Source organism: Strongylocentrotus purpuratus, unplaced genomic scaffold, assembly GCF_000002235.5.
Source record: "Strongylocentrotus purpuratus isolate Spur 01 unplaced genomic scaffold, Spur_5.0 spur5_scaffold_8, whole genome shotgun sequence".
Taxonomy (NCBI): Eukaryota; Metazoa; Echinodermata; class Echinoidea; order Camarodonta; family Strongylocentrotidae; genus Strongylocentrotus; species Strongylocentrotus purpuratus.
The window spans coordinates 2,264,616-2,336,704 of NW_022145614.1; the positions used below are offsets into that span (position 1 = coordinate 2,264,616).

The 72,089-nt window shown below is 37.2% G+C and overlaps 5 protein-coding genes across 6 annotated transcripts; 2 read left to right on the forward strand and 3 right to left on the reverse strand.

The window, feature by feature from the left end:
• Positions 1-2,603: 2,603 nt before the first annotated feature.
• On the reverse strand, positions 2,604-17,115 carry LOC100893720 (lysyl oxidase homolog 2). 2 transcript variants are annotated; one of them, XM_030975789.1, is made up of 7 exons: positions 16,669-17,115; positions 9,662-9,973; positions 7,023-7,361; positions 5,987-6,168; positions 5,321-5,479; positions 4,579-5,233; positions 2,604-3,823 (listed from the first exon to the last, which is right to left on the reverse strand). In XM_030975789.1, the coding sequence occupies exons 1-7, from the start codon at positions 16,745-16,747 to the stop codon at positions 3,771-3,773; spliced, it is 1,779 nt and encodes a 592-aa protein (XP_030831649.1). In that variant the 5' UTR covers positions 16,748-17,115; the 3' UTR covers positions 2,604-3,770. The 2 variants fall into 2 exon arrangements, with proteins under 2 accessions (XP_030831649.1, XP_011664876.2); XM_011666574.2 differs by having other exon boundaries at positions 4,579-5,479; positions 16,669-17,114.
• An 11,690-nt stretch (positions 17,116-28,805) lies between these two features.
• Positions 28,806-42,395, forward strand: LOC591703 (deleted in malignant brain tumors 1 protein). Its single transcript, XM_030975279.1, has 9 exons — positions 28,806-29,341; positions 32,214-32,525; positions 32,904-33,224; positions 33,721-34,050; positions 35,371-35,483; positions 36,948-37,149; positions 39,625-39,948; positions 40,606-40,926; positions 41,298-42,395. The coding sequence occupies exons 1-9, from the start codon at positions 29,260-29,262 to the stop codon at positions 42,143-42,145; spliced, it is 2,853 nt and encodes a 950-aa protein (XP_030831139.1). The 5' UTR covers positions 28,806-29,259; the 3' UTR covers positions 42,146-42,395.
• A 3,290-nt stretch (positions 42,396-45,685) lies between these two features.
• Positions 45,686-54,777, reverse strand: LOC591683 (scavenger receptor cysteine-rich domain-containing group B protein). The gene is made up of 7 exons (XM_791235.5): positions 54,383-54,777; positions 53,009-53,320; positions 51,930-52,256; positions 50,931-51,257; positions 49,551-49,874; positions 48,661-48,978; positions 45,686-47,628 (listed from the first exon to the last, which is right to left on the reverse strand). Exons 1-7 carry the CDS (start codon positions 54,456-54,458, stop codon positions 47,138-47,140), a joined length of 2,175 nt encoding a protein of 724 aa, XP_796328.1. The 5' UTR covers positions 54,459-54,777; the 3' UTR covers positions 45,686-47,137.
• A 913-nt stretch (positions 54,778-55,690) lies between these two features.
• Positions 55,691-60,011, reverse strand: LOC591663 (deleted in malignant brain tumors 1 protein). Its single transcript, XM_791215.5, has 4 exons — positions 59,860-60,011; positions 58,816-59,124; positions 58,206-58,535; positions 55,691-57,541 (listed from the first exon to the last, which is right to left on the reverse strand). The coding sequence occupies exons 1-4, from the start codon at positions 59,951-59,953 to the stop codon at positions 56,958-56,960; spliced, it is 1,317 nt and encodes a 438-aa protein (XP_796308.3). The 5' UTR covers positions 59,954-60,011; the 3' UTR covers positions 55,691-56,957.
• Positions 60,012-69,132: 9,121 nt separating this feature from the next.
• LOC115920307 lies at positions 69,133-71,319 on the forward strand. The gene is made up of 4 exons (XM_030975857.1): positions 69,133-69,369; positions 69,613-69,734; positions 70,114-70,381; positions 71,294-71,319. Exons 1-3 carry the CDS (start codon positions 69,254-69,256, stop codon positions 70,368-70,370), a joined length of 495 nt encoding a protein of 164 aa, XP_030831717.1. The 5' UTR covers positions 69,133-69,253; the 3' UTR covers positions 70,371-70,381; positions 71,294-71,319.
• The last annotated feature ends 770 nt before the right edge of the window (positions 71,320-72,089 follow it).

Genomic DNA, 72,089 nt, shown 5'->3' on the forward strand with positions numbered 1-72,089 from the left:
TTGAGTCGTAACCTTGCGCTCTGTGTGCATTCTTCAAAGTATATTTTGCATTTTTTTAAAGCCAGTTTAATATACTTGTATCTTGATTTCAATTCGGAGTGAAACTCGGGTAAGGTTGGCAGTTCCCCCAATGAAATTCAAACGTGGTTTATTTCTAATTCGATACCAGTGATTTACAAATGTTGTTGAAATGGAATGATTTTCCCCTGAGCTTCCGGGGGCTCTGCCCCCTTGACCCCACCACGAGCCCTACGGCCGCGGCTCCTGGTTGCTCATCTGACCGTAATTAAACGCCTAAAACGCTTGAGCTTCCAGAGGCTCTGCCCCCTGGACCCCACTAAGGGCCCTAAGGTGGCCCCTGGATGCTCATCTGATCGTAATTTAATGCCTAAAACTACTGAGCTTTTGGGGGCTCCGCCCCTAGACCTCACTCCAATAAGTGACCTGCATGCCAGTGTCAAAAATAACGTATCAAAATATGCTCCTCTGACCGTAATTAAATGCCTAAAACCCCTTAGCTTCCGGGGGCTCCGCCCCCAGGATGCTCATCTTACCTTAATAAATGCCTAAAACCCTTGACCTTCATGCGGCTTGGCCCCTTGACATCCCCCGGGGCTTTGCCCATGGACCCCCAGCCAATTTACACTCCACTTTGCTTTTCTTTGCTCTACGTGATCGTAAATACTTTAGCGCCCCCCCCCCCACTTTCAAAAACGTTCCCTGGGCCTGCGTTATATGTACCTCGCATTTCGTCCCCCCGGTCATGAAAAGAAATCGCCGCCCCTGGATATACTATTAGGTTAGTTGCAGCAATTCTCCTCAAAATATTAGACCGTCCTTGCAAACCATATAGAATCGAAAGAGGAAGGGCGACGGTGAGAGGGCGAAGGTGAGTGTCAAATGTATAGTGTCAAAATATCGACGCTGCTGCCACCCACTGACCTCTACACCAGTGCTGCCATCGTCCACCGCACTCCTTACACCAATGATGGAACTGAATGTAGAGTGCATGACTACGAAGCACAGCGCCCTCTCTCTCTATCTCTGTCATGTCTCTCCCTCATCTCTTTCTTTCTCTCTACCCCTCATCTCTTTCTCTCTGTCATGTCTCTCCCTCATCTCTTTCTTTCTCTTTACCCCTCATCTCTTTCTCTCTGTCATGTCTCTCCCTCATCTCTTTCTCTCTCTCTACCCCTCATCTCTTTCTCTCTGTCATGTCTCTCCCTCATCTCTTTCTCTCTCTCTACCCCTCATCTCTTTCTCTCTGTTATGTCTCTCCCTCATCTCTTTCTTTCTCTCTACCCCTCATCTCTTTCTCTCTGTCATGTCTCTCTCTCATCTCTTTCTTTCTCTCTACCCCTCATCTCTTTCTCTCTGTCATGTCTCTCCCTCATCTCTTTCTTTCTCTCTACCCCTCATCTCTTTCTCTCTGTCATGTCTCTCCCTCATCTCTTTCTTTCTCTCTACCCCTCATCTCTTTCTCTCTGTTATGTCTCTCCCTCATCTTTTTCTTTCTCTCTACCCCTCATCTCTTTCTCTCTGTCATGTCTCTCTCTCATCTCTTTCTCTCTCTCTACCCCTCATCTCTTTCTCTCTGTTATGTCTCTCCCTCATCTCTTTCTTTCTCTCTACCCCTCATCTCTTTCTCTCTGTCATGTCTCTCCCTCATCTCTTTCTTTCTCTCTACCCCTCATCTCTTTCTCTCTGTCATGTCTCTCCCTCATCTCTTTCTTTCTCTCTACCCCTCATCTCTTTCTCTCTGTCATGTCTCTCCCTCATCTCTTTCTTTCTCTTTACCCCTCATCTCTTTCTCTCTGTCATGTCTCTCCCTCATCTCTTTCTTTCTCTCTACCCCTCATCTCTTTCTCTCTGTTATGTCTCTCCCTCATCTTTTTCTTTCTCTCTACCCCTCATCTCTTTCTCTCTGTTATGTCTCTCCCTCATCTCTTTCTTTCTCTCTACCCCTCATCTCTTTCTCTCTGTCATGTCTCTCCCTCATCTCTTTCTTTCTCTCTACCCCTCATCTCTTTCTCTCTGTCATGTCTCTCCCTCATCTCTTTCTTTCTCTCTACCCCTCATCTCTTTCTCTCTGTCATGTCTCTCCCTCATCTCTTTCTTTCTCTCTACCCCTCATCTCTTTCTCTCTGTCATGTCTCTCCCTCATCTCTTTCTTTCTCTCTACCCCTCATCTCTTTCTCTCTGTTATGTCTCTCCCTCATCTTTTTCTTTCTCTCTACCCCTCATCTCTTTCTCTCTGTTATGTCTCTCCCTCATCTTTTTCTTTCTCTCTACCCCTCATCTCTTTCTCTCTGTTATGTCTCTCCCTCATCTCTTTCTTTCTCTCTACCCCTCATCTCTTTCTCTCTGTTATGTCTCTCCCTCATCTCTTTCTCTCTCATTTATATCTCTCATCTCTCTCTATCCCCCTCTCTCGCTCTCCCATCTCTCTACCCCACCGTCTTTCTCTCTCTCTCTCTCTCTCTCTCTCTCTCTCTCTCTCTCTCTCTTTACCACTTTGCTTTACATGGATTACAAAATTACTCGTATAAAATGAAGACCGAAACAACTACACGAAAATTAGAGATCAAAAGAAGAAAGGGGAATAAAGAGAAATTAAACGCATTTAAGCTTTACTAAAAAAAATTAAGGTTGCACAAACACATTTTCTCCAAAATTTCATGATTATGTGAATGATTTAACTTGTAAATATTTACACTCCGACGATATTTCAGAAAAGGTTCGTGCAGCGCAAAGAGACTCAGTCACGTGAGGGTGCAATTATTCCTTGATCGGACATGTTTAAAGACATTACTTTCGATTTTTTTTCTTCTGATAAATGCATTTTTGGATGAGGAGTTTGTGTAGAATACTCTGAAATAGCTTTAAGGGAATCCCCAATTACCTTTAAAATAAGTTAATTTATATGAAAGCAGAAAAATAAGAGAAACTCATTGTATCATTCTATTTCTCCTAATACGCCCATGTTGATTTGTAATCCAGAGTCCATGCACTGCTTCTAAATAGTTGATAATCTACATGAACTACATGAATATGTTCTGCATTGCAGAAGGAAATATATAATTTATAATTGTCGTTATATACCGATTTCCTGTTTCAGGAAACAAACACAATCAAAGTATATTATGCTTCATATTGACATTTCTAAAGAACAATAGATAATCTGATTAGATCAGAGTGAAGAATAATCTCTACATTACATGTTACCAATCCGTTTTGCCGTTTATCCATTTCAGTGCATGAAAATATATACAACATCGTAAACAAATTTTAATTTTTAAAAGTATTGCTCTGTTAGGAAGTATTTTATGTGTTTTGACCAAAAATAATAAAATATCTGCATTGTGAGTAGTACTCTGCTTGCATTGAAAAAACAACAGCGCACGACCTGACCTATAGTCAATAACGGAGGCTCAAACTAAAGAAAATGATCTAAAAGCGGATTAAAGTCACAGTTCAATGATTTTTGGATAGAGCATTTTCGTCTCTACTTGTTTAAAAAAGATTGTTTTCTTCTTTGATACCCGATGCATGTCGATCTATTGACATAGTGATGGTCGTACAAAAGCACTTAGGTCCACGGTAGTCTTCTGGCGCAGACTCGAGTTTTACACTTAAACCAAAGTCCCCAGTGTCGTGAAGTTCAGTGTAACTATGTAAGATTCTGTTTCTGGCATTGTCAAAAGAAACGGCTACAGTGAGCCTACAGGTCATATCAAGAAGGCAGAGATACGACAAACTCATTTCAAAACTCAAAGTAAAGTAGAGTTTTCCAGTTCCATGCGGAAAAAAGATTCAGATGGATCTGGAATTAAATCAAAACAAATCAAAACAAATGAGAAAACGAAATTGACGTCACTGAAAGAATAAAGAAAAGTAGCGGGATGTACGAAGACGTTTAATAGGGTAATGCACTGCCAGTGTTAAGGAGGAGCTCGCGCCTTTGAAAGTTTGAAACAGATAAATGGCGCCATAAAAGTGCTGTGGATCATCATCATAATATCCCTCATAGGAAACTCCTTTCCTTTCATACAGGGTTTTAAAAGTAGTAAGTAGTAGATAAATACAGTGCAGATAGAACTAGGAAGGGTGATTTAAGTACTATCATGTAGCACCCGAAGCAAAGCTTAGACTACATGTACTTACCTTGATCGATTCTTATTTACTTTCGATTATTTCTTATAAAATGAGAGTTCTCAAAATTGGATTAGATCCAAATTACAATTTTCACATTATATTTACATAGGCCAGCTATGAAAAGAACAAAACAAACAAAATATATATGAACTGGTGCATAGAACTGTCAAGCATTATTTTAAATATCAAGCCTAGTGTACGTACTGAAGCAATTAGATTGTTCTTTGTATTATAATCATTAGAGAAAAAAAATAATCATTAGCTTTATACCTATGTTTGTCCATTGTTTCTGTTTCCACAGCAAAGATTCTTTTCCTTTAATTTTAAAATCATTTAAAATCGTTATCTTTTTTTTTTTGTTCACTTATTTATTATTATTAACATTTACAACCATTTGTTTTTACAATCGCGTATCAAACGCACCATTGTCTTCATCTGTCATGCCCGTTTTGGAGTGACCCCCCGCTTGTTGATCCGTCAACACGCTCTCATTCTCTACGATCTCGGGGTTTTCATTGTCTACGAGCTCAAGGTAGTCGTTTTCTCTGAGCACGGGGTTGGCGTTGTCTACGATCTCGGCATAATCTACGATCTCGGGGTTTCTGTTGTCTAAGGGATCAAGGTAATCGTTTTCTCCGAACTCGGTGTCGTCGTTGTCTACGATCTCGGCGTTGTCGTTGTCTACGATCTCGGGGTTTCCATTGTCTACGAGCTCAAGGTAATCGTTTCCTCCGAGCTCGGTGTAGTCGTTGTCTACGATCTCGGCGTTGTCGTTGTCTACGATCTCGGGGTTTCCATTGTCTACGAGCTCAAGGTAATCGTTTCCTCCGAGCTCGGTGTCGTCGTTGTCTACGATCTCGGCGTTGTCGTTGTCTACGATCTCGCCGTAATCGTGGTCATCGAGATCGTGACTCTCTCTCTTAAAGTAAGCTCCTCCCTGCTCATCGATCGTTACGACTTCGCTCTCTTTCTCGTCATGCGTGTCTATGCCTTCACCAAGGATCAATTCGACATCGTCATAAAGATGGATATCGTCCTCGTTTTCTTCCGTTGTCATGGAAACAGCGACATGATCTCCCTCCGTAGATGGTTTCTGTTCATCCCCTGTCACGTGGTTATCTTGAGAGCTAGAGTCTTCTTTCTTACCGGATCCTGTAAGTTCTCCGTTGGGCTCTTTCGTTTCATCGATGTTGGGAAGGACACCGTTGGTTCCACTAGCATCAGACATACCGAACCCAGGAGGGGGATTCTTCGGCGCGAAGATGAACATATTTGGGTCAATATCCGAGATGGAATCTTGCCGGGTATCTGATTCACTTTTAAGCTGTAAAATAAGTATTGAAGAAAACAATTTAAACTACTATATCAACGGGCTTTCTCCTATATCAGTCTGATTATGTTTATCCTATGATTGAAAAGCTGATAATGCAACGTGTCCAGAACGATTTACTTAGAAACTATGTTATGTGATGTGATATGATATGATGGTTATTTAATACAGAAATTCTAGAAACAATTAGAAAGTGGCCAAGCTGTATGCTAAAAACCAGACTTCATTTCTATTCACCTAGACCAATCAATGCTCTACAGGGTGGAACAGATACCCTTCCCTCTAATCATCTACAGTATGGTAGAAAACGATGGAATAATAATAGTAATGGTGGCTTCTTATATAGCGCACATGTCCGTCACGTTGTGACGCTCCTGGCGCTGCCCCGATTATTACCCTGGCTTTAGCAAGGCGGCCACTGCGGCGCTCTAGTATTTCAAGGAATTAATTCCTGCCAGGTACCCATTTACATCACCAAAGTAATAAATCTTGGCTACTTACGTTGGAAGTGGTACTGAGGACCTTACTCGCAGCGGCATACACGTCTGTTTCATCTACCTCTCGTTTCTTCCAAAACGGTCTACATTTACAGTTGAGACTAAAGATACAGCACATTATGATGACCAATCCGAACCCAACACCGATACCAGCGATCGCTCCCTTTGATAACTCTTCCGTCTTCACTGTAAGATAAAAGCGAAATGACGACTTACAGCAATACATGTATTTCTTAAAATATAATAATGGTAATTAGGTCTTTTTAGCCCAGAGTAGCCACACCAGTATCATTTTTGCTCTTCCTGTGCATGGGCCATGCCATGTTTATTACATAGCATTGCCAGGTACCCTTTTACACCTGGCTGGAGAGGGACAACTTGCGACGTAAGAGCCTTCATCAATATACCACGGTGTTCCACGTTGTTCCACATTGTTGCTCATTGTATCAAAATAATGGCGGTATTATTTTTCTTTACAATTCTAAACATCATTTTTTTGGTGATATTATTTAGAAACACAATGTGTAATGATAATGATCTGCTGAATCAGAACGAACATATTCAAAACGCAAAATATACAGAAATGCGGCATGCTAGATTTTCCTCGTTCCTTAAAAATTGGTGCCAAACTTTGTTAACATCTTAATCATCATCTCCTCACGAAGATTTATGGATTTATCATTAGACATGGACAAGTTACACGTTCTTTTGCGCCCACTCAGGATGGTGATCCAAAATATGCTCTGGTGATAATTGACCGGACTTTATCTCGGCAAACTTATAGTTTAGGTTTAGGTTAGGGTTAAAGTTAAGAATTGTAAGTGTAGGAAATTTCGTGGAGCAATTTTTGTCACCGGAGCGTGCGTCGTACAATCCTAGGGATTCTTTTTTTGAGACGCTTGATATATTGTAACACTGCAGAACGTGAAGTCATTCTGAGATCGTCTGATACTGAACATCTCTGAATAACAGGCTGAAACTCATACTGCCTATAAAAACACCAGTACGAGCATTGCACTTCATTTGCTTCAAAGCCTTACCTTCAGATATGCAAACAACGGTGGCGTCCACCTCATCGCTTGGACAACCTTGTAGATCGCCGAAGTTAGCTTTCTCGCAGCCAAGGACAGTATTCTCTTTACCGGTACACTCCAAGTCGATGATGAACACCCTACCGGTACCGCTCTCGAAGCTACCGCTTGACGCCTCGGCACCGTTCGGATACCCGACTGTTCGACAAACCACGTTAGCTTCATTCCGGTCCCACTCCGAACCGGCACACACCCTGCCCCATTCCCCCGTACCATCGGTGTTCTTTTTGTAAACCTCTACCCGACCTTCGTTTGGGGTTAAACCACCGACTAACCGCAGATCAACATCTGAAAAGCACACACAGAAAAAGTATAAACTGTGAATTATTGTCTTTTAAGTGTAATCACGTAACACAATATTCTGTCAACATGGTAGAGACTAAGACCAATGACCTTGTTGTTAAAAAAAACTTCGGCCTACATTGTATATGCTAATACTAAAGTAGATGTTTGCCTTCTGTCCATCTTTACCAAAACAACTTTTCAGTTTCCGTAAAAGTATTAAATGTTGATGGTTTGCCGAACAAGTCGACATACTCATCTTAAATGGGTTTCATTCGGCACAAACAACCACCAAATACAATTGATGTTATCTATGCAAAAGGCTAGCTGTGTGTTGACAACTCTTCGTGATTCGTCATCTGAAAATAATTGTCAAGGAATGAATAGTCCCATACCATTGGATGACCATAATTAAATGGCTGCCTGCATTGGGATCGTTAATGTTTAAGATAATGCATGGTTTCAGTTTTTGGTAAGGCAGCGCCGTATCACAAATGTAATAAATTTGAAGGGATATTTTGTCGAATTTGTTCTAAACTAAAACCTGTAATAAAGCATGGGTATAGCGCGCAGTTTTTACTCCAGACCCGGGTATTTCAAAAATTAAAAAAAACTTCAAAACTAAGACCCCATAATCCTTTTCCTGTGGAATAAGATGAGAATCGAGCGTAGTCTTTCCTCCAGACCCGGTTATTCAAAAGTAATAAAAAAAAACAAAAAACTTTTAAACTAAGACCCCACCATCTTCCAAACTAAGACCCGGTAATAAAGCATGGGTTTAGAGCGTAGTTTTTCTTCCAGACCCGGTTATTTCAAAACTTTTTAAAAATCTTCAAAACTAAGACCCCATCATCTTATTCCTGTGGAAGAACGTGTGTGTGTGTGTATTGGTTTTTACAGACGTGTATCAATCAGATCTGATTATTTACGTCTGGGGACCGACCTTTAACGTCACCATCCGAAAGACGTGACTCAGTTTCGAACCTGTGTCCTCGGCTGAATCAGTTTGTAACTTCCACTTTTAGCTGGATTACAGGCGCACGCCACAACGCCTAGTATTGAGCGTAGTCTTTCCTCCAGACCCGGTTATTCAGAAGTTAAAAAAAAACTTCTGAATAACCGGGTCTGGAGGAAAGACTACGCTCAATACTCATGTTCTTCCACAGGAATAAGATAATGGGGTCTTAGTTTTGAAGATTTTTAAAAAGTTTTGAAATAACCGGGTCTGGAAGAAAAACTACGCTCTAAACCCATGCTTTATTACCGGGTCTTAGTTTGGAAGATGGTAGGGTCTTAGTTTAAAAGTTTTTTTTTTTTTTATACTTTTGAATAACCGTGTCTGGAGGAAAGACTACGCTCGATTCTCATGTTATTCCACAGGAAAAGGATTATGGGGTCTTAGTTTTGAAGATTTTTTAAATTTTTGAAATAACCGGGTCTGGAGTAAAGACTGCGCGCTATTCCCATGCTTTATTACAGGGATTTAGTTTTGAACAAATTCGACAAAATAACCCTTCAAATTTATTACATTTGTGGGTAAAGTCATAATTACATTTGTGGGTGATTCAAAATTATTACATTTGTGGGTAAAGTGGTTATTACATTTGTGGGTGAAATTTTTACACTTGTGGGTAAAGTGTTATTACATTTGTGGGTGTAACAGGTAACACTGCAGGTTAATACTAGGGACTTTTAGATTGAGTGGACGAGAACACGATGAACGCCGACTGATCATGCGTGTCAACGTACTTAACTGCCCATGTTGACTACAATTAGAAATCTTTTAGATTGCACTCTACGATATACATGCATGCAGGAAGTAACATTATGAACATCACGGACAAAGAAAGAGGACAAAATATACAGTTCCTCATTCTACCCTCAACAAATCCCTTTACTGCAATTATGTAAAAATGTGTAGAACAGGTGAATATGCATGTGACACCTGTTCTACACATTTTTACATAAATAGCAGGGAAGGAAGGGATGCTCCTTTGTCTACCTGAGGAACTGTATATTTTATGCGCACGCGGCATACTAGTACCTTGAGTATGTAAAGGCGCTATATAAATACCAATATGTATGTATGTATGTATGTACTAGATTTAGGAAAATCAAGGTTGACGCATTCTCGATCGCCGACTGAGGACGACGTAACGCATGCGCAGTGCCTTAAAATGACGTCACACGTTGCAGTCAAATCTGTCGACGTGCAAATCTAAACGTCCCTACTTTAGCGGGGTTGGGCGCCCCGTCGGCTCCATTCTGTGCTGTAAACGCCACTGTATGACCTATTATGTGCTCACCTTTGAAACTGCATTGTACCCCTGCATCTTGGGTATGCTGGCAGACATCTACCGTAGGTTCCTCATGAGGACAATCTTGCAGACGTTCTTCTTCACCCGTACACGTGGAGTTCGTATACAAGATAGGTCCTTCCCCTTCACCATACATCACATCGTATTTGATAGCTGTTCGGTCACCGAGCTCCCGACATACCACTGTAGCATCGTCCATGTCCCATGTTTCATTACAGACTGTACCCCATTGGCCGTTGACCCTGACCTCTACTCGACCCTCATAGTTACCGCTACCACCGAAGAGACGAATATCAAGCTCTGCAAAATGACCAAAAGTAGAGAAAAATATCAAGATAAGAGGGGCAATTTTCTCTAAAAATAATTATGAATATTGAACTAGACGAAAGGTAGAAGTAGAAGGTGGATGAAGGAGAGTAGAGATTATGAAAGTAGGAGTTGGAATAGAAGTAGAAGTAGAAGTAGAAGTAGATGTAGAAGTAGAAGTAGAAGAAGCAGTAGATGTAGAAGTAGAAGAAGGAGTAGAATTAGAATGAGAAGTATAGAAGAAGAAGGAGAAGTATAATGAGAAGGAGAAGTAAAGTAGAAGTAGAAGTAGCAGTAGATGTAGAAGTAGCAGTAGATGTAGAAGTAGCAGTAGATGTAGAAGTAGCAGTAGGAGTTGAAGTAGAATTAGAATGAGAATGAGAAGTAGAGAAGAAGAAGGAGAAGTATAATGAGAATGAGAAGTATAAGTAGAAGTAGGAGTAGAAGTGTAAGCGGAAATAGAATGAGAATTAGAAGTAGCAGTATAGGTGTAGAAGTAGAAGTAGAAGTAGAAGCAGCAGTATAGATGTAGAAGTAGAAGTAAGGTAGAAGTAGAAGTAGCAGTACGTGCAGAAGTAGAAGTAGATGTAGATGTAGAAATGGAAGTAGAAGTAGAAATAAAATGAGAAGTAAACGTAGAAGTAGAAGTAGCAGTATAGATGTAGAAGTAGAAGTAGAAGTAGCAGTAGATGTAGAAGTAGAAGTAGAAGGAGTAGAAGTAGAATGAGAAGGAGAAGTAGAATAATAACGATAATATAATAATATATAAGGCGCTAAATCCACTTAAGCTCAGGGCGCACTAGTGCAAAACATAAAACACATAAACATACTTGTACACAAAAACAATATAAACACAAAAAGAAGAAACATCAGATCAACTAAAAGCAAACTGATGAGCTTTAAGGTTGCTTTTGAAAGACTCTACTGTAGGAATATCTCAAAGCCCTAGAGCCTAACAATTCCAGAGTGATGTAGTGATTAATCAAAGAAATGTTGCTATTTTTGTAATTGGCAAGCTGATTATGAGACAGGTTAAACAAGAGAGCATTCCGAAATCAAGGCGAGATGAAATGAATGCATGAATAATCTTCTATGTGGCACTGCGAGTTAAGTATTTTCGAATGAAACCCCAATTACGCAACTGATATCTGACCGATTTTGAAACATGTTGAATTTGAGGAGTCCTATTCGTATCAAAGAACACACCAAGGTTACAAATACTTGTGACACATTGATATCATATCTTTGATATGTTTGAATGTTTGGTTTGTATATTCAATTCGATTTTCGTATGTCCTGTTATCCCTTTTCATGCTGCCTCACTCATTTAATGTAGAAGATGGGAGATTTTTCTCTTTAAATTACAAAAATTCATTCAATTACATTGATTTACTACATGACAATCGTGCTAAAACTGCACGCATATGAGTTTTCATACCATCGACATACTTCATTATAAACTGTGTATACATGAACAAGGAAATACACGATCCCGGAAATGTCATTACAATCATATTAGAAAACATCATTTTACTCCAACACTAATACTGGACCTGACCCAAAACAGGAAGGAGCTCAGACTAAAATAAGATCATGATTAAGAATCATAACACATCCGGACTTTGCCTTTCCTTGGTAGGCAGGATATAAACTGCCAGTTTCCTTCATGGAAAAAAATCCCTTCTTTCTAAAGGACATTGATTCGTCTGTTATTATAGCTGAGTTGTATTGAATATGGAGGTGTTGATTTTTGTACGTGGGAGAGATGTACGTGTGTATGGATAGATGGACCGCTATATTCGTGTATGCAGGGAACATATCATACTCAAACTGAAGTGTATGGGGAAACAAAATTATGACATGATAATCATGGCCTAGTCAAAAAATGAGAATTATTCCATATTTCAGTAATTATACTAACGCTGAATGTAAATCACTCTACTTGTTAACAAAATTGTTCACGCTCTAAATGAGGTAATGCGATCGACAGGTATTATTTTATGTGATACTTATAGAATGATGATAATAATGCTAATAAAAAAATAAAAATAATAAAATAATTCGGTCTTATTTACATATAGTAGCAACATCAGAATTAATACTGCTCTTCCCACGGGCGCTGCAGTTATTACCCTAGCAATTGCCCGGTACCTATTAACACCTGGGCGAAGAGTGGGAAATGTAGATTAATGTCTTACCAATGGACACATAGTGCCGCGGTGGGACTCAAACCCCGAACCATGTGATCCACATTCCGGTGACTTGTCCCCTAGACCATGACAAATCTGCACGAACATTATCTTGGAATATTGATGTTCCGAATTCTGACATGATTGCAATTTTTGCCTTGAAGTACGATATGTAATCATGGTAATGACTAGTCCGTTATGGTCCATTAATGGCATTTTTAATATCCCTTTTTCGTTTTCGTTCAATGAAGAAGTAAATAGCTGACATTTTTATGCCCACGCTCGTTAAAGCTGCATGTCATCAGGGAGTTGGGAACTCCCTGATGTCACGTTACACATCGTTTAAGTAATTAATTTGAAACTGGCTATATCTTTGTAATATATTACTGCGTTTATATCGTATATGTACTACGTAACTACGACCTTTAAATGTCTTTTCTCTTGAAAGTCGTCCTTCAGTTACAAAGAGATATAGATAGAACTCTACTCAACTAGAACATCGCAAACAATTTATATGACAATGATGTGAAGATTATTATCTTTTGTCTGCCGTGAATTGACTTAGTATACATGAAAAAGGTTTAAAATGCAACACATAACACAGAAAAAGACTCAACAGATTTTTCTCAATTCACTTCCCGTTTTCTCAAAAGCAATAACATTTCCATACGCCAAACGTATCTACCAAGCGTTTTTCAATCCCCCAATAATATAATAAGTAATCTTGCCAAATCTCAAAATATCGAATCCAATTGAGACTTCAGCCTAATAACATTATGAAAAAGTAAGCCAAAAAAAATACACTTCACTTGTCGTATTCTGGTAAACTAATAGCGCTGGATAACATCATCATAAAATGAATAAATGAACAAAATTCCAGTACAACCTTTTTCATGAACAGCAAATGCAAATGAAAAAACCCTGGTGTTCTGGATTTAGTTTATGTGTATGCCACACTGGCTACGAGATAAAGCTATCGCTAATCTCTGTATCGAAATGGTGGATCATTTCTTTACATCTAATTTATGCTGTCATAATTATAGCCGCCTAAACATGCAGATGAAATTATATTACTCGTACCGCAAGTCAACCTAAATACATGGATCATAACGAGGTTATGGTGACCTTCGTTTTTTAATCAAGTAATCAACAAGCTGAAAGCATCGTTGATATATCATAATCAATTTTTCACCACGACACCACAAGTTCCAGAGAAGAAATTATGTTCTGGTACCCGCCATATAACTTCCAAACTAGGCTTTTAACCACACTAGCTCCTTAAAGGGGAAGTTCACCTTGATACTAAGTTGGTTTTAATCGAAGCAGACAAAAATGAGAGGAAAAGGTCAGTGATAGTTGAGCAAACTCCTATTAAACATAATGTTTATCTAATTTTTCTGCTTCTATTAAAACCGACTAAATATTAGGTTGGACTTCCACTTTACTTAGGAATAACTATCGATATGGCAAATCGTGACCTCAATTAGGAAAAAATGCATTCTCGAATTTTCTTATCTAATCCTGATCTTTTCATTTAGTTGTAGTCAGGTCGCAATATATATGTTTTCGCTTGTTGTCGCCCGATAGGCCTTAACGAGAAGGATTAAAAGGGGAATTGCAAACAATCCATTTTAAGTCAATAATCTGTGAATCATCGACCATACAATGCTTAAACTCCGACGACACAATTCTAAATAAAAAGGCTGAATAGACAAACATGGCAGGCAATGTAAACAGTATCATTTTACTCACCCAACCAAATATAATTACAATCAACGCTGTAACAAACAATAGTCACTGGAAATGTTCTAAATATAATATTGGTAGAATCATAAAGAGAAACAAAGTTTGTCATCAAATTTGAGATATAGGATCATTTTAGTCGAGATATTAAAACACATGGAGAGAGAGATACGAAGGATTTGAGATCAAGCCCCTTGATTTTATCCTCACTGAATATCTCCACCCAGGTGTGGAATTTGGTGCGAACGTCCTTGTTGTTGGAATTTGCCTGTAAAATGCAAACTGCATGTAAAAAAAAAACCAAACACTGAATAGTACTGTTGCGTATATAATTTCCAAAAGAAATTGGTCGATTGCCCTTTTTGAGAACAATTTCATTGTGATCACTTTTTAGGTAAATAAACTTGTGTAGACGCTGTTAAAATGTGCATTAAACATGGTGCCATAAAGTGAAGGAAAAAATGTATAATATAAACCTAAATGTATCGGTATTAAACTGGCCTCAGGGGCGTTCAATGCATTCCCAACCGTGTGTACAGTGCCATACTATTTTCAAGCACTTCCGCTTTCATATCTTTGTTTGTATACCAAAGGCTACAATTCGGGTATTGCGTGGTACGTGCCATACGAGCTAAGAAAAACATAGAAATGCAGTATAGAAGACAGCTTTTTAAAGGGGTGTAGAAGAGGTGGGAAGAGGAGGGGGGGGGGGGGGGGTCAGTGAGAAGGGAGGGAGGCGGAGCAGGGGAGAGATAGAGAAAGAGGGGGAAAGTAAGTCGTGAAGCTGATTTATTATCCCTTTCCCCTCCGTACCCCCTTTTAACCCACCTAGCTAATTAGACCACCCCCTCCCCCTCCACAACATTTCTGGAGTCCCGCCACATCAATGGTAAAATTATTTATTGAAACTGTAGTTATGCGCTTAGTTTGTCATTGTGTGGAGTGCTTGAAATGAATATCCCTACACTTTTATTATGGTGCTTTTACGATATTTACAAGGGTAGCTATGAAAACAAGCACGATTGAATTTCTAAGTTAATAGCTTAGATTAGTTACAAAAATAGTCACTTGCAATCTGAACCTGTATCAATTTAACAAGTTTTGCATGCCTTGTAACATTACATATTTCGTTAAAAAAATATATATGAAAAACCACTCTGCAGTTTGCAGTGCATCCAACGAGAGGGGAAAGTTGAGGGGGGGAGGGGTGGAGACATCTGTCCACCTACCCATCCCCCTTTTGCGTGCGTGCGTGTGTGTTTCGTGTCAACATCTTGTGTGTAGTTTGATCAAAAGATCTTTCCAGTTCTATGACCCAATTATTGACTACATTAACTTAATTTGGGGGCATGTAATATAATAATAATAATATACAAGCATATAGCTTTTGAACACGCCATAATATTCCCCCCCCCAAAGAAAATCAATTATCTTGAAGGTCATAACATGGGAATAATAAATTGTTGAGTTACTTAAAAGTATTATTTACTGATTTATAGGTAAAACATCATTGTTACCAGAAATGTACTTTTGTCACGTTCTTGATGTTATGCAGGATTATTTGAAAATAGTGAATAAATAAATGAAATGAAAATGAAATGAATATCATTCAATAATTCGTAAGGTACACAGAATAACCGGATAACATGTTATCACCAGGGCATGCTTACATGGTTCACATTACACATAGTAGTCACATAGATGTGGTGTATGATACACCCAATTACAGTTTATGACATTAATAATGATGCAGGTAGGCATATTTACTGTGATATCGAACGATAAAAGTATTTTCATGTATACTCTCACAATCACATTAATATGATCAATCAAAGTGATGAAGTAGCAATGTAGATACTAAATTTGAATAAACTGTTACCCATAATAAATGATAAAGTTTGAATCTTCTCAGAACTTTATTGCTCACCTTAAAGAATCATAGAGGTTGACCAATAATGTTCTGAGAAGATACAAGTTTTACCTATCAAAATAAAACATACTGATTGCCACGAAGCCCACGATATTAATGAGCGAGGTTAGAAGGAGAAAAAAAGTACTCCAGCACATGGACAACATTCTATTACCACATGTATTCGGCTCGGCATAATATAGCATCATAATATATGCATGTTCTTAGCAGTCGTGTGGATAGGGGGGGGGGCAATGATTTTACTAAGTCATTGTATTTCCTTTTGACGGGTTCGGCGGAGTATTATGCGTAACTAAACTGATGAAGGGTTAGTGTTAACGTTTAGGGGTCCACAATAATTATTGTACAAGCATTGCTTTATAGTGTACCCCTTTGTTTCCAATATATATTCCTTAATTGATTTGAAATATTATGTTGGGAACAGGAAAAATTTGAATTGAAGTGAATAGAAAGCGATTTATCGTGCTGTCTCATTTTATACCACCTTGTATACTGGTCCGGTGGGTGGGGGGGGGGGGGGGGCTGGGCTGGATATGTGGTGCCTAATCTGGATCTACGCTCATAGAATAGAACTTTCATGATTTTAATGATAGATAGGCTTCACGCAGATTACAATCTATTTAATGCAAATGTAATGAATTATATCGGCGATGAAGCCTATTGTGTACGTGCAATGTTGAATAGACTTAAATTCACATCTCACTCAGGTGGTGGATTTGTCCAATTCAATGCACAATACATTTAATACGTAAACGTACATAATAACACCACAACCAAGCCATAGGTCCATGCCGTTTCATTCGCAACACTCAAAAGTAAACACTTGCCTTGCGCATAACAACAGAATGAGAGCAGAGTAGATATAAGCACCAGTTTCCAGGCGTTGATACCAAGTCGAGACACCATCTTGCAGTACAATGTAACGGTAAAAGTACGTCTGAGAGAGGAGTTGAGTCGCAGCTAACATAACATATCGAATCGAATGGTGATCAACTCTTGGCAACAACTAGAGCTCGCCTTGCAGTTCAGATTGATACACGTCTCTATTTAGCTCGACTCGTAAAGCATAATAACAATACTTGACTTCCTCAGCATGTACAGGTCTAGGATTTTGAGGTCAGGGGTGTTTGTGCTTCCATCTACGTCACTCCCTATTTGAATGTCAGTGTAGCGTCGAAACTTCGAGGCTAACACACCAATATGATGCATGACAATAGCATCTGGGACATCTATCTATCCCGTCTGGTTCATATGTTTACTATCCCCTGTAATGATTTCCCACGCACACTCTTCCGCATACGCAGAGAAGCATGAAACATTCACATTAAATTTAGCCCAGTAGTTCCGTTTTGCACGAGAATAAAGGATCGTTCTGTCAATAATCATATATATGCGACTTTTCAAAACAATTAAAAAAATCGATCTCGTAGGTGTTAAAAAGCTAGTAGGTGCAGGTCTTCAAAACTCAATATACTTGTAATTGTAGTCGAATCGTCAAATTTATTTACTTACTGAAGCTATATTGACAGTACACTTCAAGTTACATTTACTTTCAAACGTTTGTTTTGACTGTGAATGGTAATTAATGGGCTTACCCTTCACCATTACCAGAAAACTTGCAAGAACCACCCCACCAGTGGTCTATGGGTGTGTTCAATAGACAGATTACCAACGTATTCAAATTTATGAATTTTTCTTTCCTGGGGACCTAGTGATGAAGTATCCATCAACTTGTTACTCATGAATGAATTACAATACTTGGAATCCAGTCTGCATACATTACTTGTTGCTATGTCAGGTAAGCATCTGACAAGATTTCGGGCTGTCAAGAACAACCTTTTTTAAACAGTATGCATACAATATGAATATGTTAGCTAACAGGTCTATTGGAGGCTTAATTACAGGAATGTAGGAAAGTGGCACATGATTAGTCTAGTGTTTATCGTTGAATTGAATTGATAATGCTTTTAAAAGAACAACGATGCGGCCGAATTTGGCAATATGTAAAGTACAATATATAAAACAATTCATAGCAAATGACATCACAATTAATGAACGTTCAGTTCATGAGTAAATTGTATAAATAATATTTAACAGTGCCCCCACACCTTTTCAAGTACCCAAAAGTGCCCCCTTTTACGTAGGAAATTGCCCATTTACTTTGTAAGAAGTGCCCCTTTTTACATAGGGAAAGTGCCCCTATTACTTTGTAAAAGTACCACTTCACCTTCTCATAATTACCCCTTTTCATCTCTGATAAGTGCCCCGTTTATTTTAAAATGTGACTATTTTAATTTTTGGTAAGAGCCACTTCCCCCTTCTTCTGAAGGTCCCCTTTCACCTTTGATAAATCCCCTATCAAAATCTGATCGGTGCCCCTTTTCTTTCAACAAATGCAAATTTTCCTTTATGATAAGTTCCTCTTTTTTGTTCTCACGAGTGTCCCTTTGCATATCTGGTCAGTACCCCTGTTAAGGTGTGATAAGTGCCCATTTTCACCTCTGATAATTAACCTTTTAACAATGATACGTGCCCCTTTTCCTATCTAATAAGGTACCTATTCCCTTTTCATGAATTCCCCTTTTCACCTCTGATAAATGTATCTACTAACATCACATGGGTTCCCCTTTTCCGATGACAAATGCCCATTTCCCATTTTCATGACTGAATTGTTTCATCTCTGGTGAGTGCCCCTTTTCATGTGTAAGAAGTGCTCTATTTTAACCTCTGATAATTACCCTTTGTACTTCGACATGTGCTCCTTTTCTTTTCTAATATGTGTCTTTATCCCTTTCGTGTCCCCATTTCCTCTCATTAAACGTGCCCCTAATTTAAAGTGACTAAGAATAATTTTCCCCAAAGCTCGCTCGAAACGCTCGCTCGCATTCATAGATGATATATGTTACCTATCTAAGGCCTTTTCAGTCTTCCGTTATGAGAATGTGCTTATAACCCCATCAGGATGGGTTTTTTCTTCTGCATAAGATGAAAGTTTTCGCACTTCGAACTCACAGATTTTGTTTTTTCTCGCTCGCTATGCTCGCTCGCAAATGAATATTCAGACCACCACATCCAGTTTCAAAGTATGATGCTTAAGCAATATCTTGTATAATTTAAAAAGAGAAACAAATATTGAAATGGTCCCTGATTATGTAATCACAATGTAGGGGCATATACCAATCTCTACACATTTGTATATTTTCGCTTTGAGATTCCCCTTTGTAGGTGCCCTTTTTTGATGGTTCCACCTCCCTCGCCCACTTTGGAAGTCGCTCGGCCGCCCCCTGCTAACGCAGTAGCGTCAACTGCACGCGCTACAATGGGGAGTTTGAGGGGAACCCATCAAGGGCCCTAAGGCGGACCCCTGGATGCCCATCTGACCGTAATCAAATACATAAAACCCTTGAGCTTCCGGGGGCTCTGCCCCCAGACCCCACCAAGGGCCCTAAGGCGGGGCCCCTGGATGCTCATCTGACCGTAATCAAATACATAAAACCCTTGAGCTTCCGGGGGCTCTGCCCCCTGGACCCCACCAAGGGCCCTAAGGCGGGCCCTTGGATGCTCATCTGACCGTAATTAAATAAATTAAGCCCTTGAGCTTCCGGGGGCTCTGCCCCCTGGACCCCACCAAGGGCCCTAAAGAGGACACTGAGTGCTTACCTGACAGTTATTAAATACCTAAAACCCCTGATCTTCCGGGGCTCTGCCAATTAGAGACCTGCCAGTGTCACAAATAAGGTATCTAAATATGCTTATCTGACCGTAATTTAATGCCTAAAAACCCTGAGCTTCCGGGGGCTCAGCCCCTGAACCCTACGCCAATTTACGCTCGCTACGCTCTACCTGATCGTTAATACTCAACTTTCATCAACGTTCCGCGGGGCCTGCATGCGACATGTAAGAGTGGTGGTGATGCAGATTTTCCTTCTGCCCCTCCCTAAAGTTTTTGCTCATTGACCCCATTGTCCCTGGAAGGTGAGCTTCCTGGAATTTCGCCCCCCTCCCCCATCCCAAGTTGCTTCTGGCGCGCCTGGTAGTAGTAATATTAGTAGTAGTAGTAGAAGTAGTGGTAGTAGTAGTAGTAGTAGTAGTAGTAGTAGTAGTAGTAGTAGTAGAAGTAGTAGTAGTAGTAGAAGTAGTAGTTATAGTAGTAGTAGTAGTAGTAGTAGTAGTAGTAGTAGTAGTAGTAGTAGTAGTAACTAATTATTCCGGATATTTGAAACAAAAAACATTTTCCTTATCCTTATTTCCCTGTTTATTCATGGCGGTAGTTCTTGTAGATGTAGCAGTACACTGACCACCTTCTCTCTCTCTCTCTCTCTCTCTCTCTCTCTCTCTCTCTCTCTCTCTCTCTCTCTCTCTCTCTCTCTCTCTCTCTCTCTCTCTCTTTCTCTCTCTCTCTCCCTCTCCCTCGCTCTCTCTCTCTCTTTCTCTCTCTTTGTTCTCCTCCTCCTCCTTCTTCTCTTCACATCACCCCCACTCTCTCCCTCTTCATTCATTCATAGATTATCGTTCTGCGTTGTACTACTGCGACGGATTGCGGGCGCTGTAACCATGGTTAAATCAATGAGATTGACCTTCTCTCTTTCAATTTCCTTTTCATTTTTATGATTGCGTCAATATTCTGATCCGAGATTCCTTACTGTGGTTATAGTTAAATAAAAAGGAATATAACAGGTCATTTCCTGCTCTTGAATAGTCCCTGACGTCCCCACTTCAAGCTTCTTATTCCGGGCATTCACCCTTCTTTGTCTTACTTTCTATTGTCTATCACAATGATACCGTATTTTGCCAGAATGAAACGAAAACGGTGAATTTTAATCAATACGGTCGATAGCATTAGTTTGCAAACCATATTATACATACAGATGCTGTTAAGACTTATTTGAAAGGGGTGGATAAATTAGTGCAACACTAACAATTCGGCTACGCACTTAAGCTGGCTCTATACCGAGCTAGCTATATTATATTTTGTACTTTCGAGAGCATATGGTATAATCAATGAAAATGGGGAGGCGAATTTCAAAGCAAATTTCCCCCAACAAATTCTCAAGTTGAATCGACTTGAAACTCAGGAAGCAAAATATACCTACTCACATCTTTATAATTATTATCACAGCATTTTAATGAGCGATACTTCAATTAGTGTATACAAGGAACAGTCACCACCCCCTCCATAATGCTTGATGACGTGATTGTGAAGGGTTTTGGTTTCTGTTTAGATTGTAAGCTAATTGATCATATCTATATAATGAAACTAGTCATTTATCATGTTTAATTAGACTGAGAAACTTGAAGTCAATTAGTTTTGGAGGAAACTATACTTCGACATCATCAAGAAATACGGTCTTCATGGTATCAGAAGAAGGTTTCTCGCATACCAGTGTGCGACAAGTGCTAAACGAAGATGTTATGAACAAAGTTATTTACTCAAAGGGGTTCAAGCTTCATAAGCAGGTTCGACCTTGATAATTTACTTTTCAGGTAACTAATTTCCTATCGTCAACATATTTCTTGCGTTTTTTAATGAATTTTGTGATTGATCTGGTTTTATTTGAGAGGTATGTCTGCCTATACGATTGCTGCACCCATGGATTGAGTGCGTCGATCGCTGTTTATGTTTCATGTTTAGGTAATTTTGTAAGAAAACTTCATCGATTGAAGTTTTCACTTTAAAAATGTATCTGCTCCATAAGTAAATATAAATATTCATCACGAAAGTGTTCCTCATATTATACTTATAAATTTATTGTGATCAATGCAATAGGCAGCAATCAATACAACATAATAAATATTCTATTTGTTTTTATTTCATTGACAGATCACGAAAATTCATCGCCATACGTTTGTAGATAGCCTTGTCTTCACCGATTGCTTGTCCACTTCCAAGGCCTGTTGGTATTGTGACGTCATGACGACTCTTCAATATCAAACCATTTCATCTGGTCACACGTATCATGGGAATCATCTAGAGATCGAGAGAGATGAATTCTCATCATGTCAGGACAGATCAACGACCAACATAGACATTGATCATGAAGATCCCCAACGAGAAGAGTCTGGTGAAGTTCCTACGCCTAGGATCTGGGCGGAATCGTACACTTCAACTGTCCTGGGGTGTCTTCTAGTAGCCATAGGACTCCTGGTTATGTGCGTTCCATTCTTACCTCTTAGAAACATTTCGGATTACTCGTTCGTCTCCGATTTGATTGTAATTCGTAATACCGTGTTGGCAATTTTTGTCACGTTATCATTGGTTGTGATGATGCGGTTGACTCGTAGAGTAGTTGAGCTGCATGACAAAGGAGTGGTTCTTTGGCCACATCGTTGCAAACACTGTGCATTTGCACTGATGCAGATTAATCTTTATGAAAAGGCTGTGGAGAAAAGACAGACCTTTAAACTTGACAAAATGAGTGAAATACCGCTGGAAAATATCAAGACCGGGCAAGTGCCAACAGTTAACAAAGTTACTGTCAACATCGTTTACATCTTTTCTGGTCTAGGATTTGTATTCATTATCACCACCTTAATAAATACATACTCATGCTTTAATGAACACTCAGCAAGCAGCCCAAATAACGCGACAAATAGTGAACTTATAACTCTATTTATCCTCAATTTATGTATATTTGCAGTCGTTTACTGCATTAGTTTTCACTTCATTCCCAATTATTGTGACGCTTACATTGTGGCAGTTCCACAGATACGTTTGTCATTTGTTTTGTTTTGTGAAGTAGGAATCTGGTTATGTTTTGAAAGACTAGTCAGACCGTTTGGTTATGTTACATTTAGTCAGCATCGCAATATGTATCTATGTTCAACGAATAGCTCTGCAGGAGATTTCATGAAGGGTATTCTGGATATCTCCCAACCATTCTCAGTCGAACTACCCCTTATGATTACTTGGATGTTTATTGAAATGTGGTCACATTTTCTTCCACGACACGCCCATGCCATAATGAAAAGAATCCATAAAGAAAATGAAAACAATTCTCTAATCAATCAGGGTCTAGTTCGCCGTTCAAATTTGAATAATCTTCGACATCTCTTCTATAGATCATCGAGAGGCAGAACAAGGAAATCAAACCAGTATGACTACACCTTTCTACAACGAGACACTAGCTTGGGAGCGCTTCGTCCATCAGATGGAATAACAAATTGTGAAAACATCGAGATGCTTCCAGTTGAGTCTCGTGAAGGCTCTCGGTGTCGTAATTATATTAATGTGTCATCGAGACAAAATATCTGTAACAAAGATTTGAAAAGAGCTTTGTCAAATGAAGTGGAAAAAGCGTTAGCAGTAACAATCTTGATATGCGTTGTGTACTTCGGTTTGAGTAAGCTTGTTCTTGCAGGACAGTCGATAAAGATTCGTGGTCGCTACCTGCAGTGGCTTTTGAGGATGACGTTCTTCATCCCAATGATAATGATCATCGTCAGACACAGGAAACTTATCAGAGGGGCTGATGGGAGCCATGTGGTCAGATTAGAGGGCGCAACAGCTCAAGAAAATAACAAAATGTTACTCATAACATTGACTGGAGCTTTATTATACGAAACAGCATGCTTTGTTTCTTCCTTTGGTAACCTTTGTAATGTGACTTTGTTATCTCATGATCAAATTGCTCTAAATGTTTTCAGCATTTCGGCTAGCTTGTTTGGCGTTATTCGTAAATACTATCAGTCTGTCTTTCTTTTGTGTGTACAACGTCTGCAACCAAGAGATGAACACGAAATGAAGTGGACACTTCTTTGCTTAGTTGTTGTAGGAATGGCCAACGTAACTCAGTGGATGTTTGATAGTCTAGTTCATGAAGTCGGATCGTCTGTAGCATTGCCTGTTCTAAGTATGTTCTTTGATGGGAATGTAGGACAAGCCATCGGGATGTTGATTGTTCCTTTCCTTCATTTGTATGAGCTCCATGTTGCAATCATTGCGTATGAAATGTACAAGGTTATGTGGAGCTTATAAACAGAGCACAAACACAACACCGCATCTTCCATGTAAAAGAAGTCCTTAAGACTGTCTTTATAAGCAAGATGTATTTAAAGATTGATTCTAGACTAGGAATATTTCTTGTAGTTGATATTTTTAAATTCACAAATATAATTTCAATACTTTAGTTACTTCACATACAGTTCTTAAACTTAACGTTCCGTGTTTTGGGTGACAAAATATACGTCACTGAAGTTCTTATATCGTTCACAAGTGGTAAGATTAGTCTGGTCATACAGTGTTGGGGAATCACAATCCACTATTTCTCTATGAACCGTGATTTTTCATTGATACAGCCTTCCACAGATCTGTCGAGCTGACCATTGACCTAGAGAATATCGATCTCAACTGTGATTCAAGTCCGGTGAATTTACAGGTTATTTCATTTTGGTGAAATCCCATTACTATTAAACCAAGAATGTACTCTCGTCCTTTGAATGGATGCTCTCATTCGAGAGGTCCAGGGTTGGTGGTAGCATCATTAGGGACTTTTAGATTTGCACAACGACAACGTGGATTGCTACGATCGACGTCCTTTAAATGCACTCCCTTGAATGGACGTCACATGTATAAGTCCACGCAAATCTAAAGGTCTCTATTTAGTCAAGTAGACGGTACCATAATTATGTACATGACCTGGAAAAGTTGATAAGTACAAGTTTTTTTTTGTTGATTCGTGTTCTAGATGGGTTTGGAGGTAAATTCAGCTTGGTTGCCATTTTGGCAACCTTGGGCAATTTTCTATATGAGCCTAATTAGCATAATCATCAAATTAGCATAATGTGTTATATGTTGCTAATCTTAATCCGGGAAGCCTAAAAACATGGATAATACCGCTTTTCAAGGTTTTTTTTTTATGACGAGGAAGTTATTAATGACACCGGTTCTTATTTTTGACTAATGCAATAATTGTCTTAAATAGCATGATTAGCATAATGAGCTAATTAGAATATGTACAATATATGGACTTCATTCTCAATATCTAAAAAGCCTGAAAATGGTGCAATGCAACATTGTAAGGACAACACATTAATTAATGAGAAGATATTCCATGTACAATTTGCCTAATTAGCATAATGAGTAAATTTGCATATTTGCATTTATTGATATAGGTATAGTTTTATCCAGACAAATTTGGAATGACAATTTTAATGTGAATTTTGTTTTATGACAACCAATATTTATCTAAGAGGTTAATCTCGTGAACGAAAAATAATTAGCCTTACTAGCATAATTAACCCATTTAGCATATTAATCAGGCAATTCCCTAATGGCCTTGTGGATTTCTGTCTGACAAGATAGAATACATAGGTATTCATTTTTAATTTCCCACTGTAACAGTGATAAGAGCAGAAAAACAGTCATGACAGAGGCCAGTAAGTTATTAAAGATAGAGAAAAATGGTTTGGGTCGACTGAAAGATGTTTATGGTGGCAAATATATTTAAAATTGTGTTATTTTCTTATATTATGAGAGTCGAGTCTGACAGACATAAGCAGTATACAAGAACCCCCCTATTAACATTATTTGTATTATTATTACTAACATTATAATTATCATTAACTGTTTTTGTTCAAACCATTGGGATTCTCTGGTCATAAGTAGTTCAAGGTGCATACACTCATGTATAATGTATGATACGTTACTCTAATAAAGAAATTCATTAACCTATAATTTGTTTATTAATAATTGAGTTTAAGGCGCAATTTATAACTAATTTTTTACTATGAGGATTTTCATTTTTCCATTTTTCATCCTGATCTAGAATAGACTGTTTGTGTTTCATTGTATTACAGTTTCGATTAAATACATCAGACGAAACTAATTCAAAATGCAACTTTTATGTTGCGATGATGAGAATTCCCGGTCATTAAATATTTATGTTCATGCAAACAATGTTTATACAATGTGTTTTTTTTAACATCAATCCATTCGAACTAAGGTATCACAATATTCAATGCTCATTACATTTTTTCGAGGGGACTTTGTATTTATTTTACATGCAATAACAATAAAGAGAGAGAGAGAGAACGTGTGGGTGTGTGTTGGGCGTGTGTGTGTGTGTTTGTTAAGAGGATGTGCGTGTGTTTGTTAAGAGGTTAAGAGGATGTGCGTGTGTATGTTTTTTACTTTCAGTGAGCAGGATTCCCGTGCGTTTGTGTGTGTGCATCCATATACACTAATGAGCATCTTCATAGATTTGGTTTTGTTGATGATAATTTATGTTCGTTTTGTAAGCAGGAAATAGAAACATACAAACATTTATTTTTATCTTGTGGGAGCGTTCAAAGGATATGGCAGGCTTTAATACAACTTTTTGAGTTAGATGAAATTAAAGATTTAGAATGGCGAGAATTTTGTTGGGTTGGTAGGTAGTTCATATAGAATAAAAATGTGTAATACTATCATTTTCATGGTGAAGTATGTTACATTTATGTCAAGATCGGGGGGGGGGGGCGAGTACTAACTTTAGAAAAGATGAAAAAAAGCATTTTTAAGTATAGGGATGAGGAAAAGAAAATAGCAATTAAAATGGGTAAGCTAGGATCACATTTCTTAAAGTGGGAGCAGCTTAAGATTAATTAAGATTTGCTTTCTTCTCCACCGTGAGCCTGTTAAAAGCGTAACTCGATTTTGCGGCCTGGATAACTTATTTAGTATATTTTTCTTGAGTTGAGAATGTTGGCAGACATCCACTGAGTGAGTACTGTGTGTGTGTGTGGGGGGGGGGGGGGTGGATGGGTGGGTGGGTGAGTATGTGTGTGGGTGGGTGAGTATGTTTGTGTGATAGAGGGTGAGTATGTTTGTGTGATGGAGGGGGCAGGATTGTTTCAGTAAAATTACCTCCAGATTTGTTTAATTTTTTTTTGGTAATATATAAGTAAATAACATTTACAATTGACATATTATGTTTAGGTACTTATACGTTTACTTTGTTGCTAAGTTATATTATACTGCAAATAAGTTTGTGTTTAATTATGTTTATGTAAAAGCATCAATATTGAACACGTATATTTTATTCAATTGTATGTCATGGTTTGTATTACACATCTGGAGAAATAAAACAAAATTGTTTAAAAAAAAAAAAATAAAAAAAAAAAGTGTAACGGGAAGGGATAGATGGGCAGGGTGGTGCCAAGTATGATTGGAGATGGGGGTGGTCAGGGGTCTTTAGGGGAGGGGTTAGTATAATTATGTCCCTTGAGTTGAGGCCAATTTGGTGGTCACAGGATAAAAAGATAAAATATTAGGCCCAGCTAACCTTAGGTCGTATGTAACGTATTGTACTTTATTAAAATTAAGGAAAGGTATGTCCCATTACTAACTGCACATTGCACAAAGCCCAGATTGACTGTCTGCATAATTTGAGATTTTGAAACCTGTTTATCAGTTTAAATTATAATGCATTTTGACATCGCATAGTCTTGGCTGGTATTGGAGGGGCCTCCATAAATTGTGGAGAATTAAACAGCGTATATAGACTTGTTTTCTTTCTTCTACTTCCTTTGGTTAATGCGAATAGAATTAGGCGTAAATTTATATTCACAATTAAACGATACACGCCTAAAAATAAAAAGAACAGCAACGAAAGGAAGATATAGGAACTATATAAGTACTCATTGTATGATGGATTATATTATGTTTTTTACTTTAATTTAATTTTATATTGTTCCATTTCTTGATTATTTGTATATTAACAGTGTCCCCATGTTTCCATTCATCGTTATGGAATGGATTTGCGGGTTTTATGGGTGTTTTGTTTGGGGGTTTGGGGAGGGGAGGGCTTTTTTAGGGGGAGGGGGTTTTAGGAGCAGAGGGAGTTTTTTTTTATTTTAAATGTTCTATTGTTTCCATTCGTTCATTTTTTGTAATATTATTCGCAACGTATCAGCTTATTTTTGTATGATCTATAAAAAATATAATAATTTTATTTTCTATGAATTTGTTGAATGGAAGCACAATAAATAATATTCAAAACAAAAGTATATGTGTGCCAAGAGAGAGAAAGAGAGAGAGAGAGAGAGAGAGAGAGAAAGAGAATTATTATTGTGAACTTCTTCAGTATTATAGAGTAGTAACTGTTTTCATCTGAGGGTGTTTTTGCCTTGTGTCCATAACTAAATTCATTTCTAAATTCTTCAGCTGCCCTCCATGCATAATTATTAGAGATTTAAAGGAAAGTAAAGAAAAGCAGGGAGAGAGAATCGCATTATAGGGGCCTAGTGAGACAGAATTTGTGTAAAGATCTGAAAATCACATGTGTTAGTATGCTTTAAACTAGTTAACATTTTCTCAATTTTGCGTCTGAAGTGTATTATTAGAGATATTTATATTAAGTTTTAAGATGGATATTTATTTGGATTATTTGGATACATGTTATTTGGGTTTTATTTTTCAATTCTCCAAAACAAACATTACAAATGGATATCAGTAGAGTTATATAGATTGATCAACAAAGTTCAGAGAAGCTTATAACCTTTATATATCAAGAATTAAATCAAATTGTAATAATCATTACATGGGAAGAGATAAGAAAAAGACAGAAAGATTCAATTCAATTCAATTCAAGTTTATATTTCCACAATCTGATAAAAATACAAAACAATCAAAAGACACTTCAAATTCATATCTTTTTGAGAAACCTTGGAAGAAATTAAAATGCGTCGAGGTTGTCTTTTTGGAGATGCAATGCGTATGGATAAAACCAATACAAATAAATCATTATCTTTATAGCAGGATAATGAATTTTAATACCCAAACCATACTGCTAGGCCTAGCTCATATTCATAATGCAGACTTGTCAAAGTGCATTTCAGGTCACCAGGCATTGATCCCTTGGGTGTGTTGAGGAATGCCGGTATCGTTGGTTGGTAGTGAGAGCCCCGATGATGTTGTGTGCAATGTATGCAGTGAGTGTGAGAAAGTAGTATAGAGATTATGCGGTAATACCATGGACTTCCTACATTTCGCATGCTACACACACCTGTGTCTCTACTGTACCCATGAACTGTCAGAATTAGATTTTGCCGTATATTTAATAGCTCCTTCATTCATTCAACATTGGATCAATATTCCTGGAATCTAATCCACATCAAGGATAACCTAACAAAGTATTCAATAGATTGTTCATCAACTGCCATCATGAATTGCAGGACATATAACTAGAAGAAATCTATATTTCTTCGCCTTGCATACCAAGCGTAAAGTGCCATCGATCGGCGGGTATGCATCCCATGCCTTCATGGGAGAGCGTCGGCCTGCTGTTCCATGAGAATCCCGCATTCTTTAACGTTGAGATCATGTATTTGCGATAGAGTTCTGTGGAGCCGCTCTTGCTGGACCCAGTCGCTGGTAGCACAACCAGCAACGAAACATTTGGCAGCTTTATTTTATCTGGAATGACTGGAGAGAAGCTAAAATGAGAAGAGAAAATATTGTGTTAAGCAAGGAGATATTGTTCCTTCTTCTTCATGTCATTATGACAACTGTCATCTCGCAGGGTAAGTGATGATCAACATTTCACTTGTATGAAACAATTCAATTATGTGAAAAGGATTCAGCGGGTTCGGTTCTGTTTGTCACAAATTTCATTATTTCTCGCCATGCATTGTACATTGAAGTTGTGTAGATTACTCTACAAATAATGGCCTTTTTAAAATGAATATATGATTGTGTTAGTGTTCTTAGTCGTATTAATACTGATTTGATTACAGATATGAGTTAAAGTCATAGACAATGTTAGCATTAGGAGCCATTTATGCTTAATTTCTTTTCAGCCATGATAAAATGAAAACAAATTACAAATAAGTCTCTACATAAACTTTACTTTTACATCTTTTTTTTGAAAAAACACACTTTAGGTTCATTATTAATGAAAATGAAAATGATTAATAGCAACAGTAATCATAATATTTATCAATAGAATGTAAATAACATTGTTATTATTATTATTATCATTATTATTATTATCAGTTTTGTTATTATTATTATTATCATTAGTATTAGTATTATATATTGTATTAATAATAATAATAATAATAATATATAATAAACAATATTGTTATTGCTAATAATATGGTAATATTATTAATAGTACTAATAGTACTAGTAATAAGATTAATGACAGTCATAGTAGTACTACTATTACTACTAATTATCATTAGTAGAATGATTAACTTTTGAATTTGGGGAGTATCATTTCATGAAAGCTTTCATGCAGTGAAATGTTTGATTGTAATACATTATTACAAATTTTAGCAAATCATTGAAATTCAGTTTGATTCAATTTAATTAAAGGATGGTTTTGTGTTAGTCTTTTGAACAGTGCCTTGCAGTCAGACTCCAAGGTAGAATGAAATAATGCATGTTTACATTGAATACGTAAGGTTTCAGGTTGCTGTAAAAATAGTGGTTTTGTTGAGGTGATTTATTGGTAAGTAATTAACTAAATGTAGGTGGGTCCAGAAATATTTTTGCTTGAGGTTTAGGAGTTTATTCTTGAAGCTAAAGCATATAGGCTTTGCAAGCTAGTGGTCAAGTGCAACATACCACTATACAGCAGTGTATGGGGGTTGAATGTGTGCATACATGTAGCTAATTAACTCATTGAACACATCACACACTGTGTGTGCCAAGAGTATTGATGAGTGCTTTCTGCATGATGGCTTCATATTATAATGAATTTATGCATGACTGTTTCATAATGAGCACATAAATTATGTTCAAATTAGGTATGTTGTATAACCTCATCTCATAACATTACAGTTGCAAAACGTTAATATCCTACACAGCATTTCAGTCATGAGATATCATTTTGGCATAATGCTTTTTATAGCTATAAAGGTTTGAACTAGATTTTTTTCAGTTTACTTTTTAAACTTAAACATCATTTTCCATTTTAAGGTAACAATGTAAAGATTGCTATTTTTTTAATAACATTCCCATGAACCACATACATTTTCAACAAATAATGTGAACCTTGCAGTAAATATGGCACCTGCAAGATTCAATGGCCCTTGTTTACTTCAAGAACCCACCCATCCATGAGCTGGTAATGGTATTGATCTAACTCTATTCCTCAAAAGTAGAGTTTGATTATTGTGTGAATACTATTCCTATTCTACCTCTCCATGCATGTGTACACGTAATAGAGCCAGCTTACAATTGTATGCCTTCATTGTGGGTCAGAAAGGCATAACCCATTTTGTTAGAAAGAGGATTAGACTTCAGGGATTCCTTCACTTTCTTCTCATTCACTTTCCTTTGTTGGTCTGAAAGCGTTTTTCAGGAACTTAGTGATAGAAGTTTGGATCCTAAAATTTAGCAATCATGCACATGATATTATAACCTCTGAATCTGAAAGTGTTTTTCAGGAACTTAGTGATAGAAGTTTGGATCCTAAAATTTAGCAATCATGCACATGCTATTATAACCTCTGAATTTTTGATAGATCCTGTACCAAATACTGTGTCAATCACAAACAAAAATAAAAGAACTTGCATGTAACTTGCATAATATGTTACCTGTCATGAATACTGGGTAAAAATGTGCCGCAGGGGTAGTTATGATTTGGCCTATTTGGAGGTAACTATTCTACATATTTACCATAATTGGACAATACATTACTCAAGGTGGGTAAAGATGCCCAACATTGGTTGGGAAAAGATGCCCAACATTGGTTGGACAAATAATTACCCTTGTTCTTGGCAAACTTTTATCCAAAGAACAGAATTAAAGTCTCGTGTAATGTACATGTAGTCTTATGCAAACAATTCTAAACTCTTACCCAAATATCACTCCTTTTATATAAAGCAGTCAAGTGAGTGATGCAATCCCATATATTGTACCCAAGACAGACATGTAATATATTTTGCAGGGAATTGTTCTGTACCTGCTTAATTTTGGGTGCAAAAGAAAGCATTACAGTGATTATCCCTCCCCCTCAATAGAAGAATTAAAAAAAGAAAGAATTCAAATAAACATGGGAAGTGAAGTCTCATAAGGTTATCAGCATTTTTTTTCAAATTTAGAAATAGATTGTTACTATTATCATTATTATTATTATTATTATTTGTATTTGTATTTACAGTGTAATATGTTTATGACATTCAAAAGTTAAAAACTATCATTGCAAAATTTAAGGAAAATACATGTACAATGCAAATAGTCTTCTTCTTCTTCTTCAAGATAATCTGCCTCCTTCAATACTGAAGATTCTTGCAGATGCCATATTCTCGTCCTGATTGAGGTCAAATGTCATTATAAATGTACATGACTGGAGGTTTAACATAGGTATACTTGACACTGGTTGTATGAAGTAATTAATTCAATGTTCTCACTATTTCTCCACATTTTGCTTCTATTTTCCCTCAGAAATTCGACTTGTAGGTGGTGAGTTTGATGCCGAAGGGAGAGTGGAGATCTTTCACTCTGATGCTTGGGGTACCGTATGTGATGATGACTTCGGTATCGAGGAAGCGAACGTGGCATGCCGTCAGCTAGGTTACGTGGGCGCCATCGACTTCTTTCCTAAAGCTTTCTTTGGGGCAGGGATGGGGAACATCTGGCTTGATGAGGTGCGCTGCAACGGTAACGAGGAGAGTTTGGCATCTTGCGGTAATAGAGGATGGAGGATACATAACTGTGTACATAGTGAGGATGTGGGTGTCTCCTGCTATTCAAGTGGTAAGAAATTCTATTTCTCTGCTCATTTTCAAGGTTGTCCTTAACTTTATTCAACTTTTTTCTTCCTACCTGGAATATACATGTTTTACAGTGTTCATTCTTCCATTACTTTTTTATTCAAATATCAGTGAAAGGAGAATGGGCAGAGGTCTCAGACAGGATGTTGATATAATTATTATGAACAAATCTTTTTTTTAAAGTTTGAGTTTTGAATATTTAGTTCTTGGTTTCCCTATGTAAATTCTGATCATTGGTTTGTAACACATTTTAGATTGTAGTTATGAGAAGAATTGTTGAAGAGGAGAGAATGAAACAAAATATACTCTGGAGTCTTAACTATAATCATATAATTATTGTTGTTTGTATTGTCCATTCCAGACCAGTACAAGGTACGATTAGTTGGTGGTTCAACGGACTACGAAGGCCGGGTTGAGATCAACTATAAGGGAGCTTGGGGGTCTATCTGTGATGATTCCTGGGACATTAGTGAGGCTACAGTAGTGTGCAAGCAGCTAGGATACACGGGGGCGCTCCAGGCAGTAGGGGATGCGGTCTTTGGAACAGGGGACGGTGTTATCATGTTAGATGATGTGAACTGTGAAGGGAATGAAGGTACATTGGATATGTGCTCACATCGGGGATGGTTCGTACATGACTGCACTATGGCTGAGGTAGCAGGTGTCAAGTGTGATATTGAAGGTAGGTTTAGGGGCTAGATGAATTATGTACCTTCTGTTTCGGTTTGTCTTATTTTCTGTATAAAGAAACATACATAAATACTTATGAAAATGAATCTTATAAATGTAAGTTTTTGACTTGTTGCAAAATTAAACATTATTTGAAAGTCTCATCTATGTCCCTCTTTTAATGTCACTTACTATTTTAAAAAGATAATCACAATTATTAAAAAAGAATATGGCTGGATTGCTCAATTCAAAGCCATTGATTTAATGGCTCAATTCTTTCTTCTGCAACATGATGATGATGATGATGATTGTATATCTTTTTGTTATGATACTGGTAGTGATGAAAATGTTAAAGATAATGACATTGATTATGATAATGATTACATGATGATGATGATGATGATGAGGATGATGATGATGATGATGATGATGATGATGATGATGATGATGATGATGATGATGTTGATGATGAAGAGGATGATGATTAATATGTTTCTTGTTCCTCACAGACCATATCGTCAGACTTGTCGATGGTGGAGCCCAGAACCAGGGTCGTGTAGAGGTCATCTTCAACGGAACTTGGGCCACCATCTGTAACGAGCAGTGGGACATCCAGGATGCTAACGTGATCTGCCGTCAGCTAGGGTACATCGGTGCTACAGAGGCAGCTATGAATGGAGAATACGAGCCAGGCTCTGGTATTGTTGCTCTGAGTGAGGTCCGATGCGAGGGGTGGGAGCATGAGCTTAATGATTGTTATCATGGTCTGTGGGGTACGTCAGGAAGCACCTGTACGCATGACATGGATGCTGGGGTCATGTGTGCTAACCAAACCAAATGTAAGTAAAACAATTCATTGCACATTCTTGGATGACTGCTAGAGCTATGTTCTTACATCCCTGTGGTGAATACTAAGACTTTTGCAGGGATCTATGGAAAATCTGTCTTGTAAAAATCAAGTTGTATCCTGTGAGTTGATTTTTAATCTAGTTTTATTAATTTGTTAAGCTTTTGCCTTTAAACTTTTTTTAACATTGCTATTTCATGGCGTGTTTAGAACACAAGGGCATATAAGTATAGGACAAAAAACCCTACTGGTAAATGGTATGATTGTCTAAATACCATAATAATCTGAATTCTAGATTTGAGTAAAATCAATGCTCATTCATATTATACATCAGCGGTATTGAAGTTCATTACCTGAATATTAAGTTTCAGATGGAAACATTTGAAATACTCCCTAAATAGGCATGGTTACTTGTACATGGGTAATTTGAAAACTTCAGTAAATGACCCTATAGTGTACAGCATAAACTTGAAGTATGTACTTAGAAGAACTACCCTTTTCTGAGTAAATTTGCTCAGCAAACAATTATGCCTTTGGTTTGCCGAGATAAAACATCATTGTACAGTATTAGTGCTTGAGTTCCATGTTGATTGTAATCTATACTGTTTACAGTTTACACTGCAAACAATCTTTATCTTTCTCTGCATCGTAGAGATAAAACTATCTTATGCAAGTTTTTGACTTGACGCAAAATTAAACATTATTTGAAAGTCTCATAGATAATTTGTATATGAATGTCCCTCTTTTAATATCCCTTAATACTGTTTCTTTGGCCTCTTCACATATTTTTGTTAAAAGTAGTTAGTTAAAGCTAATCTTGAGCTGTGGTATGGGCATCTTATGCCAAGAGAACGTGGCTATAATTTATTCTGGATTGTTTATCCTGCAGTAGATTGATTGTTTGTACCAGTAAAATAAAAACAACCTCACAAAAACTTGCTGGAAATCATCTTCAACAAAAAACACAAGTATCATTACCTTGATTTCCTTATCTTTCTATATATGCATGCTCATTACTCAGCCCCTATACATTTTCTGCCAAAATTGTTTGTTACATTTATGTGTAATCTTAATGATTCAGTGTAAGTTTTGTTCGATTCTATAATAATTTATTTCCTTTCATTACCAAAAATCAGCTTATTTTTAAGTTCTCAATTTTTTCCTTTTCTCTTCAAATGCTCAACAATTACCAGTTTGATTGGAATACTGCATTCAATCAATAATTTTGTCAAACTACATGAAATCTATCTGCCTCATTGTAATCACAGGAGAAAATATTTAGGATGAGATCTTGTCTCTTGTTTGATTTCAGTTGATATTCGCCTTGTTGGAGAAGATGTGGAATCAATAGGGCGAGTAGAAGTATTCTATGATGGCGCTTGGGGTACAGTGTGTGATGATCTATGGGACTTAGCAGACGCAAGGGTAAGTTCAATATCATATTCTTTTTATTCATCAATAAATATCTGAAAATGGATAATATTCTGTCAAATATTATACACTTTTTTTTTTCTTTGTCTGATGCTCACCGTCTCTTCCGTTTCCCTCTTGTTTATCTTCTTCTCTTTACTACCTTCTCCATATTTTGTTCTGTTAGTCATCATGGTTTTGTATTTCTGTTACCATCATGTTTTAAATTTATGGATTCATGTTGGTTAACATGACTTTATTTTTTCTTTGTTCTAATTTTGTTAATTATTAACACTTTGATATCTAGTGTTTTGACTGCCTTGTTAAGTTTGTTTTTCTTCAATTTTCATGAACGGAAATGAAAATGTGGGTACCTGACATTCTTACTGCCGAACAAAAAAACAACGAACCAAGTGTATATTCTTTTATGTCCATATCAGGTTGTTTGTAGACAGCTTGGTTACAGGGATGCCTTGGAAGCAAGAGTCTTATCTGCCCATGGAGTTGGGAACAGACATAACAAATAAACAGACAAAACAAAACAAACAAACACAAATTTTGAGTATATTTTTCTTCTGTCCATATACAGGTTGTTTGTAGACAGCTTGGTTACAGGGATGCCTTGGAAGCAACCGTATCAGCTGCACATTGAGTTGGGAACAGACATAAGAAACAAACAGACATAACAAAACAAACAAACACAAAATCAATGTATGTCTCTCTTCTGTCCATATCAGGTTGTTTGTAGACAGCTTGGTTACAGGGATGCCTTGGAAACAACCGTCTCAGCTGCACATTGAGTTGGGAACAGACATAAGAAACAAACAGACATAACAAAACAAACAAACACAAAATCAGTGTATGTCTCTCTTCTGTCCATATCAGGTTGTTTGTAGACAGCTTGGTTACAGGGATGCCTTGGAAGTAACCGTCTCAGCTGCACATTGAGTTGGGAACAGACATAAGAAACAAACAGACATAACAAAACAAACAAACACAAAATCAGTGTATGTCTCTCTTCTGTCCATATCAGGTTGTTTGTAGACAGCTTGGTTACAGGGATGCCTTGGAAGCAACCGTCTCAGCTGCACATTGAGTTGGGAACAGACATAACAAACAAACAGACATAACAAAACAAACAAACACAAACTCAGTGTATGTCTCTCTTCTGTCCATGTCAGGTTGTTTGTAGACAGCTTGGTTACAGGGATGCCTTGGAAGCAACAGTCTCAGCTGCCCATTAAGTTGGGAACAGACATAACAAATAAACAGACAAAACAAAACAAACAAACACAAATTCAGTGTATATTTCTTTTCTGTCCATATACAGGTCGTTTGTAGACAGCTTGGTTACAGGGATGCCTTGGAAGCAACGGTCTCAGCTGCCCATTGAGTTGGGAACAGACATAACAAATAAACAGACAAAACAAAACAAACAAACACAAATTTTGAGTATATTTTTCTTCTGTCCATATACAGGTTGTTTGTAGACAGCTTGGTTACAGGGATGCCTTGGAAGCAACGGTCTCAGCTGCACATGGTCCTGGGAATGGACGTTTTATCCTTGATAATGTCCAGTGTATGGGAACAGAGTTGAACCTAACTGATTGTCTTCATGATGGCTTCATGATGCATAATTGCCAAACCAATGAAGACGCAGGAGTCATATGCCAGACTGCAGGTAAGCTTTTCCCTGTGTGTTTCAATGTCTCAACTTTAATATCATTTGTTCTGATTTTAATTTTTGTTAGGGCTCATAATACTAAACTTACCTACGTTTTCAAATAAACAGTAAGCTTAATGTTTGAATTTTCACTTGAAATGGTAACATTAGATGCAGTTTATGTTTATGTTTATACTGCAGTCAATATATATATTGTTCCGTTTCCAATGTAACAATCATTTTCAGAATGTTATTATGTTTGTGACGATGTACATTTGCTATTATTGTATTATGTATTTCTTCTTGTACTATGTACATGTACAATGACTGTAAAACCAGTGAAAAAAGAATTTCCTGAAAGGGACAATAAATTTCAATTAAATTCAATTCAATTATAGGCTTATTGTAAAAGTAGTGAATAGAGAGTTCTAGTGAATTAACGATACCAGTATACACTGTACATTTAAATGAACTTAGTCTTCTTTGTATGAATGATTGAAAACAAGAATATTTGCTTCTCTAAGTCATTAAGTGTTTTACTTTCTTTTAGCTTGCATCATAACCTTATTACTAGTCTAATAATTTATACCAGTATGTTTGACAATTACATACATTTTCATGAGTTGTATCTGTTTTGTTATAATTATTTAGGTGTGGGGGGGGGGGCGGGGCAGAGGCAGTCCCGGAGTAGATAGTATAAGTAGCTAAATGTCATTTAGAATTGTTATGGTTAAAAGAATTTCTGTCCTTTAAAGGTAAAGACCAGTATTGGAAACGCCCCGATTTCAAAAAATGAAATGGAAGCTCTTATTACCAATCATGTGAAAGAATATGTTTTGACTAATACATGATGATAAAAAATTTGCCGGGAAACCGCCTACTAATTCATATATTTGGTAAATTTGTTTCTCTCATGGTCTGTGAGAGATATAGGGTAGTCCCATATACATCTTTCTGTGTATAGTGCTTGTAACTTTACAAAGAAAGGGCCAAATTTCTTGTCATTTTGATGATTCCAGAACCTTGCAGATGCTAGATGCTAGATGATCAACCTTTTCTGATCGATTCCACTTTGTTTTTTCACAATGCAATCGCATGACCATAACTGGTCTTTACCTTTAATTAGAACATGTAAAGTGGTAACGCCCACTGTCTGTACCACATCAGACAATATTCCATAAGCATGGGTAGTCAGCTAGTATAGTTCTGAGTTTAGTGACCTTGATACATTCCTGAGTATCTAGAACCCGCTGGAGCATGTACATGGTCTATTGAAAGCCAGAAGGGCAGTATGTCATAAGAGCTATGTGTGGTATTGATTGATTGATTGATTCTAATTTATTCCATTTCATATATATCAATTGTTTGCACAATAAAGAACATAGTTGACGAAGTAACTTCAAAATTATGAAATGAAACAGGAACCTACCGGAAAGCATAGCTTGTTTTTTGTAGGTTCCCAAGAATAAAATATAATACGAACATTGTTTTCATAAATCATTTTAAAGTGTCTGAATAATCACAGTATAATGAGAACATATTTTCATAAAGCCTTTTAAAAGGGCATTAATGGCCTTCTTGCAGGCATGTAGCCACACCCTACTGGCTCTGAGCCCATGATATCTCCTTATATTGATATTTGATACTGACTTCAGTTCCCTCGCTCACTTGTTTCAAAGCAAGCATATGAATGAAAAAAAGTCTTTTGAATTGTACTATGCACAAATATGACTGGTACGGAGGGAGGTGTGCCACGGTATAGAGAGAGTGCAGAATGGCCTGTAAAGTTCTCATACTCAATAGGGTTAGTCAGGCATGAAGGAGAATTGACGTAATTCTATTCAGAGCGCCTGAACTGGGTAGCATGTCGCTTTGTGTCTGAATTGCTTCTAGTTGAACCCACTCATTATGCAAGTTTAATACTTGCAGTGCAGTAGGCAGTTCAAACCGCTCACTGGATAAATTCTGATATTTTATTTGGTATTACATGACAAAGCAGTTTTTGTTTCTTCTTGAAATTTCAGTTATTGCTTAGGCATTATATGACATAGCTTAAGGAGAAGAACTATGAAAATGTATGTACATTTGTGTCACATAGTAGAACGGGTGACATGTTTGTATTCTGTGGCATTGTTGTGGTTTAACATGTAATGTAAGAATACAAACAACATGAATAGAGCATGCTAGCCATACCTATTATTTCTTTCATTGAAAATCATGTGGATACATATACTCCTTATTAGTGAATGAAGTAATTCAAGCAAAGCCGTATAATAAATGCATTTCTTTACACAAAATCAGGAAATTTAATTTGATGTTTTGTTTATCAAGCTACCAAGCAAACTCGTGAAAGGAACTACTAATAGATGAAGTAGCAGTTTTTGAGCCAAAAAATAAGAGTATACTGTCTGATTTCTTTGTATACCTATGATAATGGACACTATGTCAGAGTCTGATGTTAAAGACATTTTATTTCTATACATTTCTTTACAGATAACTCATACACCATACGTCTTGTCGATGGCAACGTAGCTTCAGAAGGTCGTGTAGAGGTCGTCTACAACGATGAATGGGGAACAATATGTGATGATGATTGGGACATAGATGATGCTAGGGTGATCTGCAGACAGCTTGGTTACACCAACGCTGAGAAGGCCACACTGGAGGCTAGCTTTGGGGGAGGCTCTGGTGTGATATGGTTGGACGATGTTATGTGTGACGGGACCGAGCCGTCTATCTTCACCTGTCCCAGTAGCGAGTGGGGAGACCATAATTGTGAACATACGGAAGATGCAGGTGTGATCTGCACAGATGATGGTAAGCATCAGGTAGAATATACTACAATGTGAGGAATAGAACTAATCAAAGTTATCTACTGATCCAGTTTAATGTATGAAATAAGACAGTGTGATAGAAAGAATGCATGAATGTAAAGTTCCTTTCAGTATGATGTTTGAAATAAGACAGAAAGAACACATAATTTCATTTTATGTTAAGGAGATCAGTGTTCCTATCTGTTATTGCTGTAACGTTACACGTACTGTATGGGCCAAATGATATAGGTGCAGAGCAGGGTTGTTTATGGTATGTTTGAAGTAAATCATATGTTACTTTGGTTGATCTTCCATGCATCCCATTTGCCACTGGTGATCAAATAAAGTGATTATGACACTGTTTGTCTTCATGTCTTTCAAAGATTTAAAAATAGAAATCTTGGCTGTAAAACATTTGAAAATAAATAGTCAATTTGTTTCATCAGGTGGATAGTTGAGTTTGGAAGAACATGGGTTGGTATAATATGGCTGAAGTATCCTTTGGTTACTGTCAGATCTACAATGTTGTCTGTCTTTTTTCAGTACCTCCGTTTAATCTTATAAATGACAAGAACATGCATCATTTTCTCTTGAGTTTGTATAATACTTGGATAAAGTAATGGTTTGTAATAACTCAATAATCACCCCATTCTCTACTCAGGTTCTTCTCAGATCCGTCTGGTGGATGGCAGTGATTCGCGTGGAGGTCGTCTAGAGATCTACTTTGAGGGTTCATGGGGAACGGTGTGTGATGACTCCTGGGATGAAGTCGATGCCGAGGTAGCATGTCAGGAGCTTGGCTTCGTAGGAGTGGAAGACCACAAGGCCACCTATCCAACGGGTGAAGAGCGGATCTGGTTAGATGATGTTCATTGTGAAGGTGGTGAGAGCTCTATCAGGTACTGCAGTCATAACGGTTGGGGAGAGCATAACTGTGCCCACACAGAGGATGTAGGCATCGTTTGCAGAAGAGGTGGTACAGGTGAGTGTTCTCTACGGCATACAATTCATTTTCTTTTCAAGATATACTGTATGCTATGTACATCTTTGCTATTCGTCCACTCACACCAGGGAGCTCAGCAATTTCGGCATTTGTCTTGGAGCTAATAAAAAATGCCCTTATACCTCTGTAAAAGGCGTCATTTAGCTCTGTAATTGTTAAATAGGTCCCTATTTTGAACCTCTGTATGCTGCTTCATTACATCTCTGTGCATTGACATGTAATCTCTGATTCTTCTATTTTGAGATTTTTGTGTTTTTGTAGGTCTAATTTTTGTGAAAAAATACTTTCTCCATGCACTGTCAAAAATTATAAACTGACATGATTTTTTTTCTTTCCTCTTGTGTTCCCAGTGAGCGGTCTATCTAAAGGAGCCATAGTTTCCATAGCAACAGGATGTATTGCAATATTTGTTATTGTCATGGTGACAGTGACCTGTTTCTACAGCAGGAGGACCCGTAAGCCAGAGACCACCGAGCCTCGGCGTTCAGGATCACAATGGAACTCACCACCACCATCCAGTCCCAGACCACCGCAGGTGTATTCCATCAATCAGAATGTGTTCTATAACAGCTATGGTCAAACTATGCATGTCAACTCCTCTCCTCCTCCTCGTTCTCCTCTGGGACCGCCCAATGCGTACCCTCCAGCACCGTCCAATGCGTACCCTCCAACACCGTCCAATGCGTACCCTCCAGCACCGTTCCCTATGCCATCAGAACCACCACCTGATTATGAAATGATCTCAAGCTATACCCCTCAATCTATCTTCCAGGGAAATCTAGTCAGGGAACCACACTCAATAAATCTTGCAGCAGCAGCAGGTCCTTCATCATCCTCATCAGAGTTTGCCCGCACCCCTGCCACACCCATCTCTCCCGGTCCTTCACAACCAGAGGGGTACCTCTCTTCCCCTTTTCCAGACCTGGTATCTGTAGGTTTTAATCTACCATCTGAACCTCCTAGTTATTCAGCAGCATCTCAGAGCAGTAGCATCCCTCCCTCAAGGGATGCCGCTCCAGGATACTCTAGAGACGATGGTGCATCTACCAGTAATCAAAGGACACAGAATTCCAGAAATAGCCATGCCCCTAGTGGAAGGGATCCTCCACCCTTCCATACAGATGACAATGCTTATTCAAATGCAGCCTTTTCAGGAGATACAGCTGAAGGTAAAGACAATGTATCCATGGAGATATAAAGATGAATTCTGAGAAAACTATTACTGGAATCTTAAATGCAGGATGGTAGAAATTAGATGTACCCCACCAAGATTTTGTATTCCAAGCATTACCAATATTTGTATTACAGTAGGTATATTCCTTGTCTTCCAGTGTCAATATGCCAGTTGGTTTTAGAGTTATTTTTGCACATGTTTTCTGACAACCTTTTACTTATTTATCAAAATGTATAGCACAAAAAAAAATGGATACCTGGTGGTCTATTAACCCTTAAACGTAAAACAAAGTTTTGGTATGAGGTCATGAATTTGGTCCAAATGAATATATTGGAAGCATATGCGATCTTACAATATTCAATGATCCTTGTCACAGTTGAAATCGAGTCTAAAGTGATGAAATTGTAAATAATAAACTCTTTATGTTGTATAGCACCCTCTCAAGACCAATACTACTTTAACTTTAAAACAATGTTTCTTGACTACAGTCGACTGATTTGCTATTCCCATTTGGAAATTATACATTGAACTGCATATTCTGAGATTTTCATGGTCGCAGCTACCATGGAATGGCTTTAGGCGCTATTTGAAATTTACTGGGAGCACCGGTAAATTTGTGACTATTCAATTTCTCAAAAGCAGAAGTGTTTTAGGTGCTAAATTTTCTAGTGCTTTTAATACATCCACAGGGGCGTCCAAATATATCAAAATTTTGAAGAATTACTATCCATCCAATTTTCAAAATTTCCCCAAACTTTGCATTACCGGTACCTTTAATGTCTGAACGTTAGCATGCAAATAGAAAATGAAGCAAGTTTTCTTTCTTCTTAGACTACAACCAAAGGTGTAGTTTATCTTTAGGTTGATGTATTCCAGGAATTGTTTTTGCTTTTAATAAAAGTGAAGTGTTACATAACAATTCTGTACCAAAATATTTTCTTGAAATGTATAACTTATCGTTCTTTGCATATATGTGACAGCAATTTGCTACTTAATGTATTCTATGCATAATTATTATCAGTACTATAGGAGATATTTGCATTGAATATGTTTTAAACCAAAGTAGATTTGCATGATTATGGCATATGTACTTTTTGTAACTCCAAACATTGAATACCTTGATATTTAAATGGAAGCTTTGCATCAAATGTTACCATACTTACTACTTACTAAGTCTTAGTATAGAGTCTAGACACATTTTACATTATATTTATATGAAATTATATTTTCAGGTTTGTTTTTCTTGTATTCTGACTTTGTACAAAAAGTAATAAAAGAGGACAAGAAGGAATGCCAAAATTACTGAGAGGAGACTCACTTTAATTGGAATGAGCTTACATGCTACACTATGCAGTTTAAAAAGTAGAGATCTTATACACTATATTTCAGGGTGTATGTCAAGTTGGAAAGTCGCGTCATGATATAATTCATGAAGAGAAAATTGTTATAAATGAATGGAAGAAGATTGCAATAATCTACCCAAACTATATACCAGTTATTTTGTATTGATACTTTCTATTTGAATTTTTGTTTAAAGAATTTCACGACCTGAAAGGTATCATATTTTGAAAGTGTGAATTAAATTATGTCTTATCTTAATTCTACCTCTAAATAAATATGCATTTTTAGAAGAAAAACAAGATTTTAGTAATGAAATGGACTGAAGGCAACTTCACAAAATCCAATATCACAACAATTTGCCAAATTGATTTTTTTTATAAAATTGGTTAGTGTATCCAGTAACGTACATGTGTAGACCACCTAGTCTTTAGTTGGTTGATGGGATATCACAGCAGGGTATTATATGTACTTGTAAGAGCTAGACTGTTGTGCTATTTATCCACATTTTAGTCCTTTTTGTATGATGACGTTGTGATACCATTTTTTAGTAATATAGTAAATGAATGCTAAAAAACTGAACGATTGAGTTTAGATGCTAACAATCATTCAAATTCAAAGTACATTGTGTATTCAAATTCAAAGTACATTGTGTATTCAAATTAACAGTACATTGTGTACCGGTATTCAAATTAACGGTACATTGCGTATTCATTATGTTATCCATGCCTTGTCTAACTTGTTAAAATAATGAGTTTTTGTCTCCATTAAAAGCAAATGTTTTTGTATATATAAAAATGATTTAGATTCAATTTTGTTAATAGGCATTTTGTGATCAATGCTATGCTATGAGTCAATGTTTGTCATTTTGTTTTACAAAATATTGCCTTACTTAGTATTATTTATGTATTCACTTGATATTGATGTGGTTAAAGAGAAGGTTGAGTTCTGGGAAGAGGTGAAAAATAATTTGTGAGCATTACTCATTCTTATCATGCAAGTGTGGAAGAACGTCAGTTAAGACATGTTCCCTGAAAAGCATGGCTCTTCAAATGCCTTCATATTCTAAAATATGCATGTAACATCGTAAAAATCGGGGGGGGGGGGGGCGGCTTTTTACGCCTTGTGTTCGTGTAGTCCCATATACATCTTTCTGTGCAAGTGTTTGTAACTTTACCAAGACTTGGCCAAATTTCTTATCATTTTGATGATTCCAGAACCTTGCAATACACACAAATTCTTATATGCTAGATGGTTGATTTCACACCGTTTCTTTCACAATGCAATCGCATGACCAGAACTCGACTTCATCTATAAAGTCTATGTACAATTAGGCCTCATTCAGATATGACAAACTGCTGCGCTTTTTTTTTTAATGATGACGTAAAGTGTAATACGCTTTACATTCCAGAATCTTATACAGTAGGCTTGCGGGTGCACCATGTGAGAGAGAGAGAGGGAGGATTGAGGTGTCCTGAAAAGGACTCTCTGTAATCTTTCTTGAGGGTGTGTAGTTGACCTGAAAAAGACTGTTGGTGTAGTCTTGAAAAAGACTGTTGGTTATCTTTCTTAGCTTATAGTTCTAAGAATGATAGCGCTTGGAGAGGATGAGTGGCAGGAGTAGCTCGACGTTTCGAACAGGTTGACTATCCGTCGTCAGGAGTCCATAGAGCTCAGTGAATATATGCAGGATCTTTACAGTATGAGTTTAAGGATGAACATCTGTTGGATTCAGACAACTTTTAACATGTTAAATGAGAGCCACGAGGGGAAGATATATGTAACATGAAAATAACTTTTAAAGAAGAAAGAATAAGAAAAAGGAATCTTAATCATGGGTAGGTTTGAATTGCTTTCACTTTAGGAGAAAGAACGTAGCAGATTGGCATTGTTATCTCACTACATGTATTTATAAACGATTATCAAAGATATCTCATAAAATATATTTGTGGCTTACCGAAATTGTACATGGTCTTTGATACCAGGAAGACAGTGTTTGTGTGTGTGTGTGTGAGAGAGAGAGAGAGAGAGAGAGAGAGAGAGATAGTGAGAAAGAGAGAAGGGAAAGAGACGGACAGACAGGCAGAGAGAGAAGGAAAGAGTGTGTGTGTGTGTGTGTGATGGAGAGAGAGAGAGAGAGAGAGAGAGAGAGTGTGTGTGTGAGAGAGAGAGAGAGAGAGAGAGAGAACGACCCTTTGACAAACTGCAGCATATAAACATCAGTGATATCTGTATAAAACAATCAACTTTCCAAGCTGACACATATTTTAATAAGGCCTTTTCTGGATGACTAGTACAACACTAGCTTATCTATAACTCTCAAATTTGTATCTTCTACAATAAATACAAAATACAACTGTACCATTGAGGCATAAGTATATTGTCTGTTCCTAGTGCATAGAACTACTGTACCAGGCATCATTTTCAGCATTATATGGAAAAAATCTTGTCCGTTTTTTATACATAATTACTGCCAACATGAATTTTGCAGGTAGAAAAAAACTGAAAGACATTCCAGATGTTTTGCAAATATTCACAGTTCACAAACACATATATATAAATATATACATACATATGTATGTATATTATATTCCACACACAAATGCCAACAACGGTCAAACTGGAAGTTATAAGAAGTCAACGATTCGTTGACCTACAATGCACTTCAATGCAGTTTTCGTTCAATTCAAAGTGGTTCAAACGACTTTCATTAACATTAATTTTACAATATGGGATACACAAAAAAAAAATCATGTTGAAGCCCAAATGTTCACTTTAGAATACTTGCATTATGAAATTTCTACCAGAGGGAGACTGGATTTGTATAAGCTATCTCCCTGAGATTAACCATTGAGAGACCGATGATAATAACTGCACGTACAGATATCTTATTATCATCTGGTCTGCTGAATAGAAGCATGAATCACGAATTTATGAGCATTAAAGGTAAATGCAGCAGAGTTTACAATTTTTGATTGAACAGTACTTCAGAATGAAATGTAATTCCCAAATGACATGTATTGCTGTCATTTTAATTGATATTAAACTGAAATCTAAAACACAGTAGGCATTGAGCTTTCTAAATTCAGTGTGTGATTCAGTGTGCATATGACTCGGAACAACTGATACAATCAACAGATTTGATTTTACTGTTTGACATTTATGTTTACATCATATTTTTATATTTTCTGGCTGAACAAATGTCAGTGCATCTTTACAGAGCATATGGCAAATTTAAAGAGACCTGCAGAGATTGCATGCATACATGTACATCGTCTGCTTGTGCACATCATGTTCAACATGATTGTGACGTCATATCTCAGTAGCGACCGGGGAGCCTTTTCGGGTCCTATGTCGGGGCTGTAAATAACCGTTTTGTAAATCATTACTTCAATTGTTTCCAAGCATTGGCTTTTGATAACCTTGGCCAATCAAAGTGTCACCTTTGCAATAATGACATTAAAGTTAGTTTTTTAAATCAATGAACCTTCTCTTTAACATCTGTTTAAACTTGAGTTTGGTCATTTAATGTATGTAGGAATCCTTTGGGAGTTCAGCAATTGCCTATTTCATTACAATATCTCAAACAGATTATTCCTGTATATAGCTTCAGTTCTTAATTGATGAACCACTATAAAGTGGAAGCATATTTAAAAAAATATTATTCGAAGTGGAATACTAGTTGACAGGCGCCATGGTAAAGGATCTGTCTGGAGAAGCCGAATGTGAATAATTAGAGTTTCTGGAACCACTCTGAGGTGGCTCTTCTGTGAAAGCATCCAAGGTGGACGATGGGGGCAAGTATGGTGGTGGAGGGGAACAGGTGCCCCCCTCTGGAGAGAATATGGCAGGATCAGGTGGTGGGCCTTGAGGATACGTGGAATATTTAAATATTGAGTCATATGAAGGAGGGGCTGTGTCTGGCCGAGAATAGTAATTCCCACTGAAACCTGGATTACCAATACCAGGATTATCTTCTCTGTTCATTGGGGTGCGATGAGGGTGATGAGGTGTAGTAGTAGGAGCAGACATCGGTGTAGTAGAAGTCGTGCTGCGGGTACAACATCGGTGTTTCTGGTAGATTGTTTTTAAATATTGAGCCAGGATAACTAAGCTCACAACTCCTCCTAGGATACCAATGATATGACCCACTTTTAGTCCGCTGTGATCTGCGAAAGAGAAGACAAGAGAGTTTGAGAAGTGAAGGAAAATAAGAAAAGATATGAGAGATAAAGGAAGGTGTGGAGAGAGAGAGAGAGAGAGAGAGAGAGAGAGAGAGAGGAGAGAGAGAGAGCGAGAGAGAGGGGGAGGGGGAGGGGGTATACAATCATATTAAAGGTAATACAAAGTTTTGGTATGTGGTCATGTATTTGGTTCAAATGAACAAATTGGAAGCAAATGCGATCTTACAATATTCAATGATCGTCGTCGCGGTTGAAATCAAGTCTAAAGTGATGAAATTGTAAATAATAAACTCTCCATGTTGTATACATGTAGTTCCCTCTCAAGATTGATAATACGTTAACTTCAAAACACTGTTTCTCGACCAATATCGACCGATTTTCTATTCCCGTTTGGAAATTATATATCAGAACTGCATATTCCGAGATTTTCATGGTCGCAGCTACTATTATATGGCCGTAGGTGTTATTTTAAATTTACCGGGAGCACCGATAAATTTGATATTTTAATTTCTCGAAATCCTTAGCGTTTTAGAGCCCAATAACACGAGGTTTCACAATGGCAATGCACATTTTTAATTCCTTCTCTCACTCTCTCTCTCTTTTCGCCACACTCTCTCTTTTCGCCACACTTTCTTGTATATTTGTAAGTAAGTTATTTAAGGGGACCTACAATATTACAAGCTTCGCTTCTCTTATGGGTCCCCCACACTCTCTCTCCATCTTGAAACAAACAAGAACATTTTTGTTTGTCTTTCATCATTTGATGGTACAGGCTATATTATATAACAGTTATTAAGATATTATAATCTGTGACATTTATGATTGTGTTTTCAATTGTATTATGTTTTTCACTTACTGTGTTAAAATGGTTTGAGATGTGTGGAAATAAATAAACAATACAAACTTGAAAACTTGAAACTTGAAACAATAACAATACATGCACTACCAGTTCCTTGCACCCCTGCCCCTCCGTGTCCTTTACCTAACAGCTTAAAGTACTTGTTTGAGCATACGTACTGTAACAGCTTATGGCGACATCTTGGGTGTGGTCGCAGCTATGGACACCCCATCCTGCATTCGTACAGTAAACCAGAGAGCTTTCCGTGCCATCACACTGAACGTTATCCAACCATATAGGACCTTCACCAGCATCAGCATTCAGCATCCACTTGTCTACGTCATCAAAGCCCAGTGAAGTACACACCACCTTAGCTTCGTTCCAGCTCCACAGGTTGCCGCAGACTGTCCCCCAGGTGTCATTGTAGTAGACCTGCACCCTTCCATACCAGTTTCTACCCTGATCATTCACCAGGGCCACAGCTCCTGTTATATCTCCTGGAATAAAGAAACAGATCGAGAAATAGGCAAGATCCTTTATGATATCAGTATTCAGGCAGAACAGCCAGCATCTAAATATACACAATGTAGGTAAGATCTATTCAATATTCAATGAAATATTACCCGATAGCTTATGGCACAAGTAGAACATACAATACATTGATAAGTGAAGGAGGACTAAGAACTACCATTTTTGTTGCTGTTCGATTTTGGTGGAATGAAATATACCAGAAAAAGGAAGACAGGTTCGATCTTGATATTATATGAATCCCATTTGAGCAAATTGACCTCATTGAATCTCTTGTCCATATTATCTGGAATTATCTACCAATTGGTAGACAACTACCATCGGTAGTGGTTCGAGGGGTAGGACTAATAACTATTAAGCATGCCACATGTAGATAATAAATGCAAGAACCCTCCAGGCTCAAAGCGGCCCCCAAGCCCGCCCCAAATCATCGTGTTGAACAGCGTCTGCTTTACATCTGTAGTGATCAGAGGAGGCCTTGGGGCTCAAGCCCCTTCCCCACCGGAAAAAAAAATCTTCTTCTAGAACCTTGCCTACTTACCTACAGCTTTCTGGCATGTCACCCCAGCATCTTCACTGTGGTGGCAATTGTGGTTCCCCCATCCGTTGTGACTGCAGCTAGAAAGCTTGCTCTCCGTACCCGAGCAATCCACGTTATCAAACCAGATCTGCCCTGTACCTTGACCAAAGGTTGCTTGACTATGAGAGCTGACCACACCCGGGAAACCTAGCTGACGACATACGATCTTTGCCTCAGGTATATCCCATCCATCATCACACACTGTACCCCATGCACCGTCATGATAGATCTCTACACGACCTTCTGACATATCATGACCATCAGTCAAACGAAGACTGTTCTCAGCTGTATACAAAGATAGTCAATGTCAATATTTATTTGCCATTTTCTTCATAATTTTGTTTCACATTAATCGGTTTGTTTCACGTGACGAAAATGAAATTACAAGGGTATGGAATCGTTCAGTTTTATAATGAATATTTTGGCTATAATTAAATAGCTTGGAAGTTGTTATTAGGATTATTATCAATATATCACCATTAGAATAGTTAATAACATTTAAAAATTATTCATTATATCATAATTACTATTAAAACATTATATCATGAATAAGATCTTCGTTACTTCTTCCGCTATTTCGTTGTTGCTAGTCTGATAAACAGACATTTGGAAACCTCAACATTGAGAAACCTTTCAGACTCATGAGAATAATAGGAGCACTTCAAACTCTGCCCGAGCAAAATAAAAGTAAAGATTGTGTTGTTGAAAAGTAAGATTGAGTTGTATAACCTCCGTATGACAGGGAGTTACTCATTTTTCCGTCGGTAAGGACATAGTAAACAAGAAATATTCTCTTCTGAATATCATTTTAAATTATGCGCAATATGCAATTTACAAATGATTACGTTAAAAAGATTGCCAAAGGTTTTGTTATTTACCCACATGCTTGAATGTGTTAGCAAACAAGCTGGAAGAATTGTTGAATATACTTTCATTCTTAGCCAATGTTATTTTTCACCCAATCATTGAGTAATTAATATGTATTGAAATTATAAAAATAAAAACCTCGCTTGAGGAAAGGAGAAGGAAAAAATTCTCCAAAGTTTCATTATAACGAATACGATTCGGTTCTATTTCATTTTCAGGTATATGAACCTTCGACATTTTGAAATATTTTTCATTTTCGGAATTACGAACCCTTTTACATTTTTGGAATCACGAAAACTTTTTCGTCATCGGAGTCACGAACCCCTTATTTTCGGAATTATGATTCGAGTCATTTCATAATTACGAACCATCGTCGTAACAAACCTTCGGAATCAAGAACCTTAGAAAAAACGAAACTTCGAAATTATGAACTTTCCACCAAAACCCCAACATGTAACCGTATGATAGACTCACCTATCATTTGAGAACAGCGAACACCAACATCCTCCTGATGGGTGCAGTCATGTACCCCCCATCCTCCACGAGAACATCCATCTAGTCTAGTCTCATCAGACCCGTTACAATCCACATCATCTAACCAGATCGCCCCTGATCCACTACCAAAGTGTGCTCCCGACTGGACTGATAAAGCTGAACTGTATCCTAGCTGCTTACACACTATTATCCCCTCTTCGATTCCCCATCCATCATCACAGATGGTACCCCATTCAGAGTCGTGGTAAATCTCAACCCGACCCTCAGAACTTGCTGTTCCATCTACCAGTCTCAACGATCCTTCATCTGCACGTCCAAAGTAAAGAATAATTCAGAATTACAGTAATGATTAATAAATTACTTTTGTCTCATTTACCCAGGGTCGCCATATAAGGCTCAATACTGCTCTACCTGTGTACCCTGCAATCAATATGACCCCAGCCTGAATTGCTAGTACTCACCTGGGTGGAGATTGTCAAATGTGGATTGATGTCATGCCAAAGGACAATATTGCCGGGCTGGGATTCGAAGCCTCAACCCTTGGATATATTGTTATTATTATCATTAAGCCTATTACTTTTAAAATTATGTTTACTTTAAAAATTGTTATTACTATTATTATCATTGTTATTATTATTGTTGATATTATTATTATCATTATTATTAATATCATGACAATTATCATTATAATTATCATATTATCATTATTGTTGTTGTTGTTATTACACTTTACAGAGATGATTGGTGCTACACAATCGAAGAGCAGAAAATAAGCTTTCCGTCTTGCACTCATCAGAGTAAATCGCAAGAATGCCCAGAAATAAAAGATCTGATGTTTATGGGCAGTTTCAACAGTGGAATTAATCATTTTCATTAGGCCCCATATCAAGGGCATGAACTGGCCAGAGGTAGAAAAGCTGAGGAAGGGGCACCCTTATTCCCAAACCTTTTAATTTTTTGAGTCCATCTTTTGCTTACCATTGAAGCATCTGACTCCTGCATCCTCGTAGTGCTGACAATTATGGACACCCCATCCTTCATGAGAACATAGGTGTATCCCCGACTCTGACCCACTGCAATGCACATTATCCAGCCAGATTTCGCCACCACCCTCCCCGAAATACGCATTCGCTAATGCGTCGGTAGCGCTGGAGTAACCAAGCTGCTGACATACTATCTCAGCTTCCTCTATACCCCAGGTATCATCACAGATTGTTCCCCATTGTCCGCTGTGGAGAACTTCAACCCGGCCCTCAGATGGAATGCTGCCGTCTACAAGACGCACTGTATCAGTAGCAATGCCGCCTATTATTTCAGAATAAAAGATTGATTATTTGCTTATTTATTCATCTATTTTATATATTTATTATTAAAGTATCATTAAAAATATAGGGGTGTACTTCAGCACGACTACTGCTCTACAAGGACGCCCTGTAGAAATAGTACATAACGAATAATTTGAGATACATCGATGATACATGAAATAGGCCTACATGAAATACATTAAAATACATGGTATGATATATGAAATACGTATTATTCATATAGCTATTTAACAAACATGATGAAATAATTAAAACAGCATGGAAATAAATAAGAGAAGGAGAAAAGAAGTTGCTACAAATATTTCATAATGACAAAAAGGTGGCAGTATAAGATTGGTAACTTGAAATGATTGAGCACAGTGGCGTAGAATGGCCGCTGGTCAATTGAGCTAGACGGGGCGTGGAAGGTGGGGGTGGGGGGGGGGGGGGGGGCACTGACCACGGTTCAGATGTGATAAGCCAAGACCCTCGAATACATATTTTGTATTTGAAATTAAATCAAGTTTTCTCTTTTTGTCTTGTTAAAACTAAATATTGACGTACATAATATCAATGATGTTTCATGCGACCTTTCCCAAGCTTAGAATATTAACTATTAATCCAATGAAAGATCTACTTGAGAAGAAAAACAAAACGATGTGGTTATGTGGTTATGTGGGTATAAATCTACATAGAAAATACGTGAAAGATTACATTTTGAGATGGATTATATAAAGAAAGATCTGAACTCACTTGAGGTACAATTGACACCAACATCTTCAGAATGCTGACAGTTATGAACACCCCATCCGAGATGGTTGCAATACTCGAGAGAGCTTTCACTCCCCAAACATTCTACACCGTCCAACCAGATAGTCCCAGAACCCTGTCCGTAGTAAGCATCGGTGAAAGTAGAATAAGAGTCGCTTGTGAAGCCTAATTGGCGGCACACCACCCTGGTCTCCTCATCACCCCATATATCATCACATACCGTACCCCATTGTCCCTGGTAATACACCTCAACCCTCCCCTCTGATTCACTGCCACTCCCAGCTAACCTCACACCTGTTAACAGCAACGTAAAGATATAGAAAAAACAGGTCAAAAGGTTAAAATATTTTCATAATGATACAAATGAGGCCTAACTGTAAAATAAATATATATAATAATGAGAAGAAAAAATAAAGACATTGCAAGCCTCAGGTTAAGGAATATAAGGTAGTAATCAAATTAACTACATAGAATCATTATGAAGTTCAATGTCTTCTCATACTTAATCATTTCAAATGCATTAGGTCTATTTTATGTGGCGATTTCTATCTTCAAGCCTCTTTTTAAAAAAAAACATACGTTGATACAATAATTCACCATGTTGATATACATGAGAGTGAAAACGGACAGATTATTTGAAGTAAGTTTGAGCGTGTAGCTTAGTGTAAACATGAAAGTGTTTTTGATAAAAATTGATATTTAATATCTGCTGAAAGCTAGATGGGCATTAAAGCATGGTTTAAAATGTCCTCCTGATGCTGAGTTTAAGAGTTGGCTTTAACAGTTTGATTTGATTAGAATTTATTTCCGTATAAAAAGAAGTACAAAAGAATCGAAACATTACACATTATGTACACACGCTATAAGAGATAAACGGCTGGATGGTCCTACACTCAGCATCCACCAACATATTGGCGCTGTTCCACCAAGGGGTCCAGAATTTGATACAAATATATACAAACACCCTACAGCACGCAAGCATGGGCAAAGAAAGAAATAACTTACAGCGAAGTTGTGAAATAAATATGTCCCAATAATTGGCGGGGGTGCAAATTATTTAAAGTATACACGTACTTCTATCAGAAATAGTTAAACTCGTTAAATGATTGAGATGAGAGAAACTAGTAATGTCATCGACTTTATATAAAACTTGGAATTTATTCATTACAAAATGTACGGAATGCAACTATACTATATTAGAATATATGATGTGGAATTATGTTAATGGAGCATGCTCCTTGGTCACTAGACATTCTTCCACAATTTTCAGACTTTGGTTTTAGGGCTAGGTTTTCAGATAAGACAGGAAAATAATCGATATTAATAAATAAAAACAGAAACAGAAAAAACACTTACTTATAGCGGATGTATCTAGACGTAGGAATAAGCCATAGATAAACCAATAAACCACAGCCTCCGAAACTTTCTGCATACTTTGACAAACTATTTAACCCATCACAAATCGCTTGATCATGTTTAGCCTTCTGTCGGTTGTACATTTAATTACTAAAGCAAGCACCATTACGGCGGATCAATCTAATTTAATCGTTGACGTTTAATACATAGCTATCTCGGCGCTGGAGGTATATTCTTTAGTAATCCTTATTACGTGCATTAAGCGGATCGATTCGCCCTTTGCTAATCACTACTAGTGAAGATTCGGTCCCACTTTAATAATTCGCCTTAGAAGCGACGCCATCTATAATTATGAAACAATACTTTTAGAGAAACATTATGAGATGTGTAGAAAAGACTATTTCATAACTGTATTTCTCTTTCTCTCTTTCTCTCTCTCTCTCTATCTCTCTCTCCCTCCCCCCCCCCTCTCTCTCTCCCTCTCTCTCTCTCTCTTCCCTTCCTCGTTGCCCTTTTTCTTGGCATAAGTCCGATGGGGTCGAAACTGTATGGTGACGTTGTTATACTGGTTGAATTGACTCACTTTACTTTCTATCTAAATAATACCCTCTCCCAGGCAGGTATGGTCCTTGATCTATTATCATGACGTAGGTAGCATAACAATAGAATGTATTCAGCTGTCTCTCATCAATAGATATCCGCCATTACTGTTGATGGCGTTGGTAGGCCGTGATTACGTAATCGCTATTTAGTCTTCGGTATTAAGACCATTGTTGAATCATGAATATTGATTGGAGATAAATTGTCCATATACCCTCCACGAAGGAAAGAGAAATAAAGAGAGAGACATGCGAAAAGCACAACTCCCAACTCCCTGAGCCAACTAAAAAGACATAGGCCTTATAATTATATACGTAAACGCTTACCAAGAAAAAGAAAATGTGATAATTTTGACCGTATAAATAGATACATTTTTTGCCTCAGTGGCACGAGATTTTATCTACTTTTATTTCCCTTTCCAATGAGCTTCATTCAAAATAATTAAATTAAAGCCCTTGACCTCGTGATCGATTGATTTAAAATGATGTCAGGCTGAAAAGTCGATTTTTCTTTTTTCTCCCTCAAATTCATATATGTTTATTGTTTTGAATAAAAACGTGAATTGTATAAGCTGTGCAGTTTATATATAGCTTCCATTCATTTTTTTCTTCTTTCAAATAACGTCAGATATTTTTTGAAATAAATTAGGGACCTTGGAGAGGATTGCAAGAAATCATATGAAATGAATAAGCTAGTACACAAAATAGATAAAGTGTATTAAAGAATTTATTTGTTCCTTATTATTAATACAATTTATTTGATAATTCCATAAAACTCTTCTGCTTCACATTTGCTCTAGACTTAGGCTATGTCATGATGTGCTGTCTACAAATTGAGCTTACAATCTACTTTGCAAAAGGATGTACAAACTTTAAGCTACTTCTCCAGTCTTTACCGACTAATTTGCTGAAGAAAATAGTACATTGGTGCTCTAAAAATTATTTTGCATTTCATATGATTTTCAATCTCATTTCATGCACACGCCATTTCTCTCTATATACCAAATAATACATGTAATTACGTATGTACAATGTCTGCGAAACCATGCGAAACGTGATACTTACGAAAAATAACAACGATTAGCAACTGATTGCAAATTTCTCGTTCAAGTTTTCAATAGATTTCCCTTACTTTACAAGATTGGTCTATTTCATTTTGTACGAACCCTGTGACGCCGTGTTGATATGAATATATTAACGTAAAATATGCAGTGATATTAACGGGATTCTTCCCAAATCCAAAGCGTCGAATATACAATCTTTTAAATAAAAAGTATTTTATCCAGCTATGAAATTATGTTCTTTGATGAAGACAACTCACACTAACTTTTTATCAGCAACTGACATAAATAAATGTATGAAAATGAAAGAAATCTAGTTTTGATTGATTAATCTCGGATAATCCACAGCAACCATCAATATTCATTCACAAATAATCAAATTCACATTTTATATGAAAATAAAGCAATGTCGATTATACGTAATGGATGAAAGACACGAGTATTGGATTTCAAATTCTCTTAAGACTTACTTTCCAAACATTAAATTCAGTAAAATTCAGTATCAATGAGATACTTCCGTTTGTTTTGTATTTGTTTTCACAAAATTGAGATACCTTCCTAAATATCCATACCATGCATGCATTATATGGACCGGCAACATATTATATTAGACATCGACTTAGAGTCCGAGTTCACACATTCTCACTTTATTTAATATCGCTTCAATCAATTTTACGTTGACTTTATCCAGTTAGACAATCGTCGAAAATATTCATATTTTGATTATGCATGCATATTTTAAAAACTATGGAAGTAAAACATGGTATTCTAACGATTGAAAGACATGTGGTATAAGAACATGTACATCTACATGAGTTTACTGCACAAACGGCAAATATAGAAAAATATTAACACTAGAACATTTTTGGAATCACATTAAAGCGTTCTTTGAACCGTGATCGCATTGAAGCATCCTCAGTATAGTTGTTGGGGTGGTGGGACATGGCTTGGTGGAGGTACATAGGCTTGAGGTACAGGAGCTGGCTGAGCTAAGGGAGGTAGATCAGAATAGGGGTTGGATTGGTCTCCCATTCCACCTGGAGCCATGGGAGGGGGGTAAGATGAAGGATGTGCACCTGGTGGAGGAGCTTGCCATGCAGGATTAGAGTACGCACCAGTAGGTTGAACAGGGGCATGAGGGGCGTGCCCCCCAACAGGGTTAAATGTGCCAGCTGGTGGTGGTGGTGGTGGTGGTGGATGATGTTGTACCCCATGAGGATTGGCATAGGATGTGGGTTTATTGATCTGATCGTAAGATGGCGGAGGGCCATTATTAAAGTCATCTGGTCGTGGGTTGGCATGTGATGTAGCCGGGTAGGAGGAAGAGGTAGGCCCGGGATAACTTGAAGGGCTAACTCTGATTGTCGTCGAACTTGAAGTACCGGTACATGCTTTACATGCAACACAGACGAGGAATGCTAGTAGAGTGCAGCCTAGGATAGATCCCACAGCTATGCCAGCAATCACAGCTACTCCTAAACCATATTCAGTGTAATAACCTGTATCATGGGAATACAAATATAGAAATAACTATGAAATATAATGAATATAAATGAACAACTATTGATTCGATATGAAATGATATGATTTCATAATGCAAAGCCACATTGCCGCAATGCTACATGATCATTCTTAATTTTACCCGATCAACCTGCCGAGTTTTATCTTAATAGGGAACCTTACAAGCATAGTGCTTCCAAGGTTTCCTCCTCATTACTGCAGATTATTGTTAGCATCATTTGTATTTAATGACTTGCCATTCAATCGTTTTTTTTTTTTACTGTATCTATCCAATATTATGTACATATTGTGTTACATTGTGCCTTACTTCGTAAATTCTTTTCATATGCAGTTTATGTGGAAATTAAACCTAAATATATACAAAAAATAACGACAGGGGCATTATTTATTTCGTTATAGCTCCTTTATTTTGGAAAATTTGAGAAAAAAAGTGTGTTTATGTTTAGAAGTTTAAAATATTTTGTCAACCGATTTGATTAAGACACTCCTGTGAGAAAGAATAATATTTTTGTTCTCTCGCAAGAGGGGCACTTTCCATGATTTGGAGAAAAGTTGGGGCTTGACCCATCCGCGTATATCCAGAGCCACTTAGCATGTGTTCTGGATGTTGAAAGGTCAAGTGAATTATATTCATGTACTTACTGTCATAGCATCTGACTCCTGCATCCTCCTGATGCCCGCAGTTGTGAACACCCCACCCATTATGAGAGCAGTCCTCAATGCCGTACTCCGATCCAGCACAAGACACATCATCCAGCCAGATGTTTCCACTACCCTCACCAAAATACGCATTTCCTACTGCCTCGCTGGCACCGTAATAACCAAGGTGTTGGCACACCACGTCGGCTTCTTCTTGGCCCCAGGAATCGTCACAGATCGTCCCCCATTGTCCGTTGTAACGAATCTCAACCCGTCCTTCTGATGACAGGCCACCATCAGCAAGACGCAAGACAATATCAGAATCACCTTCACCTTCAGAAACGACAAAATAATCATTGAAAGGTACACTATCAGCATTATATTTCTACATGAGTATAACGAACAGAATTCTTGGAAATGTTGTCAAAATACACTGACATGGAATTTTCCCCTTGCCAAAAGTTATGTTTTGTGTCATACACATTTTCAAGGATTTTAAAAACTTGCATTCTAGGCCATGTTGACGAAGAACTCGTCTTCTTTCATGACAACTACAGCATCCCAAACGGCATCTTAATACACGAAAAGAATAACAGGTATATTTTCTACTCACCACTATAGCACTCTACGCTGACATCCTCAGAATGATAACAGTTATGAACCCCCCATCCATCATGCGAACAGTCTGCTAGATCCTGCTCTATCCCCGAGCAATACACATCATCAAGCCAAATATTCCCGCTCCCCTCGCCAAAGAAGGCACTGCTATAATAATTGGATGAGTATTGGTATCCGAGTTGCTGACACACGATGTCGGCTTCGGTACTTCCAAAATCATCGTCACATACTGTCCCCCAGCTTCCAAAGTAATACACTTCAACTCGACCCTCATTACTCGAAGATCCATCGACTAGTCTTACATCTGAAAAAGAAGGAGAAACAAAAATGCACAGCTCAAGCGAAAAATACCAAAAAACGAACTAACTAACCAACAAACAATACACCAATCAACGAAAAATGAATAAATAGGTGAATAAATAAACGATAAAATGAGTGAGTAAATGAATAAATAAATAAATAAATGAATATATAGATGGATAAGTAAATGAAAAGAAATCGCTAGTTGGCATATTTAAAGAAATTAAAACAAAATGAAATAAATGACAAACACGAAAGTACTAAACAATGAAGGTCTCCTGATCTTATTATCTTTTACGAAGCAATGCAAAATCCGTGATAGAACTAAACATAATACCCGACCATTATCGGGTGATCATGATATCATATTGATCATTTAATGAAAATTATGATAAAATTGTGTTTATTACGGAGATGGTAAACTACTCATCATTTAATAATGAATGGATTCATATTCATGATATCGTTTTATTCATCCATTAACATTAACATTAACATTAACATTAATTATTATTATTATTAATTATTGTATAAAATGTATGTATGAAATGTATTGATCAATCAATCAATAAATCAAAACATTACACGCCGGAATGACATACGCGTCAGACCAAATACATCCTTTATCAAAAATTGATCGATATTCGCCAAAACATTCATGGCATATCGTCATAATATTGCTTGACACTTTCACTATGACTTGAGTATAAAAATTCGCGATTAATCATAATTTACTTACCATACCAGCTCTGTCCTTCAATTTTCCATGAAAAATTCAACAGAAATACCCCTAATAGCCAAAAACGAGCTTGACAAAACGTAGAGGTAACCATTTTTCGTGTCGTAGACGTAGTTGCCCGAATGGCGTCTGGTATTATTCCGCATAGTGTAAGCGGAGTCAAATGGCGTAATAAAAGCAGACCATTGAAAGTAGCGTGCCGTCGTCAGGAACATTGTGTGTTACGTAATCGTGGATTATAGTCTTCGCGTTCAGACATACTTTAGTACTAATTACCTGTTACCGACAAATTCACAACGACAAATGATTGAAAGCTTACAAAAAATTAATCTGGATGGTAAGAACATACGTCTCATATCTAAACTTTACTGGGAGCAGACAGCTGTCATCAAAATTAACAATGAAATTAAAGGTTACACAGAAATAAAAAGAGGAGTACGTCATGGATGCGTATTGTTCTCATCTCTGTTCAACTTGTGCACAGAGTTGGTACTCAGTGAAATTTCAGATATGAAAGGTGTTAGTCTAATAATAACAACGATAATAATAATATTGGCGATAATGATTATAATAATAACGATGACAATAATAATAATAATAATAATAATAATGATAATGATAATAATGATAATGATAATAAAAGTGCATTTCTAATTTCCCGCTATTATACATATTGGGAATGGGATTATTTTTAGCCCAGTTAAAATCAGAATCATAATTTATCGAATGAATAACTTGAAAAACAAAGGTGATGTTAAGTAAACAAAAGAAATCAAGAGAAGAAGTCCATGGGGACGAAATTTGGTTTTAAAAGAAATAGTTTCGACAGGGCCCACATGGCATCTAACTTTGCTTATTTTGGAGCCCTGGCCAGTTCTGTTTAAATAAGTTTATATTTCTTTATGTATATTTTAATGTTACTGATTTTATCTTGTATTCAGAACTGAAAATAAATAAATGAAATTATATGTGCAAGCCCATCATAGATATGCAACAAATTAATGATTCCAAAGTTTTAGATACCCCATTCTTGTGGGAAAGCAAGTTTTTAAGAAAGTGATTTAAGCGAAGAGTGCCTCAGATGAAAACAGAAAAGAGTGAAGTAAAGAAAAAGAAGAAGGAGAAGAAGAAGAAGAAGAAGAAGAAGAAGAAGAAGAAAAAGAAGAAAAAAGACGAGAGAAGAAGGAAAAGAAGGAGAAGATGAAATGAGGAAGAAGAAAACATTTTTGATACTGGAATGAGACTGCAGTACGGTAAAAAGTGATGATGATAGTGATATTGATATGTTAATGATGATGATGATGATGATAAAGATGAGACGACTGTGTTTCTGGTGGTCGATTGTGATTTTAAGAAATAAAATATGACCATTAAAAGTAAAGAAACATGGACGAGTTTTTCATGCGGTGACATTTATTCAGACAGATTACGAATTTAGATCCATGCAAACAAAGGCGTCACTGTACAGATACTAGATACAAAAATCCACATAGATATCATTATAGTCCTTAGACTTTTATATAATTTAATGAATTCAAAGTAGTCTAATTTATCTTTCAGTACAAATGCAGTGAAAAGCTTATGTTTTATATTTTTTTCGATTCCTGGCCAGAGGGTGTTATACAGTGCGTCCCAGAACTAACGAAACCGAGAATTATAAATGTTTTATCATTACTTGATCAAAAATTATAATTAATAAATGACATATATTTGTAAAGCTTAGCTCGTTCATAAAGCTTAGCTCATATGATGCATATTTCACGCATAAGCGATTAAAAACAATTTGAAAAAAGGGTACAAAAAATTCATTTGGTGAACGGTATCTGAATTTCAAAGAGAAAATCACCTTCTAGAAAGTTCATTTTCTGCCCTTTCATATGACACCTCAATCAGGAAAAATGAGCTAGAAATAACAAAGTTCTGTTAAAGTAATGCCTGCATTTCCTTAAACGAATCCATTCTATTGGCTGATGTCTGCCCTAACAACAAAGAAGACGAAGGTCATCATGCATTGCTGATCGTCAACGAAACGGAGTTTGTTGTTTGTTGCTACGGCAGCTTCCAGTAAAAACGAATTCGTTTCATAAAATTATTCCTGATTGATGTGTCATATGAAAGGGCAGAAAATGAACTTTCTAGAACTGTGATTTTCTCTTTGAAATTCAGAAACCGTTCGCCAAATGACTTTTTGGTACCCTTTCTTCACATTGTTTTTAATCACTCATGCGTGAAATGTGCATCATATGAGCTAAGCTTTATGAACGAGCTAAGCTTTACAAATATATGTCATTCATTAATTATAATTTTGATCAAGTAATGATAAAACATCTATAATTCTCGGTTTCGTTTGAAAGAGGAGGATATAAGCTTTACAAATATATGTCATTTATTAATTATAATTTTGATAAAGATAGGATAAAACACCGATAACTCCCGGCTTCGTTTTTTACTTTTGAATTTGTGTGGAGCTTAAGTCAGAAAATGTTTTACAAACAAAGCGCCTGTCAAAAAATGGATTGTTGGTGTATGTATAATTCATATGATACAATCAATAAAGCTGTGTTGTTTCTAAGAACCAAACCACATTTACCGAAAAACTCTTTCTCATTATTATTATCTGCAGCCATATATTTGAAATATAATAGTAATAATAATAATAAAAACGGTACTTATAAAGCACTTACCACTGAAATCTCTAAGCGCTAAAGATCTAAAGATTGCCACACAGCATTAGTCAAGTACACATGTTCATTAAATCCATATTGTTACCAGATATTCAATATTCATTTACATTCGAGCTTGGAAAAAAAAATCAAGTGCTAATTTGTAATAAAACTCTAAATATATAACCAATGTACTATAATGTTCCATTCTGTAGCGATAAATATAACTTTTGTTGTACAAAGGACCGTGTGACCAACACATAACTTATAGAAAACGCTTAACATGCAATCAAAAGGAAACAAAGGGCACATCAGAAAACACTTTTTGAAAGACCCTCGTATATTGCATTATCAATTTGCATTCGACAATTATAACTATATTCTACGGAATGAAACGTCACATTATGTAAGCATGCATTTATTCTATGATTCAAAGAGTGTACCATGGAGTACTCTGGTCATGATCGATAAGGTACACTGCAATATTTATAAAAAGTAATTTATATTATATGCATGTGCGACATTTTTTGGTGTGTGTGTGTGTGTGTGTGGGTGTGCGTGTGTGTGTGTGTATCTGTTTTTTAAGATTTTTTTATTTTCTTCAAGTAGACAAATTAGAGCTGTCGTCCTGATTGATATCATTAAAGTTGATAACATTGCAATAACTTCTTTAATGCCAGCCTATTGACCCTCATATAACTCACATCTTCCTTCAGACATTTAAATGCTAACTTTATTGGAGGAGCTCGTGCCTTCGAATGTTTGTTTTAAACAGATATATGGCGCCATACAAATGCTGTGAATCATCATCAAATATTGAATGAAGATACTGAGTGGCAATTAATCAATGGAAACCACATCTATTAAATTAGCGAAACGCGTAAAAATAAACATTGTGCCCTCCACAATAGAAATGAATTTCTTGTATAAGGCCTACGATCACGAAATAGAAATTGATGCAATATAGCGTCTGACAGGTATGTTCACATCAAATATTCAGAAAGTCTGTCAAACACTTCAAACTAAAGTGATAGCTGTCAAAAAATATATAGATGTATTAGCGAATTAATTTGTATTCGCTATTCTTAAGGTGTGTTAGTTCTAGTTTTCCCCTGCAACTGGAAAAAATACTTGCTGAGAGCATTTCGATTTCAATGAATATTTGATGTCAAGATTTAATGTCACAAACTCCTTTAAGCATCATGGATTTACCTACGAGGTAAGCACGTACATTGTTAGCAGAGATGTCACTCAGATCAGTTTCCTTTGTCCTGTTATATCGAGACATAGGAAGAGGTAAATTTTGTTTTGCTAAATAGAAGGAGAAAGAGAGGGGCAAGAGAGAGTAAGAGAGAGAGAGAGAGAGAGAAAGAGAGAGAGAGGGGGAGGAGAAGGTGACATGTGAGAGAGTGGATTGGTGCCTCAAAAATAGTCCTTTGAAGTTCTCTGGACAGTCAGCTGGCGCTGTTTTTGCTGGAAGGCGGTTGAATTCACAGATAGAAGGTTGGGCAAACTTGTCTATGTCGATCTCGGCCTTGTACATGTGGAGGATCATGTCTTGATATAGGTTAACAAATAAATGCAGGGCTCTCTGGAAGCACCGATTCTACTGAAGTTTCACTACGGGGTAAACAAGTATTTAATATTATTATTATTTATCTTTCATTCACCAATTTATCAACAGCGTGGATTGGTTCGGGTACGAGTCATGATGAACCAATGTGTCCCTTATCAACATCTTCTTTGTTGCTCTCTATCAGCTCATCACCATTCGGATCGACCCCTTTGGTGTACGCAACATCATCACCACTCCATGATGCTTTGTCGCGTGTATCGCATCTTGGTTAACTGCTTTCACTGCAGTAGAATTTTTCGAGATTAGCTTTTACGATAAAGATGCAGAACTTGGCGCCACCATTTCGCAAATGGTATTATGTTGTTTCACGGGTGCAAGTATTTGCCTGATCTATCACGCTGTTGCTAAGGCTTCATGCAATGACAACATCCAGATGATGGACAGAAAAAGAGAAAACAAACAACTTCTTCGGACATTCGCTTTAGTGTATGGAACAACTTTGATTTCTGCTACTTTGTCTTTAGCTTTATCGATCAGATTGACACAAGACAATTCGTATTACATAAGTGTCATCTCTTTCGGAGATTGTCTGTACTTTATAGTGTTCGAGTGTAGTGTTTTGAATTTGATTACAAATTCTGTGGTGTATTGGTGGAGATTAAAAGAATTTCGTTCGATTCTGTCTTGCAACAAAAACAGGGTGGTACCAATAAATATCGACGAAAGATTATAGTAATTTGTTGTCAATTGATGAGGATTCAAGAGTCTGAAGAAGAATAAATATTCGCATTCGTTTTACAATGTAATAAAATAGCATGTTATAACTTGTGAGCCGTCAAAGTTGTTGATAACCGAAGTCACATTAACTACATAAATGATGTCACTTGTATTTTGGGGAAATTTGCACTTTGCAAATGTTTGCTTAATGTATTTTTGAAGCAGAAGTTCACAATTGTTGTTACTTTGAAAAACACTACTTTTGATAATAATCTTCATATTAAATCACTTTGTTAAAGTTCGGTGTTATAGTATATCCCAGTGGGGGGGGGGGGCAATGGTACATTGTGTATGTTTGCTCAATATATTTTTGAAGCAGAAATTCCCAATTTTTGATGCTTTGAAAAATACTACTATAATTTGAAAATGATCTTTGTTCTAAATAACCTTTTTCCTCGGTTTGGTATTATTTTTGGTTCTCCTCTTTATGAAAACCTACCCATAACTGCTTTTTTATTTCATTCTTAGAGGGTTATTGTGAGAATATAATATATATTTATTTTCTTCAAGCACAAAACTTTCCGTTTTCAGAGTAGAGGGTTTCATTTTTGCATGTGATTTAAAAAAAAAGAATTAAAACGAAGGCAAGAAAAATGAAAAGCTACATGTACATGGCATCTATATATGTACAAACTTTATCCACGTACATTTCTGACGTGTATATATATCGTTTTTGTTGTTGTTAATTTATGAATTTCTTGAATATAAGTTAAAGATAATTGCTCCAAAAATAAAAAATTCTCAAAAGGAATACAACTTCTGAAGAAAAAAAAAATCCTGATGAAATAGCTTATTCAACTGAGCCTTCTAGAGTTTTGTATATACACATATTTAACATTTAGAGTGTTGGATCCAGCATGTTTAAAGTCTTAATAGGCCAATTTGATAAAATGCTCACTCCTCCGCCCTATTAAATGGTAATTTAACATTTTAGTTTTGAGAGTGTAGGGACACTGAAATTAGTTCTTTGAATCCGTCAAATCTTATAACCAGTCTGCGCATGTTCGCAACAGTATACGCTATCATTAAGAAACTGTTCATGTACAAATTAATGATGATTACGAAAAAGAAAAAAGACGCTTGATATTCTTGTTTTTTTTACTACAGAAAAGTCTTGATTTATACAACATAAAAAGCCAACCCCAAAATAATAGCGCAAAGCAAGTGTTAATGAAAAACCCCACAGTTTTATGCATATGCGCAAAAGTAACTTCCAATTACAAATACTTCGTGTTAATGGAAAATAAATTATTGCTTGGTTTTCCATTTAGTTATACAAGTGTTGATTGCAATTGGAAGTTACTAAAATATTTTAATCTACGTCTGAAAATGATGTTGTAAATCGCTGTAAAATACTTTCAGATTTCGCACTATTTTTGTTTGTGTTTTGAAAAGTAAAAATAACCGCATTACAGATTAAGAAGGAAAAAAAGAAGGAAACATGGAATAGAAGATTCGTAAGAAGGCAGTGTTCAAATATCATTTTAAGCAGTTGTGTCAATGAAGGCAAATAGTAAAAAAAAAATTGTCTTCATAATTTCGCTTTTGTAGAGTTTCTCTTTCCTTTGTACTTTGATTATATATTGATATGTCACAGGCGCGTACGCAGGGGGGGGGGGGGTGTTATGCCCATGGATGACCTAAAAAAGGTGACCTTACCCCCCCCCCCCCCAACGAAGAAAAATGTCAAATTTTCAAATTTCGAGACAAAAAAAAAAAATGTCCTCTTACCCCCCCCCCCCCTCCCCCCACTGAGCGACTTTTCGGCTGGCTGAGTCATTGCGATTTTTTTTGGACCCCCCCCCCCCAAAAAAAGTGTCCGCTTAGTGACAGTTTTTAATTAAATATCTTTTTTTTTAAATTTTTTTAGCGGACCTCTTGTCGCTAGGGAGGGTGGGGCGTACCCCCCCCCTCCCTAGCTACGAGCATTGTGTGTGTGTGTGTGTGTTTTTTTTTTTCTACATTCTATAGCTTAGTAATTTCATCCCTTGTATATACAGCTACGTTACATTCTATTTGTTCACCTTATTGTTAATGTATTTTTGTTGACTATATAGGGCCCCGCTCACAAGCTTAACTTGTAAAGGGGTCCTAAAACTTGTTATTTTATGATGTGATCAAGTTAATATATGATGATTAATGTACTATTACCAGTCTCTTTTTTAGGCAAAAGATCGTATCATGTTTTGTGTGGTTTTGAATAAAATGAACTTGAACTTACCTAATCGTAAATACTTTAGCCCCCCCCCCCACAATTTTTAAAACGTTTCGCGGGGCTTGTTTTGTATGTTTGTATGCAGTTATTTCGATGATAACCTACGATCTACAACAGATAGAGGTCATGGAAATTACGTAATCAAAAGTGAATTCCATTACATGCATGGTACCTACACAAGTGAAAGTATTATTGTCAAAAGGGGGAATCGTAACGCACCGCTATCACATTAGCAGCGCTTATTCTCAAATCCAAAAAGCGCCATCTCCAAAATCTGTTAGAAATTGGGGTCATTTAAACTCGTACCAGAAAGCTGTAATGAATGGAGATCCCGTCCAAGAGGCCCTTTGAAGTCATCCGTGGCACCGCGCGTCTTTTGTTTCCCCTACCGTAACCCCCTTAATCCCCCTCCGAAACCGTACAGCTCCCTAGTAGCACTTAGTCCTCCCTTTCCACACACAGCCCAGCCCAGCGAGCACGGCGGCTTTTGCTTTGCCGGCCCGTACTTTGGTTGAATAGTGGTGATAACTTGACAACTTCTAGCCCTAAATCAATAAATGCGCAAACATATAACGCAATTTTATTTAGTTCTTTAGGAAGATAAATCTTTGGACTACCTTCCCAGCTATGTACAAATTTCGGAAATTTTCGGAAAATGTCAGTAATTAGCTGACAAAATCATGATGATGAAAATCTTTCATTCGCTCTAACTCATGATTTCCTTGGTTGATTTCGCTGGTTGAAATGGCCATGTCTTCAGTAGAGCTATCCGAGAACGGCAAACGCATTTGATGACTAAAAGAAAGTTGCATTGGTCATATGTTGTGAATTCTGCATTTTATATGTTATAGCTAAATACGTCTTCCCTGAACATGACTTAATTTGTCGGTGCCACGCATGGCTTCAAAGCCCGATGCTTGCATATTTTTGCAAAAGAGTGAATAGAGAACTTAGGAAAGCAGATGGCGTTGCGTAACATTTCGTACTATTTGGAATGCCAGTGAAGGACTGTGCATTGATATGGACAGCTGTCGATGTAAATATTTGCTGGAGAGGGTTACATTTCTTTTTGTCAAGCCAGGTTAATCTTGAATATTTTTCCCTCGGAAAATTCTTTCGAGACGGTATCTCCATTCGTTACAGCTTAACCATGACTGTGTTAATTACAAATTGGTCTATTGGTAGAATCCGGACTGGGTAGAAAACAAGTGATGTGATGTTTGGGTGATTATAGAAGGGTGAATCTGTGTTTGTCTCATGGCAAATCAATACAACATTCCAATTCAACAGATTGTACACATTGACGAAATAGGGGAAATACATGTAAGTCTATGCGGTCTGATTGTTTGACGATTTTAGTGATATAAAAAAAGAAATATTTATCACACTTTCCTCACTTTCTTCTTCTTTTCCTTCTCACTGTCTCCTCTGACCAGGCACGTAGCCAGAGTTTGATGTTTTTTTTTTTTTTTTTTTTTTTGGGGGGGGGGCACATACATGAACATGTAATCGATCGAGGTTCAAAAAAGGTGTCTAAAATGTCAACCGTTCTTGGAGAAAAAAATTGGGGGGCACATGCCCCCCCCCCCCCTCCCTCCGTGGCTACTTGCTTGCCTCTGACATCGATTTTGTTTGCAGGTTTATTGTTGCGTGTCCATCAAAATGAAAAAAAGGCGTTCACGTCATACGGGGCACACTTTACTGATCACCCATGCAGGAGAACAATAGTATGTCCAGTACATGAATAACCTTATAATGCTCTATCAATCAACAGCTGAAGACGATAGCTTCAAGCAATTCCTCTACAAATCACACGATAGAAAGTACGAGGTTCGCTGGAATTCCAACATTATATTAGCATGACAATAGATTTTAGCACGGTGGGCTCAATAGCATGACAGTTATCACCAGTATATTTTTGGAACCCGTTGCCATTATTAAATGCCTTTGTCTTGGGTGAATGTGATTCGTTCGTCTGCTCAAATCACGTGATGCATTCAAAGAAACCGCCCGCGCAAATCGAATTTTAGGTTTCGTGTAAGATGAGGAGCTAGAAATCTGCCTGTCTCTGCTAGATTCTGTCTTAGACAAGTCGCTTGGAGATTTTTACTTAGTTTTTGCTTCGTAATTGAATTCGTCGTCGTCGTATTGCTTAGTGTCATAATGATTGCTAACCGGTACAACGATAACTGCGTGGAGTATACCCAGAAGGGTACGCGTTGTTTGAGGAAGGTACCCCTAGCCTTAGGAATTGAAGGAGAGTGCTGGCAACACCGTCAGTAAGTACACAATAATCTCCTAAATTAAAACCCAATTTACCAACCATAGTTGATTATACATTCAAGAAGTATAATGACCCCTAAATGGGTTGACATAGGTTTCTTTAGAGTCGTCCTTTGTCAAATTACCTAATCAAAAGTGTTTAAAAAATTGTAACATGTGCACTTTATAATTATTTGCAATCTCTTATTATTGGCAATCTAGTAGTAATATGTCCTTGTTGTATGTTTCCTGTATTACAGACAGCCAGCCGAGGTCCAGTGCTCTGCACATACTGGGCTTCATGGGAATGGCAGACGTTGCAGCCGGCGTGGACGTCACACGCTAGACGAAAACGCCGTTGAACTCTACTGCACGCAACACGGTATGTATTTATTCAAAGTAAACCTCTCAAAATTACTGTTACTTCTCATTTGTTTAAAAGACAGTCTTGTGGACCCTAGACCTTTACTGGTTAAAAATAGTATGTATAGAATCGTGAATATTGATTCATGACGAAAATATTTTGAGACTAATTACACTGCCCCTATAGCTGTAACTTATAAGTATGTAAGATGATGGATCATTCAAAGTGTACGTTTTGTACTGTGACAGGTTAAGGAGTTGGGCCACCATTTGGCCTTTTTTAGGGGGGGGGGTAGATCTATATAACAAATATCAATGGAGAATCGTGTATTTTAATGTCATCTGTGAAATGCCATGAAGCACATCCTAACCATTTATATTTTGCTTGGTTTATACAGTCAACAAGTTGCATCGCGAGAACGGTCGTGCGGAGGTCGTTTCTGCTAATCGCCAACAGCAGGATGAACAGCGTAGGAGGGCGGAGGAGCGTGAGCAACTCCACCCGAGACGCAGGTCACCGCGTCTGGTAGAGCGAGAGATCGCAGCTGCCGCTGTTCAGCTCGCCGCAGAGAGGGAGCAACGTCGTGCCGCCAATCGGGCAAACCAGAACCTGCGGAGGTCGGCCCGGATTGCCGCGAGGCGAGGCAATGTGTGATAATAGCCTGGGTAAGTAAAATTACTTTATTTCTACGCTCGCCTATTTTTATAATTATAACAATACCCCCCCCCTCCCCAAAAATAGACGAGCATACAATGTATTCAAAGTATAATTATGTACCTAAACAAAAGATTTGTGAATCTGCCCAAACTTTACCAACATAGCAGCAACTGTTTATCTTTAGTTGAAACAAAGTGAGCCGAGGCGGTTTCAATGTTTCTTTTATCATCGATCCCTAAAGGGCCTTAACAGCGACATGTTATTTGCCACTTATATAGGGGGTTCTGAAAATGAATTAAACTGAATGCATATTCTGTTGTTAAGTACGTTAAAAAGAAGTATGAAACCAAAGATCTGGCTTATAATGAAATTAAAGGGGATGTATGTACTCCCTGATATTAAGTTGGTTTTAATAGAAGCAGATAAATGAGAGAAACAGGCCAGTGAAAGTTTAAGCATATTAAACCGATTGAAAATAAGAAAGTTATTATGGGAGCAAGCAATCAAACACAATTGGCGATTCTGACGTTTCACGTGACGTGAGCCCGCCTCCCGGTGTCCTTTCCCCAAAAAATCCTAAAAACGTATATTTTCACTTAAGAAATGTTTCAATCATATATTAACCCTAAGTATAATCATTGCAAGTTTGGTTTTATACAACCCCTGTATGAAATGTTTCTATTCCGTCATCAATAACTAAGAGAATTTAAAAAAATATATCTCTACAGAGCAAGTAGGAGAGGAGCTTACATGATGACAGCTTAACACATTCATAACTTTCATATTTTTAATTTGATATCACACTACTTTGTTTATCTCATTTTTATGGTTTAATTACGACCAACTTGATATCAGGGTGGACTTCCACTTTTAGTATGAATGATTTTTTTTTAAACTCACTTCGTTCTTCTTTCCTACAGACTGATTCGCAGAAGCAGCAGGGGGGGAGACCGAGGGGGGATACTGGGTCGAACACTGCTGAGGTTCTCGGGACGTAAACGCCTTGCTATAGGAATAGTAGGGAGGAAGCCGAGACGGGTAGTACATGGTCACTCAAACAAGGCCCGCTGTACTATCGTGGTCAAGAAAGACTGGGTGTGGTCAGTCGGGGTAGACGCCGGAGGCCATTCTCTTTCTTTGACCGCCTGTAAATTATTTCCAAGAAGGTATGTGTACTGTTCATTATTAGGCTTCATACAGTGTATGTTTGAAATAGTAATTAGTTCTTTATAACACTCTAGCAGTACATGGTGGGTCTTCATGTTTGCTTCTGTTTGCATATGTCCTCATCATTTTGGAGAGTATGCAACTGCTATGTTTCCTTTATTTTATAATTAGTAAATGTAGGGCCGAAAGGTGAAAAAATATTTTAATATTTGTTCAAGATACTTGGAAATAAATCTTATTTTGAAATGAATGTATAAACTTGCTATATACTATACCTAACAAAATGTCATAATTTGTCTTTGAGTTTTAAGATTGTATCTGCCCCATCATATTTCCTTTGAGATGCCTAATACAGCATTCTGTTTATCTCTTTATTCCACAGATCAGGCCTCACCGTGGGACGCGCACACACGTCGTAGGTATGCAGGTATTTCAATGTCTACCTTGTGACAATATGTTCCTATTCACCAGATCTGTTTACCCCCATACCTCCTAATGGGAGTCATGTATATCTATGACTTTGACACGTTGGTTACTAAGTTGAGAACT

What these genes read in the sequence shown, in the direction of transcription:
- LOC591663 (XM_791215.5), bottom strand. Translation starts at nt 59,953, where the DNA reads ATGGTTACCTCTACGTTTTGTCAAGCTCGTTTTTGGCTATTAGGGGTA. An exon ending in TGAAGGACAGAGCTGGTATG is followed by an intron (nt 59,125 to 59,859) that starts GTAAGTAAATTA and finishes CTTCTTTTTCAG; the next exon opens with ATGTAAGACTAGTCGATGGA. An exon ending in AGGAGTCAGATGCTATGACA is followed by an intron (nt 57,542 to 58,205) that starts GTAAGTACATGA and finishes CCCATGATACAG; the next exon opens with GTTATTACACTGAATATGGT.
- LOC591703 (XM_030975279.1), top strand. Translation starts at nt 29,260, where the DNA reads ATGAGAAGAGAAAATATTGTGTTAAGCAAGGAGATATTGTTCCTTCTT. An exon ending in GACAACTGTCATCTCGCAGG is followed by an intron (nt 29,342 to 32,213) that starts GTAAGTGATGAT and finishes ATTTTCCCTCAG; the next exon opens with AAATTCGACTTGTAGGTGGT. An exon ending in GTGTGCTAACCAAACCAAAT is followed by an intron (nt 34,051 to 35,370) that starts GTAAGTAAAACA and finishes GTTTGATTTCAG; the next exon opens with TTGATATTCGCCTTGTTGGA.
- LOC100893720 (XM_011666574.2), bottom strand. Translation starts at nt 16,747, where the DNA reads ATGGTGTCTCGACTTGGTATCAACGCCTGGAAACTGGTGCTTATATCT. An exon ending in GGTACAATGCAGTTTCAAAG is followed by an intron (nt 7,362 to 9,661) that starts GTGAGCACATAA and finishes TGTGCTTTTCAG; the next exon opens with ATGTTGATCTGCGGTTAGTC. An exon ending in CGTTGTTTGCATATCTGAAG is followed by an intron (nt 6,169 to 7,022) that starts GTAAGGCTTTGA and finishes TTTATCTTACAG; the next exon opens with TGAAGACGGAAGAGTTATCA.
- LOC115920307 (XM_030975857.1), top strand. Translation starts at nt 69,254, where the DNA reads ATGATTGCTAACCGGTACAACGATAACTGCGTGGAGTATACCCAGAAG. An exon ending in GAGTGCTGGCAACACCGTCA is followed by an intron (nt 69,370 to 69,612) that starts GTAAGTACACAA and finishes CCTGTATTACAG; the next exon opens with ACAGCCAGCCGAGGTCCAGT. An exon ending in ACTCTACTGCACGCAACACG is followed by an intron (nt 69,735 to 70,113) that starts GTATGTATTTAT and finishes TGGTTTATACAG; the next exon opens with TCAACAAGTTGCATCGCGAG.
- LOC591683 (XM_791235.5), bottom strand. Translation starts at nt 54,458, where the DNA reads ATGCAGAAAGTTTCGGAGGCTGTGGTTTATTGGTTTATCTATGGCTTA. An exon ending in TCTAGATACATCCGCTATAA is followed by an intron (nt 53,321 to 54,382) that starts GTAAGTGTTTTT and finishes TGCTGTTAACAG; the next exon opens with GTGTGAGGTTAGCTGGGAGT. An exon ending in GACATGCCAGAAAGCTGTAG is followed by an intron (nt 48,979 to 49,550) that starts GTAAGTAGGCAA and finishes TCTTTATTCCAG; the next exon opens with GAGATATAACAGGAGCTGTG.